This window comes from Alosa alosa, chromosome 17 (assembly GCF_017589495.1).
Source record: "Alosa alosa isolate M-15738 ecotype Scorff River chromosome 17, AALO_Geno_1.1, whole genome shotgun sequence".
Lineage (NCBI taxonomy): Eukaryota > Metazoa > Chordata > Actinopteri > Clupeiformes > Clupeidae > Alosa > Alosa alosa.
The window spans coordinates 6,094,470-6,165,228 of NC_063205.1; the positions used below are offsets into that span (position 1 = coordinate 6,094,470).

The following is a 70,759-nucleotide window of genomic DNA, read 5'->3' on the forward strand; positions in this document are numbered from 1 at the left end:
AGAGATATGACCCTCATTATGGAAAAAGCGTCAAAACCCACGGCCATTTACGGCACCTCTCGCAAGGAAGAAAAACATATCCACAATGACCTTCATGTCCTGCCAGATGTCAGTCACTGTGAGAGCGAAACGCAGCTCACTGGTTTACATCGTTCAGTTATTAACAAAAAACATTAACTGGTACTAGGCTAATGTATAGTTCTTCCTGCATAGAACAAAGGCTACTCAAACAGGATACATGCTGTGAATCAGTCATTTAAAAAATGATTCACCCAAATTAGTACTAATTATTGGTCATTGGGTCCAATGCATCCAAAGTCTTTTTGCTAAACATAAACCAAGTCAAAGGACATGTTACTCTCCTGAGATGAGGAAGTGTGAGTGCTCAGTCCATATGATGGGTATCCGTAGTTTCTGTGACTAGCATGCTTTTTTCAGTTTGGTGAAAACCTAGTGGTAGTGGTATGCTGTATGTAACTCACTCGTAATTCACTGACGTCACTATTATGAGTTCTGTCCATCATTGGTGGTAGGTAAAATTACTACAATTAAATGACGCTTATTAAATGCCGTCTCAAATCTTTATAGCAATATTATCAGTTATCGTATTAGTATCGGCCACAATAAACCAATAAATAATGGTTATAGTTATCAGCCCCAAAATTCCATATCGGTGCATCTCTAGTTACATTGACATTCTGTAAAATAAACATTATAGATAGACAATCTGATTTGATTATTAACATTTTGACTAATCTTACGAAATGGTTCGGCAAACACACCTAATAAATAACTATATTTTTCATGTCTCTGCAAAATGCTGACACTGCTATTGGGAAATGCAGCACACAACTGGATTAGCATTTCACTAATCATTATTAGTAATAGGCTAGTAATATTAATAATAATTTCTACAGAAAGTGAAAGATGTACTCATTAGTGGTGTAACAACAATCCATCGATAGTGTCAATATGAATCTATCATTTCATATCGACAAACAGACCCCAGTATCCAATCGAATCACTGCATGCCTCCTACATGGTTTAGTTCTTGAGCTATGGGCTTGTGAACTTTGACCAAAAAAAGAGGCCTAACAAAATCGACACCCCCCTCCTCCCGTAAAACTGTCTGTATCTTGGAAAGTATTGATCTTACATAAAAGTTATTTTACAGTGTGTCTCTGGGTAACATAGGTACACTTGGTAATTTTTTCAGAATTTTTTGAGATCTAAGTGCATGGGCCCTGGTTGAATTGATGTGGAATGACCCAGCTGGTACCACTGGTCGGGTGGGTTGAATTTTAGGGAATCGGCTTCCTCGTGGGAAATCAGGTAAGTCTTGTGTGAAAAACAAACCTTGACCAAGTTTCTAGTCGCCATGACTGCAAGCTTTGCCAGGGCCACATGGCGGAAAAAAGTCTTGAAGGTGAGTCTTGTCCTATTTACATAGCCTCTGCCAGCAAGCGTGCATGATAAGTAGCGGGCTTCAATTACTCTTTTGCAAACTTTTCTACAGTTTGTCAAAAGATTTTCAAAGAAAAAGCGAGATGTTAAATAAAATGGCATAAATCCAGGATAAGTATTTGGTCAACAGACTTTAGCCTTTCATACTTCAAGCTAACATTGAAACTACTTTTATTCACAGACCAAACTAAAAGTACCCATGAGGAATCCTGTCAGGCAAAATACACCATATTATATAAAATATGTTTCAGACAATGCATAGGTATCTGCAGAGAAAGTATTTGCTGCCTTTTACAGTGAGTGTGAGCTTGGAAGTAGGAATGCTTTTTATGAGGATAAGCATTCTTCACAGGTGGTGGTGTGACTTAAGGTTTTAAAGTGCAAGCGTGTGAACGTGGGATTGTAAAAAGTAAGTGTGCAAGTGCGTAAGTGCGCACCGTGCGTGTGTGACGTTGACAGAGTGATTAAACGTGTTGCCAGGCAGACTCGCGGGGACCCAAGGCCAAAGCTAAAAATGAATGCATGGATCCTCTCCAGTCGCACTGCCTCTGCTGAGGGCTGGATTACTGTGCCAGTCTGGGCCTGCCTGTCTGCCTCTCACTCTTTTCATGTCTTTCTCTCTTCGTCTCTCTCTCTTCGTCTTTCTCTCTCTCTCTCTCTCCCCCATTTCCTTCCTGTCTTACCCTGTGGCACGGTACAGTCTCAAGTTAGTAGTCTCCCCAGTAATCACCGCGCATCATCATAATGAGGAGGTGGCCGAGGGGAGGGAGGGCTGAGTTCCTGGACGTGCCACTGCCGGGTCGGCTGCAGAGCGCTTTGCACGTCGTCGGCCGCTAAATTTGTGTCCTGCTGCCTGTCGGCCGGTCAGCCAGGCTAACTCCCTCAGGGCTAATTACTCCGGTGTCAGCTAATCCTTTCACCTCCCCGCTCTCCTCTGACCTCTCTCTGAGGTGCTTCGCTGGGCGGTCAGTGCAGCCAGGAGAGGAGTCAGCGAAGAAAGTGTCATGGGGTTAACCCCCGCTGGCTCCAGCAGATGATACAGTGTGCTCTGACAGGAACATTTCAACAAGGCCATTGAGCCTGCTCTGGAAGCTGCTCTGTTTCAGCATGCTTGCAGACTTGCCCACCATTTTACATGTTGCTACATATAGCCTTTATACACTCACCAGCCACTTTATTAGGTAAACCTTGATAACAATGGGTTGGACCCCTTTTTGCCTTCACAACTGCTTCAATTCTTTATGGCACTGATTCAACAAGGTGTTGGAAATATTTCTCAGAGATATTGGTCCATATTGACATGATAGCGTCACGCAGTTGTAGCAGATCTGTCGGCTGCACATCCATGATGCAAATCTCCAACAAATTCTCAACCACACATCCCAAAGGTACTCTATGGGATTGAGATCTGGTGAGCATGGAGGCCATTTGAAAACAGTGAACTCATTGTCATGTTCAAGAAACCAGTTTGAGAGGATTCAAGCTTTCTCTTTCTCGGACCATTCTCTGTAAACCCTAGAGATGGTTGTGTGTAAAAAATCTCAGTAGATCAGCAGTTTCAGAAATACTCAGACCAGCCCATCTTGCACCAACAACCCTGTCATGTTCAGTCACTTAAATCACCTTTCTTCCCCATTCTCATTCTCGGGTTGAACTTCAGTAGATAATTTTGACCTTGACTACATGCTGCCATGATATTAGATATTAGTTAATTAGCAGTTAGCAACAGGTGTACCTAATAAAGTATCCATATCAGACAAGCTAGATGACTGCTGCAAAAAGTGTTCAAGGTCTCTCAGGAAGTGCATTTACATTCTTTCAATTGGAGGAAAGAGTTATCGTAAGCAACCTACAAATGTGGCCAAGTGCAACACAAGCACTAATGACATACAGGGCAATTCCATGGAAAATTACATTTTTTGTAACATCCATAACGCCAATAAAATGTGATCGTATGGTATGATGTGAATGATTACATGAAATTTGAGCATTTTCTACTTTTGGCTGAAGAATGTACATGAGAAAAAATGCACAAAAAATGAATGTTATCATTCACATCATACAAATGCCAAGGCATTTCACTGGCGTTATGGATGTGACAAAAAGTCCATTTTCTGTAGAATTGCCCCACAATAAAACCCAACAACAATTCAAATAAACAAACAATGACGTGCAATGAAGCCTGTGAGGACAAAAGGAGAAGGTTGTGGTAAAAGCAGGTCAGATGTTTGGACAGAAGGGAAGGTATCCCAAGTAAGCCGAGTCAGGAGGTATTACACAGCAGCAGCGAATGTGTTACACAGCAGAACAGAGTTCAGTGCCGTTGACCCCGGCACACACCCTATGGCTTTAGGGCACAAACCAGCTCTGACCTCTGGGTCATGGGTGAAACCCGACATGAAACTGCGAGTTTCTGCGCCTGTTGTGTGGTGTGGTGTTGGGACGGGGGGGTGGTGGGGGTCTGCCGCCCCAGAGGGCACAAAGCTGGGGCGTAAATTAGTGATCAGGTCTGCCAGCGCTGCTATGGCGGGAATGAGACCAGGGAGGCCAGGAAGCACGGCTCGCCTGTGAACTCCCTGCACCTCCCTGCAGCATTTCTAGACTGAACCTGCTCAACCCACACGCACCACCACCAGAGAACAGAACACCTCCTCCTTCAACAAGTAACACCTCACACATACTCCGTCTTCCACCAATTCATACAACCCACATTCAACACCGAAAACAGACCACGTACAGCTGACCAAGTCCCACTTCTAACTAACAATGAACAAATCTAACACAGTACATTTCATTCAACCAGTGCAATTTGGGCCTTCTTGGGCCTATTCCTTTTCCATGACTGGACATGAATCCAGTGGCAAGTTTCAATCTTGATGCTTGGTGTTTCATAATAGGCCTATATCAGGTCCACTGTAAAGTTACACATTTGCACAGAAAGAGACTATCAGACATCCAGAGCACTGCAAATGAAGAGACGCTAACAATAGAGGTGTCGGGATTTGCTATACACCATGCAAACGTGTGCATTAAGCGAGATATATCTATACTGATTTAAAACACTAATCTGGCACAATCTGAAGTTAGCAAACATGGTAATGGATGTGATATACCCAGGTGTGACGAAAATAAACCTTACACTACAACTCTGGCTCCAGCCCCCAGACAAAACAGGTCGCATCTCACTATTCCACCTCTTGACCCTTCATCTCGACATTCCAAAACCTATCAACAGACACAAGTCAACTTCAATCAAGGCACTGAGATCCTTGCCGCCAGCTACCCAGTTTGACATCTATGATGTTCGTCCAGCTTCCAGAGATCATGGGGCACAATTTCAGTTGGCTCACTTGGCCCCGTGTAGCTCCAAGTAAAGACATCAATGTAGCAGGAAAACAACCACATTGAGCACTTCACAAACTGAACACAAATCGCCATTTTGAGACTGAGGCCAGACAACTTTGCTGTTTAGGGTGCTCATTGGGTTAGTGAGAGCACGAGTTAAGGAAGAGGGTGAAAAAAAGCCCATTTCTTCCAGGTGGAGTGAAGGCTGTGTCCATGGAATCACCATCTGTCTTTGCTCACCTAAAACTCTCTTGGTGAGAACTTCTCATGCTTATCAGCGTTTCCCACATAATTGAATTCTTTTTGTGGTTTAAGCACAATTTTGTACAACCAGGAAAATCATTGTGTGGTGGTCATTGGTCAATGTTGATATTGTGGTGGGCCGCCACAAATAAGTCAATGTATGGGAAACACTGCTTACATGCAAATGGATTTTGCTTAGCTGACTCATGTAGACTAATACGCTTGCATAATCCATGCATGTCATTTCCCTTATTCCCGTATCTTAACTAGAGCTTTCATAGGCATTTTACAAACCAAGAAGCGGTTGAAGTGAGGGGGTACTCCTCAAAGCAAAGTGAAACAAACACATAAATGAATGAACCTGCATGCAAACATCATTGTCCTTTTCCATGAAGCACCTTTAGCATACACAATAACCTGACCTTACACTCGTAGCACCTCTAACACCAAATACCTCTCTCCTGCTCCAACATTAAAAACCTCTCCATTATCTTTCCTCTTGCTCCTGTCTTAAAATGCTCCAGGTCTTGTCAGCTGGAGGTGGCAGGCACGGCAGGCTCACCTCCTGGTCAGTGTGCAGCGGGGCTATTCTGGTGAGATACGTGGCTATTCTCTGCCCAGCTTGGGTTACGGCTACCAAGAACACCCAGAAGTTCAGGCCAGAGCTACTGCTTCCTGGTAGAGCAAACTCCACCCCAGGAGCCCCCCTTGTACCTGATACTGCTGCCAAACTCTACCCCCCCCAAACACACACACCTCATGTAGTCAGAGCACACGTGCAAACACACACACAAAGACAAGGCAATTTCTACACCACCCACCTCCCTTAGTCAGAAAATGCACACACTGAGACAGCCATGGCAGATCGACAGACACTCGCATAAACCGAACGCCACACACTCCTACGGTCTGAACATGACCCCGCACACATACAGACACAAGCCAAATAATACACCACACTCTGCGGTAGCCCACCGTCTGAGCACGCACCAGTCTAGCTCTACACTATACCTCCTGATGTCTGACACACACACATACACGCCTAACTCTACAACACATATCTCTAACAGACTGTGCTGCACAGACACACAAGCACGCAAGCAATGACAACATGCAAGGTATTTACAATATGTCTAACTCTGTACCTTCTTCTGTGTGATGGCATACATAGGCCTAGTCTTGTGTGGGCTCACTTGCATGCACACACACATGCACGCGCCCACACACACACACCACACACACACACCACACACACACACACACACACTATAGCTATCTTGCCTGAATCTCAGTCTGGGAGCTTAGCCCAGGTCATTTGGCGAGCAGCATTAGAAAATGACAACCGACAAATTAAGGGCCACTGCTCTGCCATATTTCAGTCACACAGACCTATCCCAATTTCTGCAGCATAAGATTCCAAGGCATAAATGGAGGGTTGGACACAGCTTTGGGGGATAAGACCCCATTACCTACTGCTGCAGGAAGGGTGGACCACTTCAAACTGACGGCTGTTTAAATAACCCATGATGAAAAGTTTCAGGGCAGCTGAAGCTGTGCCAAGGATTGCACACAAAATGAGCTGGAAACCCACAAGTGTGTGAGCACGGAGCACAGATCCACCTCTAAAAGCAACTAAAGCTGGTCACTTCGAACGGGTAGAGTTGGTGACTGCCACTTGACAGTGGGTGGCTTATAGGGACTCAAACTTGTACTACAGATGGGACTTGGGAACGGAGGCCCCCTTTTTAAACAGACAATTACTAGCTGAAGACTGTGAGTGCCTGCCAAGAGAGTTTCAGCAGCAGAACAACTCCGTAAGATAACAGTATGGGGCAGACATAGGCCTACTGATAAAACAGCCTGTTCCTTGTACACCTCACACACACAAAACACACACAAGCAGGAGAGGAAGCCTAACTGGGATTCCATAACACCTGGGTTGTCCATTCTGAATCCGGAAAAGGTGACTTGTTCCTAGGATAAGTTAAGATGATTGTGAAAGCATAAAATATAAAACAATTCCAACATCTGCATATACTTATATACTTATACGAAAGGTTCGAAGTGGAAAACAATGCTGCTTTAAAAAAAATCATGAAATGCCCCAAATCACACAATCCTTACAGTCTTACTAAGGGAAAATTCACCACTGCATTATTCTATTTACTTTATTCTTCCAGCACAGTACTTTTAATGTTTACCATCTGACTGACAACCATTTCTTGATTGTATTTTGCCTGTTTATCTAGGCTGCACTCCATTGAGAGGACACGACTGTCAAGCATCCTCTTAGCATAACTGGTTGCACTGAGCACTAGTTTTTTAATCGCTAATCACTGTAGTGAATGACATCTAATGCAAATTGTTGTACACATCACAGATTGATCTGCTGGCTCTAGGCTAAGGGGTGACAGAGGTGCTGAAGAGCCGCAGTACTGGGAAGCTCTGAGCCTTTAAACTACAGAATGCTAGTCTGCTGCGCTGCAGACGATAAGATCTGAGTCTCGCATGGCAGACAGACTGGGGAATGTTAGCAGGCAGATAAAAGAGGCCATGGCCGAGTTAGCGGAGTCCCCTTACTTGTATGAAATGAGCAGCGCTTCATCTCAACAACACAGACACACAGCCTAGGTCAGTGGTTCATCTCAACAACACAGACACACAGCCTAGGTCTGTGGTTCATCTCAACAACACAGACACATAGCCTCGGTCAGTGGTTCTTAAACTTTTTGTCTGGCGACCCCCAAAAACTCTTTGGCCAAGTCTCACGACCCCCTCCTCTCCAACCGAAAAAATATCAAAAGAGCTAGGCTATGTCAACACCAAAGGCATTAATGTCAATGGCAGCCTTTGGCAATCTGATTTATTATTGTCCAATGGATAACTACTCATCCAATGTGTAGCCTAACTGGTGCTCCTATGGCAACAGCAGGGTGCATAGTGCTCGTCACCGGTAACCCTTAAAGGTGTAGGTTTTTGAACATTCTAAGTTCCGCAACAATTGAAGGTTCTAAAATTCTATGTTGAATTCAATGAACCCAGATATTCTTTAGAATGTTAATTTCCCAACAATCCCGTCACACCGGTGTGACGGTACTCCTTTAAGGGGTAAACTCACACACAGCTCATCTTGAAGCGCATCTTTGTAAGAGAGCAGGTAAAGATTTGAGTTTGGGTAAACAGAGCATTCACTTTCAGAGGAACATTATGGAAATACTTTGAATTGTAAAGCCTACTTCTAGGTCTAGTGAATATCCCAGTTTTTAAATATGTTTCTTTCAGAAATGTTTCTTTAATTCAGACTGCAAATCTGTTTCTCTTAATAATAAATTTGTGAGAAATTTGTGTTCAGCAAACCCATTGCAGTTGGGCTAGTCAATGGGTCATTTTGGCAACCAAGATTTTCCACATTTGATGATGTCTTGAAAGTTAACCTTTAGCATCAAATGGACTGTGTATAATGCACCCCAGCCTCGTCTACACAAGACACCTTTGGAATAGATCCAGATCCAAACCTTCAATTTTATACACCCTAAAGCTACTGCATTCATCTCATTAGGCAAGTTATTAGTTTGGCACTTCAACCCAAATAGCAGTACACAGAGCTATGACCAGTGCAATGTGAAAGGAAATACTAGGGACAATCAAATTGACCAGTTCCTTGCAAAACACAGTACCACAGCCTACATGTCCACACAGGGGCATCAGTAGTAGCTGCGTCTCCTCTAAGACAGCAGCCAGATTATCACTTCACAAGGACCCTACAAAGGCAGCACATGCTAATCCTCTCTCATTTCAGACAGTCTAGCATGCGTGTCTTCGGGATCATTGTTGAAATGAATATGGCAACATAATGTGAGGCCTATAAAATATTCCCTTATGGCTTGATTCGATCATGTCCCAGACATGTCTGTTACAGATTTTCACTGGTGACAGTATAACTGCCGTCTTCAAACCACAATAACCAGTATTTTTGGAATAGCCTAGTCTCTGATAGAATTTCTAGTAAAATCAGAATAGTTTATAGCCTTGTAATAACTCACTGCACGTAAAGTAACACACCAAACCTATGGTGTGTTGTTTCAACACACCACTGTAATTTATTTCTCGAGTTTTGAGAGGATGCGGTCTTTTGCATCCATCATGTGAGCTCAAAATTACTGTTGAGTATTCTTCTGTAGGCCTTTCCCCAATGTCTAGTGACAGATAGCTAACTTGGACCTGAAAAATAACGTACAGCCAAGTCTCTTTAACAGAAACATTCGGTCACAGCAGCACGTATTTTAATCAAATTATACAATAATACAGTGATAGAGCGGATATCCGACAAATAGCAAAGGTCGAGATAAAGCGTCTGTTCAGTTATATGAACAATATTTGGTAAAATTCACCGACGTGAGGAATAGTTAATGCTATTCGGATCTTAGCTAGACTGGTAACGTTAAGCACTGTCGTGGCTGCCAAGTAGAGTTAGCCTGCTAGCTCGCTATAGCAAGCTAGCTAGCTAGTTTAGCCGGCTACCGGCGGAGATGGCTGGCTAAAAAACTATAAAATGCATTTGAAGCAACATAGATATTCATCCAAGTTCTTATCGATGCACACAGAAGTTTGGGTAAAAATGACTCACCTTTCCTCCTTCCTTTCCTCAATTATTTTCAGGACAGTTTTCTTTTGTTTGCGAAAAATGTATATCACAAAAAGTCGAGGGGAAATTCTCCTGATGTGTAGCTTTAGTAAATAAAATACGCGTATTCATATCGGCGGCTATTATCGCAGTGATTTGTCTTGAAGCAAGCATCGATTAAAAACTCGACATTTTTGGAATCTTTTCATAATCCAGGCCTGCGATTCCCGTTCTCTCCCTGACGGCCGATATGGTCGCCTGTGCAGCAGTGCTGGGAGCAGAGAGGAACGGCAGACAGAACTTGACTGACATGAAGAGACTCCAATGGAAGGCCGTGCTCGTGTTCACAGCAGCCCTTCGACGGGAAACCCGGATAGGGAAAGACTCTGGCGGTGTCATGGCCGGATCACACGCGTCAGATTCAGATTCAGATCCCCCAGATCCTTTAGATATCCCACCATTCCTCTAAAAGAGTGGCTTGAAGAACATGACATGTGAGTCGTGCACACTACTGTATGGCACGGGTAGCCTACATATTTACAAAATAACTAATGCAATATTGTAAACACTTTATTTGTAAATATTAAGATGGATTGACACTAGTCAACACTTTCTTAAATGTAGGCTATCTTCTCAAGGGGCGAGTGTCCCACTGACACAGTGGGTCTTTGACAAGATCAAATGACATTCGGTATCCTAGGCCTATACACTAGACCAATTATTTAAAACATAAGCCTATAATTGTAAATGAAATGTGCATTTAAGTAGGCTATGGACAGCTCTAGGTTGTTTTGTATAGGTCTATTTACTTTTTTGTATTCAATTTACTCGAAGAATATACATTGATGACTAGGCTACTCATTTTCATGAACTCAGAACTCTAAGAAAAAAAAAAATATCATGTAGCCTATCACCACAGCAGCACATAACAGGAGGACAGTCTTCATGCATTTCTGTCAGTGCTTAGGTGTTGTAGGTTAAATAATGACCAGCAGATGTCCCTAGTGGCCTGCTTCAGTGTTTTTTTATTTGTCATATACATAGAGGTAGATAGATAGATAGATAGATACTTTATTGATCCCCAAGGGGAAATTCAAGGTCTCAGTAGCATACAGACATCACACACAACATTCACTAACAGCAGAACAAGTAATTAAAAGTGTATAATATAAAAAAAACATAAGTAAGCAATAAGGACAGTAAAAAGAATATACTAAAATACAAATTATACTAAATAACCCTAAATCTAAATCAAGTCTAAAACAGTAACCACATAGTGGATGATTAAGCATGAGACGCTTGCAATGACTGAGGCAGGGAATGAGCCTGTTATTCTCTGTGCATAGTTAGGTAAGTTGCTCTGTGAGAGTAAATGTCATGGTCATGGTGCAAAGAGTCAGTGCAACAGTGCAACAGTGCAAGAATAAAATCTAGAGACCAGCATAAAATATAGTTATATATATATATATATAAAACTATATTAAGTAAAGGTATGAGTGTATATATATATATATATAAAACTATATTAAGTAAAGGTATGAGTGTGGGATGGACAACAGAACAGCCTTCAAGAGCAGTTTACTGGGGTTATCAAGCAGGCACCTTCATAGGCGTTTCATTGAGCCCACCTATTCCCAGGTGGTCTTCCTCTTCTCAACACCAGTTCATCCATTGTCCTTGCTTCACTTGAAATACCGCTGTTAAATGCTCTTAATGTTTGTGAATAAAGCTGGTCACCATCTGTCTCTTCTCCTGTGCTGTGGACTTGCCCCATGCTTTCCCACATTCTGCATCTGCCCAACATAATAGACTGAGAGAGAATTGGGTAAAAAAGTGCAGTGTGTGTAAGTGCAATATGGCAAGTCCATGTAATGTAGTTTAAAGAGTTTTATGTGTGTTCAGGATGCAGATGGCTTGAGGAAAGAAACTCTTCAGTCTTTCTGTTTTAGCCATGTGGGAACAGAGACATCTGCATGATCTCAGGGGTTTCAACAGTCCATGGTTATTGGCACCTCTGCTAAAGTTGACTAAAAACCAGTATAAAAAATAATCTGGTGGTGATTTATTGTAATCTCACAATGAAAAAAAAAATAGGAAAAATCCAACTTTGAAGGGAAGCAAATTTATTTTGAGAAAAAGGAAAATCTCATAAAGAAATACATCTTTTTAACAAAAACACTTTGCTCACAATTATTGGCAGCCCTGCTAATTCCTTCTTAAGCCTCCCTTTGCCAATAAAACAGCTTGTAATATTCTCCTATGACACCCCATGAAGTTCGAGAATACAAAGCAAGGGATTTAAGACCGTTCGTCTTTACAAAATCTCCCTAGATCGTCCAGATTCCTAGGTCTAGGTGCATTCTCTTCTTTGACTCACCCCACTGTTTTTCTATGGAGTTTAGATCAAGGGACTGAGATGGCAATGTCCGAAGCTTGATTTTGTGTTCAGCAAACCAAATTTGTTTTGATCTGGACATTTGTTTTGGTTCATTGACCTGATAAATGATCCAATCATGACCAACTTTTAGTGTCATGGCAGAGATTGACAGATTTTCTTTGAAACTGTTCAGGTTTTTCTTGGTGTTCATGACACCATGCACCTTAATTAGGTTCCCAAGGCATTTGGGAATAAAAACAGCCCCACAATAGCACAGCCCCTCCACCATAATTCTCATTAGGCATGGGGTTCTTTTCAGTATAACCATTCTTCTATGTATGCCAAACACAAGTGTTTCTAGCCAAAGAGCGCAATTTTCATTTCATCTGACAATAGACCACACTTCCAGACAAAGTCACTGTACAGTAACTCCTGCCGTTTACATTGGTAATTAAATGATGCCCTCTAAATAATCTATTAGCAGTGAGGTCACTTTTGAAGATTTTGTTTGGGACTTGGTGACCCCAAGATAATGCCTTTGTCTGTAACTCTCCAACAGTGGTTCTTTTGGAACTTCTTACCATCCTCCATACTGTGCGTGGGGGCAAGATAACCATGGGCCTTTGTCCAAGCATGTTTGTCACATTTTCAGATGATTAGAACCTTTTAATCATTGTTTTAACTGTAAATATAGGCATTTTCAACAAAGTACCTAGTTGGCATAGACATTCTCTGACTTATAGTACAAATGTCAACACACTTTCTTTTTATTAAGAATTCTTTCTTTTTAAAAAATCTTTTTAGTGTATTCTCTTGTCTTTCTGATGTTGAAAAATGACTAGAGGATTTAGCCTCTGTGTGACTTTATTTTCATACCATAGTGAAAAAGAAAGTCATGAACTTCTGAAAGTTCACAGACACTCTGATTAACTTAAATAAATTGAAATTAGATAGGAAATGCTTCTGTTAGATTTTGTTTATAAGATTTTTCAGGGGTGCCAATAATTGTGAGCAATGTGTTTTAGTTAAAAATATTTATTTCTTTATGAGATTTTCCTTTTTCTCAGAATAAATTTGCTTTGCTTTGCTTTTCCTCATTTTTTTCATTGTGAGATAGATTACAATAGATCACCAACAGATTATTTATTATACCGGTTTTTAGCAGAGGTGCCAATAATTCTGGAGACTACTGTATACTGCAGGGTATGGATAGGTGCTCTGATGGTGCGTTCAGCATTCTCTGTAGGTCACTGCAGTCACAGGCTGTACAGTTCCCATACCAGGTAATGATGCTACATGTTAGAACACTCTCCACTGCTGAAGGCCTTCAAGATGGATGATACAAGGATACAAGGATACAAGGATACAAGGAAGTTTATTGTCACATGCATATAGTTACTGGAAGTAAGAAATGCAGTGAAATTATGTCTGGTGTCAGCCTATTTGTGCATTAAGGGGGGGGGGGGGAAGTGCAGTAGAAGAGGGGTTTAGTAGATTAAGTGGCAAGGGCTGCATAAAAAAGGTGGGGGAGGATTGGGATTGGGTGGGGGGCACCAACAAGGAGCACCCAAGAGCAACAGGGGCAAGGAAAAACTCCCTTACCAAGGAAGAAACCTTGGGCAGATCCACGGCTCACAGGGGCTAACCCAACTGCCAGGGGTCTTGGTGTGTGTGTTGGGGGATGACAGGGGAGATGGGATAGTGTGCTGTGTATGTGGGGAGAGGGCAGTGTGCAATATGTGTGTTGGAGAAGCTTCCTCATGAGACAATGTGCTGTGTATTGGGGGGGGCAGTGTGCTGTAAGTATGTTGGGGATGTGTGTTGGAAGCTTCCTGATGAAATAATGTGCTGTGTGTAGGGGGGGCAGGGACTTACTATTGCAAGCAGAGTACTGTATGTAATGTATGTGAGTGATGACAGTGAAGATGTGTGTGTGGCGGAGGAGCAGTGACTGTGTGTGTGTGTGTGTGTAGTGTGTGTGTGTGGGTAGTTGGGGGCAGTGTGCTGTAAGTATGTAGAGGATGTGTGTTGGAGAAGATCCTGAAGACAATGTGCTGTGTATGTGGGGGGGGGGGGCAGTGTGCAGCAAGTATGTAGAGGAGTGCTGTATGTATGTGAAGTGGGGGGTCAGGGACTTACTATTGCAAGCAGAGTACTGTATGTAATGTATGTGAGTGATGACAGTGATGATGTAAGTGTGTGTGTTGGGGATGGGGGGTGGGGTGGGGGTGGGGGCAGAAAGGCTAGGCAATCAAGGACATGGGTAGATGGAGGAGAAGTCAAAAGTAATAAATAAAAAGTGTGCAAAAGTTGGAGAAAGTCAGATATGTGTGTGTGTGTGTGTGTGTGTGTGTGTGTGTGTTTGCGACGGTGATGAAAAGAAAAAAATAAATAAAAAGGTCTGTAGCATAGGGAGAGGGATGTAAAAGTGCTAAAAAGTCTTGTAGGTGTGTGTGGGTGTGTGTGTGTGTGGGGGGGGGTCATGAGTGCTGAGGGAGTGAATGAGTGCAAAGTCAGTATAGTGTGAGTTCAGAGTTGGGAAATGTTTGAGAGTGCTGAGGAGGAATGTGTGCAAAGTCAGTATAGTGTGAGTTCAGAGTTCGGATGGCCTGGGGATAAAAAACTTCTCCTGAGTCTCTCAGTTCTGGCTTTGTGACTACATAGGCGCCTTCTTGATTTCAGCGGTAGGAATAAATCCATTGTTAGGATGAGAAGAGTCCTTCAGAATCTTTTTGGCTCTTAGGAGTACTCTTCTGGAATAGATATCTTGTAGAGCAGGGAGTTGAGTTCTTATAGTACGCTCAGCTGAGCGACTACTCTCTGCAGAGTACTACAATCTCTAACTGTGGAGTTCCCATACCAGGTGATGATGCTACCAGTTAGAACACTCTCAACCGCTGAAGTGTAGAAGGCCTTCATGATGGATGTAGAAACTTTGAATTTCCTTAGCTGACGAAGGAAGTAGAGTCGTTGTTCAGACTTCTTCAGAACATATTGAGTGTTAACAGTCCATGTTAAGTCTTCAGTAATGTGGACACCAAGGTATTTAAAAACTTGTGACTCTCTACAGGTTGCCCGCTGATCATTAGTGGGGTGTAACTGTAGTTCTGCTGCTGCCTTCTGTAATCCACTACCATTTCCTTGGTTTTATTGATATTCAGTGTCATGATGATGACAGTTTTCTGCAGCAATAATTTCTGTAGCAAAGGGTCGTTGAAATAGGTGACAGGAGAAATTTCCACAAGATTCATAAATAATTGTGGAATGAAAGGCGGAACATGTGCTGATTAGATAGATAGATAGATAGATGGATAGATACTTTATTGATCCCCAGGGGAAATTCAAGGTCTCAGCAGCATACAGACAACACAAACACATTCTTTAACAGCAGAAAGAGTAATTAAAGTATATAATATAAAAACACAACTAAGCAATAAGGACAGTAGAAGATAAAGAATATGCTAAATGTACTAAAATACAAATTATACTAACTAAGCTTAAATACAATATATAAAAATATGCTAAAATACAAATTCCAAAAATACAAATTATACTAACACTTAATCTAAATCAATTCTAAAAACAGTATCCACATAGTGGTGATTAATCAATCAGAGGCGCTTGCAATGACTGAGGCAAAAAAAACAACAACATTTAACAGGTTATGTAAGGAATATCACTGAGAATCAAATCTGTTAATTTTAAATGCAAAGGACATATTCTGAAGTGATCAATTGACTATTACTGATTGACCGTCCGACTGACCAACAACTACCAGTGGACCTTTCCTGTCAACTGTTCATGTTTGTATAGGTCCTGGCTCTTGAGAGTGTATGTATTGAGCTATTTGGCCTAACTCTGCATATCCATAATTTTCAGTAACAAGTTTGTCATGCCTCTCCTCCCATTACCAGTTTTATTTGCTCTAGCCCCTCTGCCATTCAAACAGCGGCTTATGGGGTGGGCTTTATACAGTGACTCCATCTAGGCACTTTTGTAAGCAACCAGTGGCTGTGTTGATTATAGGCTATTAGAAGACACATATGCAGTTTACCAACTCACGTTTAATTTAACCTTTGCCCCCTGGAAATAACTGATGAGGTCCAGACCAATATCTCGGTTGAGAACTGTTCTTGCGTTAGACAAGCTCCACCACCTTCCCAAATGCAATTCTTACTGTGTAAAGATATGTCTTGTTAGCTCTCACATCCTACAATCACCACAGCAAACAGTTACTGGACAGCCGTCATGTGAGCCATCAAAACCCACTTTTTCATGTGGGTTTTCATGTGCCCTCTCTGACATCTGGCCATGTGACATAAGTGTGTGCTGTGTGACAAAGGCTGATTGTTGGGTTCTTAACCCCTATGAGCTCAGCCACCAGGCGTCATATTTATTTTGCTTTAATCCCCTTGGTCTTTTTTACAGTGCATTCCCTGTCAGGTCAAAACTGCTCTGAGGCAGGGTTGTGCAAAATTCGAATTGCAATTCTGCTTCCTGTTTGCTACAATTGAAATGCAAGTGAAATTCAAGAATTGAATTGGAATTTAAGAGCCAGTTTCAATTCAATTCTGGAATTTTGCACAAGCCTACTCTGAGGATGCTCGTCAGCTCGTTGACCAGAAGGAGAAAATAAGTGGCAGTTCTATCCATCTGAAAACATTTGTTGATTTTCTGATTTTCAAAATTCTTCACATATGTAGGCCTATGTCATTCTTGTTATAAAATGTAGTTTATCACAGTTTCTTGCAGATATTGCAGAGATGAAAGTCAGAGTTTACTAGTTTTGTTGTACTGCCATCTAGGAGGCACAGTTTAGCACTACAACACATAAATACAGATGATATTGGTTATATAATAATGGTTATATAATTCCCCAAGATGCAGGAACCTCCAGGCTCAAATGAATAGGACTAGACCAATTTCCTTCCAGCGTTCTACTCTCATAATCACCCCCTTTATGTTCTTCCACTCTCTTATTGTTCTACATACGTATTATTTTAATGAAGTGAAAGAAAGATTAACTAGTAGCAAATATCACACTTCCAGGGTGCGATTTGTAGGGGGGGATGGTGAGGGTGAGGATTTCCCCCCCTCTGGTTTTCCTATCCCTACCTCTGCTAAATTATTTTTATCCCCGGTGGGGACAACATTTATCCCCCTCTGCCCCTCATATTGATTAATGCTACTTCATATAAGTAAAGCGCTGCAACGTGAGAACAGTCTAGCAGCTAGCCTACATAATAATCTGACATCAGAAACGCACCGTCACCGTCAGCACTCATGCTGCTGACACAGTGGCTGTGTGATAACTTAATTTGGCCTTAGTTTCAATGGAAAGTTAGCTGGACAAATGAAAGAAAACGAGAAGGATTCAGTGAAGCATAGCCTAATAATGTTTTAGAACCTTCAAAATTAGAAAACGCAACTGAGATGGAGGACAACTGCACGTAGAGTAGAACGTAGGCCTATTGTCCGAAGGAACTTACATTAAATGAGGAGATATTTGCTGAATGTCACAAAAAGTGTTACAGAAATTGCTTGGCATCGCTTATTCAATGGCTTTCTACCGAAACACCTGTAGTTTGCGGAGGACGAACGAGAAAGCACTCGTTTGATAAATCAGCCAGTAGGCTAGGCCTAGTAGACAAATAACTTTCTAGTAGAGAAATAATCTGTACTGCAAAAACGAATGTTGGTGGGTATTTAAACTATCTAGCGGGTGTTTTAACAGCTGCAAGAAATAGAAGCTTCATGGTCTTTATGTTCTGGTTCGTAAATTATTTTCATAAAACTTCAAGTTGCCCTATAACTTTACTCTCCAAACTCTTCACTGCACTGTAGGGAATTAACTGACAGTATGGCATGCTATTTATTTTCTGTAGGCTACAATAAACACATTTATTTTTTCAACTTTTGCAATATTACGCACTTGGCTACTGAACGCAAATCAGCAGGAGAGAGAATGCACGTAGCCTACGCAGCGTGTAGCGCAATGTGTAGGCTATTTGGTTACCAACTAACACTGTTAGCCAATTCACTAACTTAAGACTTCAGTGTCATCATATACAACGTTTTTTTACACAACAAATACAGATGGGGCAAGAACAAGGTGAATTTGTATGCTTGTCAAAACGTAGTCGTACCAGATGAGATGATCATCATACCAAGCACACTCGCTGTTTAAAGTCATACACCACGGTAAACTAAAACAAAACTAAAATGTTACAAAGGTGGCAAAAATAATATAGGGTATTATTAGCCATGACATTACTAGGCTATGAATCGTTCATTTTTTTTTTTTTTTTTTTTTTGGGGGGGAGGGGGTACAAACTTATTCAAAATCATCCCCCCCTCTGGTTTTTACACAAATCGCACCCTGCTCACTTCTCTTTCACTAGTTAACAAGTTAATGAATTGTAGCCATTTAACATGAAAATGAATGCATCTAGTTTTTAAATCATTTTTTGAGCTTTTGATCCTTAGTGCTGACTTTTATAAATCTCTGTGGCTCTACAGTCTTTAAAGGCCGAAGAAGATACCTCTAACATTTTGAGTGCATTCATACCTTAACCATTCATATGCATTAACCAGTATCCTCCCTTCAGATCCGATCATATGTCATCACATGTGACAAGCAACCCCACTGGCATAACTAATGTGAGTTTAAAATAATTTTAGTGTAAAAGCACCGGCTTTTCTTTCCTGCCTCCAATCTCTGTGCTAAGATTCTTAGAGCTTTCGTTCTGCTGGTCACACGACTCCTCTACAGTCCCGTGCAGCCAGAACATTCTTTACTCCAATTTGATGTCCTTCTTGGACCCATCTTAGGCAGGACAGAAGACCACTTGTCCAGTTTCCCAGAAAGCATATGATTGAGTAGACCTATAGGTGCTCTCCATAGTCTTTTTTCTTTTAAGAAACTACCGGTACATGGAAATATGTTTTGGTGTGATAATTCACATGCAAGAAAAGAAAAATGAATTTTGCTCTTCATAAATATGTTAGTGGAATTACTGTTGATATGTTCAATGCTATTTTAGCTCAAAACATACTAACCTGTGTTATAACAAGAATAGTCTAAGTCTGTGCTATAAATAACCTGTGTCCAGGTCTTTGTTGTGCGTGATTTTGAAGGTCTGTGCTGTAGGGCTCTGAGATGCCAGGCGCAGCAGGAAGTGATGTAAGCTGAGTAAAGGCCAGTGCCTGTTGTTTGTGCCTGCATCTCCTGCCTTATAGCGCTGGAGCTATGACTCACATTAGCAGCATGGAGACACCAGGACCAGAGCTGTACTAAGCCCCTGGTCAATTAGGGAGAACAAAATACTCTTTCTTTCTTTCTCTCTTTCTCTCTCTCTCTGTCTCTCTCACACACACACTCACACATGCACACCCCTACCCACACACACATACACACACACACACACACACACTCACCCACGCACACACTTCTCAATCAGCAACAATTAACAGAGGTTAGGCAGCAGAATGGAGTTGTCCCCTAAGGGAGTGTGCTGCTGGTTGCTCATCTCCATGGTAACACAGATGATCTGATTGGCTTTTGTGATTCACACCGAACATGCTGAGTGATAGGGCACGTCTCACCATTCAGCGATGACGTGGTTAACATGAGTCCCGTTGCAGCTTCACAGATCAACACTGATACGAGGGAGGGTGGTGGTGGTGGGGTACATGTCCAGCTACATAAAAACCTTACATCCACACGTGCACACAGAACAGCCACGCACCCACATCACTTTTCCAGCTTTTATTTTACTTTTTTGTGGTACTTGCATGGGGTTGATGAAATACACAGTCAGTCAGGATTAAGGTAATTCTTATCCATGGGGACCACGTAGGCACATCTTTGTGCCAGGGGTTACCCAGAATTCAGTGCAGCATAGCAAATGGTGCAATGCCCTGATGCAAGAGTTTTAGGCCACATCACATACACTAGTTGGTTACATAAGTGAACACTGGGGAAGTGATTAAAATAAAACTCAATAAAGTTAAGTCATTTCAGGCCAAGATTCCCACAGTTACCAAGCATCTACCTCATATAACTGCTCAATCCATGACAATATAGAGGCTCAAAAAGATCTAGTGCAGCCTGGAGCTGACATCTTCACTTCACAACGCTCATACTAACTAGCTGTATAACAACTTAAGATGTTATTTCATTATTATTTCACTACAATGTATGAAACGAAAACTGAAAACTGCTGGCTGTCAGAAAAAAGCAGGTGTGGAAAAATAGGTGTGAAATAATGTGCAAATATGCCTAGATATTAACACCTTAGTCAACAGAGGAGTATGCCCCCCACAAACACACACACACACACACATATATATATATATATATATATATATATATATATATAGGTATTATATACAACATGCACATGAAACATGCATCAGACACAATGCTCCACTTTCTTTGCATAGCTATTGAAAACCCATATAAAAAAAACTTTTTAAATGAAATGCAACTAAAGCTTTTTTTCTATTTACAGTGGCAAGAAAAAGTATGTGAACCCATGCTAAAATTGACTAAAATGAGGCATAAAACACCATAGGACACCAATTTTCTTTGTGAATGAATAATGTATCGTAAATAAATAAATGTTTAAAATACAGGAGGCATAAGTATATGACCCCCTATGTTAAATTCCCATGAGGCAGGCAGATTTTAATTTGGGCCAGTTATTTCATGGATCCAGGATACTGTACATCCTGATAAAGTTCCCTTGGCCTTTGGAATCAAAATAGCCCCACATCATCACATACCTTCACCACACCTAGAAATTGGCATGGTTTTATTTCAATTAGCCTATTAGCTGGTTTGATTTGCATTGAGCTCAATGCAAATAATGTATTTGTCCTTTTTAATGTATTGTAATGTAATGTTTATTTGGTCACTACAATAGTACAGTACTACATAATTTGGTCACTCATTGGACTTACATCCAACAAAAACATTTTACGTATTTTCATATAACTTTACAACTGTTCAAATGGATGCAATAATATAATTTTAAACACAGGGTCTGGACAAGTCAACCTTGTAAAATAAGAAGGCCCTGAGGGTTTTGGAGACATTGCACCTTGATTGAACAGGTGTGTTTTTTGGAACAATAGCAAAAGCAATTGGCCCAAAATGTTGCCACTGCATAAGATTTGAAAGGAGATGGAGATGGAGATGTAGAATTAGTAAGCTATTCCAGTTGTGTAGAACTTCCTTCACAGTCCGTTTTTCTGGCAATAGCCATCTAAAGCCACCTATAGGCTACAGTACTGTACAGAAGTAGAATGGTAAAATAAAGTATCAGAATACCTTGTATAATCTTAAAACTGTGGATATATTTTGTTGCTTCAGTCAGGTACTGTGGTGCATCAAAGAGAACCAAGTACTTGTAAACCAAAAATATGACTTTGGGTCATTTAAAGTAGGTTATGCAAACCCTCTCTCTATAAGTTCAATGGCAACTAAGCCAGTCAAAATAATGCAAAGACACTGACCTATGGACACTTACCTTTATCAAGCATACCCTCAGCAAGGTTGTGAAATATATTATGTCGAACTTTGGGCTATTAAAAGTAGGCTATGTCAACTCTTAATGGCTCCAGTGGCCAAAACAATGGGGGCTCAAATAAAATCTGTGCCCCCCTACTGTGACCACCATATAGGCTATTACATTTCTATTGTGTTGCTATTTCACATAGATATGGGCTTCTTTCGTTAGTTAGGCTACATGCAGCAGCAGAAAACTCACATAGCCTCTCCTTGCCCCGCTCTCACACACACACAACGGAGACTCCCCTCCGTAGCCTAGGCCACTTGAATCAGAATGTTAGAACACAGCTGGTTCTTGCGGACACTAGGCCTATTCGCGGCCACGGTTTAGATTAGATTACTGCAGATTCAACTTTATTGTCATTGTGCACGTACACGTACAGAGACAACGATATGTTTGTGAAAAAAGCAGAAAAAGTGCAATGCAATATACAAAGTAGGTGGTGTATAGACAGGACAAAAGATATAGTGCCGTGTAGACAGTACACAGTTGTTTTAAGAAAGTGGTTTAGAGTAGTATAAATTAAATATAAGTATGTGCAGTATATTAGCAGTAACCTTATAAGAGCAGAATATATATGGCTATGTAAATTATGAACAATGAACAACATGTACAGATATGTGCAATGTAGGGACACTACTATTATAGTAGTAGTAAGAACAATATAGATATATGCAGTGTATTAACAGAATATATTACAGAAAAACTGAATAAATAATTGGCTATTAATTAATCAACTGTGACATAAAATGTTTATGCTCTGTACTTTGCAGCCAGGTCTGGGATCAAGTTAATGTGCAAATGATTAACTCCCTTCCGCTGAATATCTGGTGGTTCAGTAGAACTTAGTGCAGTATAGGGGAACTTAAAACAGTATAGGGGAACTTAGTATAGTATAGAGGAACTTAAAACAGGACATTTACTGGCCCTGTAATTAATTGATGTCTGTAAGTCGCCTTGGATTAAAGTGTCAGCCAAAGGCATAAATAAATAAATAAATAAGTCAATAAATATATATTAACTTATTGGCTGCTGATAACAATCAATGAGAACACCTAAGCATGTGCACACTGACATATTGACATCAGTAAGTTAGTGTTACAATGTAATTGGCTGCTGATTCCCCTGAAATAAGTATTGAAACATTAAAAAAAAGGTTTTGGATCACTTGTTTAGTCAAGTACTATCCACAGAACATAGAATGGTGATGGAGTTGTGAAAATGGAGTAACCCTCTTTGGTAGGTTTAAGGATAAGGATTGTTAAGAAAAGGACATAGCCATAGCCTAACCACCATGACCCCTTGACCTTCACATAGTGCTTGAGAGATGGGTTTCAAGCACTTCTGCAGCATCCTTTTAATTTGTGCACCTCTTATTTTTATTTCTGCATATTTTCTGAGAGATTCAAACATCTAAGATGTGTTTGTATGCACCACTTTTCACCCCAGTGTCTCTAAAGAATATGTTTTTTTTTTCTGTAATTCTGCCTAGGCCAATAATTCAGAGCCTCATCAGTGTTGAGGATAAGACGTTTTCTGAGTATTTAAAAAGCTTGGACCTGTGAGGAATCTGTTTAACACCTGAATTAGCATCGCATTCTCCATCGAACTAGGCAGTTCCATGTGATGGGACCTTTATCTGATTGCGTAGTCATACCTCAAGCGAGGATTTGACGTGGGTACCGTGACACGTTTCGCTACAGTATGCAAACCAACCCCTTTAAATACAGCCCCCGAGGTGACCACTGAAGTAAGTCTGCCGCTCGCCGCGAACGAATAGCTTGCTGGACAGCTAGACAGTGCTTTGACGGGGAAGCATCACATTTAAAACAAAACCTGTATATTTAGACTATATTTTACTCTTTGTTGAAGAAGGGTTGCTGTGAGCATTATATTTTTTTTATCCAAAACATATTTTAGCTGTTCTTGACAGAAATGGAATACCAGAAAGTTACGGACGTGAGTGCCATGTGCAACGGCAACATAGTGTCGGAGTTAAACTGCAGGAATGGTTTCGTAGAGTTGTCCATTGAGACCAAGAAAGCGGCTGTCCAGCGCATCAACGAGACCTCTCGAAAAGAGGCGGAAGATGAGTCTAGATTGCCCATTTTAGAAGCAGCTTACACCACTATCCTCAAGGGTCTAGGGGAGAATACCGACCGTCAGGGTCTTTTACGCACTCCACTGCGTGCCGCCAAAGCCATGCAGTTCTTAACCAAGGGATACCACGAAACCATCTATGGTAAGATCAGTGAGACATTGAATTGTTAACTAAAAGGTGTTTCATTACAATACTTTCGACAAGCATATGTGTAGCTATATTATATTACCTGGCGTCAACTGTCTCTTGCTTTTAAAACTATGCGCGCAAAGGGTTTCATATTATATGTTTATCATAGCAGCTTCAAGTATGTTGTAATTATCTCTTTCCAAAGTGTGTGCAACAGCTCAGAAATGACGGCTTTGTTCTCCAGCTTAAGTCAGCTCATTTATGTAAGGGCTATTAATGGGAACTATGTAATTGTGTTCTTTGTTTGGTGCTTTCTACATCATTCTTGCCCCTTTACATTATGTCCAGATGCCTCAACTCTGTCTCCCTCCTTACCTTGAGTATAGGGTAGCTGTCCTTGGTTATCTTTGGATCTTTGGTGTCCATGAAAAGGGACTGAAATGGCACACAAAATCATTGTCAGTATTACATGTTATCCCCTTATAAACTTCGAAAGAACAGCATCCAGATGCAGCACAGTGCAATTGTGCATTATTTTGGCTTTATTATACTATTGTTTTTAAATGACACTACTCTTATATTTACACAGATGTTCTGAATGATGCCATCTTCGATGAGGACCATGAAGAGCTGGTGATTGTGAAAGACATTGACATGTTTTCGCTTTGTGAGCATCACTTGGTGCCCTTCTTTGGAAAGGTGAGCTGGGCTGATGATGCATTTGGCATATATTTTTTATACTCTTAATGGAAGCTCACAAGCTCTATGAAAGTCAGTTACTTTATTTTTGAAAACACTTTAGGACAAGTGCACAAGCTATGGCATGTATAAAGACTTTGCAGTGAACGGGAGAAAGGGTAGACAGGGTAAATGGGTTCTCTCTGTCGGTTACAGTGGCCAATCAAAGTCACTGACTCTGAACATTGAACACCTCTCTGACTTCCAGGTACACATTGGATATCTGCCGAATAAGAAGGTGGTCGGCCTGAGCAAGCTTGCAAGGTGAATTGGCATATATATAGTCTCTGTGTGTGTGTGTGTGTGTATGTGTGATTACTCTTTCTCATTTCCCTTTTTGCTGCTGCCACTGGCATATCATTGCTCTCACTCGGGGGGGCAATGAGACAGCGTGTTATTTCCAAGCCACTGCGTTCTTCTGTTGTCACAGTCCTTTGACTTGAGGCTTAGAGTCCAAAGCCTGGCCCAGTGTCCTGTCCCCTGGTGCCGAGCTCCAGTCTAGCCAACAGTGCTGACCGTGCTATGTGTGCTGACGGTGAGGCCCATTGAGTGAAGATGCTCTGTGTTGCTGACTCAGTGTGAGCTCAAGACTCAGCTTACAGTCCAGTGACCTCCGCACACCCAAGTGGCCTGCTGGCATTATCAGTGGCACATAAGAGGGTGATCAGTGCGGATGTGTAACAAATCTGAGATGCATGCATTTTTGGCATGGTGTCTCTCTGACTCTCTTCTAGTTTTACATGACACAATTTTACCTGTACCACTCCGTGCTATATTATTATCTAACCATCGAGATTATTTTTTCACTTATTCTTCAATGCAGTTTAGGATCCAAGGTCTTTTTAAAAATGGGTAGTTCTGTTCCTATATGACTGACTCTGCTTCAGATCAGCCTCCAGCATATTCAGATTAAAAAAAGGAAACAACCTCCTTTTGTCTGTTCGATTGGGTCAAAGGTCAGGTGTGACTGTCTCCGTCTCATCAGTTCATCTCCCATTAAAGTTCAGTCTCACGTTGGCCTCAGCTTTAAAACTACTTTTTAAAGATTTGCCATTTAAACAATTACTTGTCAACATGCAGTATAATATACGCTAGACTGGGTAAACCCAGCCTGATCTGCCGGTGATTTCTTTTTCACCCTGCAGCTCGGTCTGGTAATAGCCAGACTAAATATACGCCACACTCCACCTTTGTTTGCTACGTTCGACTCAACATTGCTCCGCAGAAATTGTAGCATCATTTTAAAGTGACGCTGTGAATGAGTACACAAGAGCTTCGATTACCTTTGTCCAACTAAACAAGCAAATGATTAATTTGTCATTATGTAGTCTCCCTAAATGACATGCAGTAAAGTGAACTTTTGGGGTTTACAGGGAAAGGGCAGCAAAGGGCAGGATTCTTGCTCAACAAGCCAGTGAAAAATTATTTTGTGAATCATTGATTGATCGGATCTATGTTAATAGTGTCACAAGACAAATGTGGCATAGAGGGTAATCCATATCCAGGTAGTCTATTGATTGAGGGATTAATGATTGGGCTTGCTACTGTGCAGTTCCATAGAGCCTCCTCAAGGGTGTTACATATTATTTATGCATTGCAGTCATTCTTGATTTATAGACAGCTATAATGGAGGTTGCAGAATATATTTGGTTCCCGTTTTTAATTCTGTAACCTTATCTGTACAGGATTGTTGAGATCTACAGCCGAAGACTTCAAGGTAAGTCAAGTACTAATATCGCTGACTTCGAAAGGCTGAAAGTATTCTTTCTGAGTGTCCATACTCTCTTTTGTATGGTCATGGTCATTGGATGATAATGTGATCTCTCCTCCACAGTTCAGGAGCGCCTGACCAAACAGATCGCCACGGCAATCTCTGAGGCCCTACAGCCAGCCGGTGTGGCGGTGGTCATCGAGGCCGCGTGAGTGTTGGTCCAGACATTTAGACCTGATTGTTGTTGCAAGTAGACATGACTGTTGGCTGCACTGTATGTGTGCACTTCTACCCGTGGATACTTCTGTTGCTTCAGTGCATAAGCGTGGGGTTTGAGTGTGTATTGACCTTCTGTTGCAGGCACATGTGCATGGTGATGAGGGGTGTGCAGAAGATGAACAGCCGCACAGTGACCAGTGCCATGCTGGGGTCGTTCCGAGAAGACCCCAAGACACGTGAGGAGTTCTTGGCCTTAACAAAGAGTGCCTAAATCTGATGACATAAATATGACAAACAAACACACACACTCACTCACACATGCACACATTGACACTTTAAAGGTCAATTTCTAATAAAATGAAAGATTGAAAACTAGGTGGACCATAATAGTCAGGATTTCCGATAGTTCTTCAAATCCAGGCATTTTCTTTTCTAACAAAACATTTGGAGAAATGTGAAATTCCCTCTATACTTTTAATTTGATTAAATATGTAAAGCGCTTTTTGACAGTGGTCTTAAGTCCGTTATCAAACCCCCTCCCCATTCTTTCCTCTATCCTGGTGCTAAGAGTCTTCCTGAGAACTCAGGGTTTCTCAGTAACATTAACAATGCACATATTTAAAACCTGTAGTATTCATAGGTGTAAAGAGATCAAGCCAAGCCAAATGTGTACATACCAGCAGGATTTCGCACATACAAAGCCTAAAAGCCCTTCAGCCATTTTGCTCTGTAATATTGTTGTTTGTTTACAATACTTGGGTTTAATTAGTAGCCTACTTTGCAGTTTCCTTCAGTCAATTAAAATTAGTCATTTAGATGTGTAGTCTTTTCAAGTGTATGTAGACATCTGAAGGGTTCATTTTTTTTATTGCTGGTACTCTATTTTGTGAAACATGTAAAGCACGCTAATACATGGTAGTGTGTGTGAACTTGCAGAAAATGTTATTAATCATTATTCTATCAGTTCATGTGGGTGCAAGCCACATAAACAGTGCCTTCTGATTAATTGCACACTTGTATAACCTACCTACATTTTACAATGTACAATATGCACAATGTATATTTGTACGTTTGCATCACAACACAAACATTTTTATTTTGGAGCAAAATGTGTCCTTCTGAACTGTGTGAAAATTCCGTAATACAGAAACTGGTGTTATGTCTTAAGGCATCTTAGTGTGTTTTGTATCTTTTTAATATTTATATTTGATGTATTAATTTCCTACCTCTGCAACTAGTTCCAACACTGTGAATCAGCTGGATTCAGCCGCAAGGCAGGATTTAACTGACTTCAACCATACTTCACCAACACTCATAGCTTACGCATGTTTAATCTTCTGATGAAAGGATATGTATGCCCTGCCTTAAAGTTAGATTTGTTATACTCAATAAGCCATTATGTGTATTATCTGACTGTAATTTTCTGTAATTTACAGTTTTGTGCTTTGTATTGAAACATGTCAATAAATAAGTAAATGCAATGTATTGTGTCCATGTATTGTGTGTAAAAAAAGATGACTTTATCCAGGTTTATTTTGATTATACCACTGTGAAGTTTTAAAAATGACAACAAACTGATATCATACCAAAGCAAAAATAAGCCTTTACTCTAACTCTCCAAAGAGAAGTATTAAAATTAACAGCCTGTGACAGACAACAGCACAGCCATAAGTGACACCACACAGAAGTTCATGCTACGAGACTTCATGACACAAATGCAGGTTGGTATGACTATAGGAAAGGGAACTTTGCCTTTGGCTGTTGCTGACATTTAAATGTCAACACCTTGACCTTTGCTTGGAATCAGAACCAAGCCTCTGTAATGGTCTTAGATGATAACAATGATACTGCAATGGGGAGGTAAGATGGGAGTGCTACCAAGGTCTATTTCTGTGTAAGACAGACAGATGTTATGTGTGCTTTTACAACACAACAGAATGGTAAACTGTCAACTGAATGGAAATATTTAGTTTAAAAGAAATAAAAAAAAAAAGTTTTTTTAAATTATCGTGTCAACATGAAAAGAAGTGATCGAGCTACTTAGATATTTACAAAGCACTTCTGATGGTTTTTACAGGAGACATCTGTCAAAACAGTGTAAGCCTAAGTATTGCTTCATCTAGTGAGGGAACATCATCAAAACATTCAGACACTGATATTTTTGTCGCCAGTATAGGTCCAGGGAGTAATGCACACAGTTGACACAGGGGCACATGCTGGTGAGTTCAAGAACTCCCATTCTAAGTATGTGTCTGGGGAGTTTGATTTTATAATTGACATCACCACCAATGCTGCCTCCCCTCTATCCTGAGAGATCCTCCAGCCAGGCAGGTCTGATCAGACAGAGGTCTGCTTGTAGTTTTTGGTGTCAAGCACCTTCTTCCCGCACATGGCACATATTCCTATTTAAATTAACAAACAAACAAAAAGTCAGTTTCCACCACAGGTACTCTCCAATTACCTCCAACATGAATGTATTATCAGTAGCATGGAGTACTGACCTTTCTTGTAGGCACAACCCTGGCAGTAGTGAGAACCTGACTGGTGGACAGAACTCTTGCATATTCTACAAGTAGCAAATCCGGTCTTTCCGTAGGGATCAAACCTATAAAGACAAAAGGGCAAGTTGAGCACATTTGCGATGTGGTGTGTGCTAACAAAACTAGGAATGACCTGGATGTTCGATTATGAGACGTCATACCTGGCCTTTTTGGAAGTCAGGGCTTTGTTCTCATTCAGCCTTCTTCCACCACTCTCTGCAAGAAGTCACAGTGAATAATACATTGTTCTGTTCTCAATATGACTAGACCTAGTAACTATATGTCTACGACATTTTCCTAACCATTTAAAGCTACATTACCCATAAATATACCCCTTCACCCACCCTATTAGATTTAACAATCAAAGTTAACCTGATCCTGAGAACATGGGATCTGCAAAAATGTATAGTATTGCAAAAATAATTGACAATTGAAAAAAGGGCACTGTTCTCATTCACTTCTTCCCAACACAAACATGCTAACTTCAATGAACATTGGCAAAGGTAGCAAATAATAGACCTGGTAGATTCGCTTGTGCTCTAGACAAGTTCTGGTGATTTAACAGTGTTTTGTTTTGTTTACAACTGAGAGGGCATCCAACAAACCCATTCTTTCACACAAGCCTGCGTCACATACACTATATTGCCAAAAGTATTCGGTCACCTGCCTTGACTCGCGTATGAACTTAAAGGGATATTCCACCATTTGGGGAAATACACTCATTTTCCACCTCCCCTTGAGTTAAACAATTGAGTTTTACCTTTCCCCAGTTCATCCAGCCGTTCTCTGAGTCTGACAGTAACACTTTTAGCTCCAGCTCATGGAATCAGATTAGACCGTTAGCTTATAGCAGAGATGCTAACGGTCTAATCTGATTCCATGAGCTGGAGCTAAAAGTGTTACTGTCAGACTCAGAGAACGGCTGGATGAACTGGGGAAAGGTAAAACTCAATTGCTTAACTCAAGGAGAGGTGGAAAATGAGTGTATTTCCCCAAATGGCAGTATATAGCAGCTATAGCAGCTTCAAGTATTCTGGGAAGGCTTTCCATGTCTTTATGGAGCTTGCTTTGTCATGTTGGAACAGAGAGGGGCCATCCCCAACACCTTTGGGATGAATCAGAGCGGAGACTGAGAGCCAGGCCTTCTCAGCTAACGTGTGACCTCACAAATGCACTTCTGGAAGAATGGTCAAAAATACCCTTAAACACACTCCTAAACCTTGTGGAAAACCCTCCCAGAGGAGTTGAAGCTGCTATAGCTGCAAAGGGTGGACCGACGTCATATTAAACCCTATGGATTAAGAATGGGATGTCACTTAAAGCAACACAAAAGAGTTTTTTTGTACCTTAAAATAATGTTTCCAAAATCGTTTCAGTGGTTCATCAACTTGTAACAGGGTGAACGGCACTTCTGCATTAAACCAAGAGCCCTCTATCGGCTATAACCGCATTATGTAAGTTTGCCAGATCGGGTAGCGGATCTGTAGTTCGATGGAATGAGACATAAGAAACTACAAATTTGACTTGGCGCTTGATGTCGCAATACATCGTGACTTTCATAAATCATGCAACATATTCTACCTTGTCTGTGGACATTGTTATTTGTAAAGCCGGTGCTGGATAAACAAATAGTGTGCGTGCGACAGAGGGAAAGTTCTTTGGTGTTGCTTTAAGTTCATATGCGAGTCAAGGCAGGTGACCCAATACTTTTGGCAATACAGTGTATGTGTAAATGGGATTGTCTGGAATCTGGCAATATAAGAACCAGGGATACTCTGGCTAAGCAATTTATAAAAATGTTTGTACTGACATAAATAGTTTAGATGAGAATACATTAGAATTTTGGCCCATTGGTTGGAGACCATGTAGAAATTTGTGGCAATTTCAAAACCGGATTGTTGTAAGGGGTTAATATCCTCGTATTTGGTAAGGTTTGCCATGCGTTAAATGAAGATATTTCACCGAGAGTAATATTGTGCAGAAATGTGTGCAGAATGCAAATCTGATTACATTTCATGTAAGTTCAATGTTAATATTCCCGCGAAAGAATAAGTCGTTTTAGCTTCTGATGTTCCAGCACAGTATATTCAGATAACGCCGGTGAAGCACCCGATTTGGTTCCCCATGCAATTCATGTTTCCCCTCTAGGTCTTTACACGGAAGCTCTAGTCGGTTACCATAGCTGAAAACACGGAAAACGCAATACAGAACTGTGAATACGCACGGTAACCTAGCAACAACGCAAGCACTTCAAAACAGTGGCGTAAAGGAAACAGGAATTCCGGGGGAACCAAATCGGGTGCTTCACCGGAAAACATAAATACTCACCTGTTGTGTTTCTGGCACCATCCTTCCATGTATCTGGCGTGATGACCCGTCCAAGTTTCTTTTCACCTATGGCAACAATGGCAACATGGTTATCAGGAAGCTATTGCAACAAGTACTGACATGAATTATTTGCAAGCTAATTTGGAACATAATCCACGGGACACTGACAATTACGAGAAAAACACGTATCATAGATAAATATCAAATAATAGACCTAAATGCGTGTGCACTAGTCAGTGTCATCTGATCCATTTACATAAAGGTACGTAGGCTGAATCATGTTGCCAACACGTAGCAGCTAGATAACGATAGTCAAATGATAAACACATCATATTAGCTAGCTTGCATGCTAACTTCGTTTGTTGTCTTAGTCTCAAAATACTTATTTACAGCACATAGTCCACCAAAGATTCTCATTTTATATCAAACGATTATGTTTATGTGGAAAAAATTTTCAATACTTACACTTTTCGCAAACCATAACGTTAGTTTATTCCTTTTCTGAAACCAAACAGGGAGAAAACACTGGCAGAGGATTTAACTGAAGACAAAACCAATCGATTGACGTTCACTTCCTGGCTTGAAGGCCGGATGTTTATAATGTACATTGTTCCTTATTTGTCATTGGTTTGACTTTTGAGAGAAAGCTTCTCGTTGGTTCATATGGATTTCAGTCTGTCCATGGTGCCACCCACACCGGTTTCGGACGCCAAACTGACCTTGCGCAAACATCTGTCCGTCAGAGGGATCTAATGAAGACAACTTGCAGTCTTTTTTAAATGTCTAACGTTATCTTTACTGCCTAATTTATGACTGATAATGAATGAATTTGGCTAAGTTACATATTTATTTCACGAAAAGCAGCCACGACATTCCTTTCACAGGGTTACGCGTGCAAACATTTACCGTGAACTTTTCGGAATTAAGTTAGCTCGCTAGCTGGCTACCTATCTAGCTTTATGCAAACCATATAACGACTGGATTTGAAAGTGGTGAGTTGAATTTTGTGTATTGAAATAAGGTGATTTATAAAATGCATATTATGTGGTCCTGTGTAGTGTTGCATGATAAGGCGCAAAGCTTCTCGTGATTACCATCATGGATATTCAGCCAATGAGCAAGCTAGCCAAGTAGCTAACATTTCTTTTTGACAATTAGGATCTTCAGTTTTGTGGAGTTCAGTGTGGCCAACGAATTAATGAAATAAATACAAAGAATTAATGAAAAGATTGTGCCCAATATTTTTGTGAATTTTGTTTTGTGTGTGATTTACACAAACAAAGTGTACATCTACACTGAGAAATAACGATTTCGTGTATATATGTCACTAAAGATCAATAAGATTTTTTTTTTTACACGTTTGATGAGGAAAGCCACGTGTATCAGTATCACAGTGAGAAAGTGTGATGATAGGCCTAAATTCTAAGTGCTGTGCAGTTTCAGTGTTGTCTCCTGTACAATTATATAGAATATGTGCCCTTGTTAATTAGCTACCAACTTAATCTATGGATCACAAACTTTAGTTCTGTTTCAGCAGAAAAGGCAGCCTCAGCATGTGGGACACAGAGATCCGGGGCATGGCCTCGGCTCATGCCATTATTGCCTCCTCCGTCTTCATGGCCACCATTTTGCCAGCCATCCTTCTGGAGAAGTTCTCTGTGTACGGCATGCATTTGGTCTGGCTCTACTCTGTTGCTGGATCTGTTGCTGTTGTCAACATCGCTGTCTTCTGGCTCCTTGGCATCAGTCCACCAACAAAAAGACACACATTAAGTTACAAGGTAAAGCACAGAGCTTAATTTTTGGAAGGAATCTCAAATACGTGTTAAGGTATCTAAGATGATCAGATAGATATGCTTCTTTTACTGATGTAGCCATCAAGATAATTTAAACAAAGACATTAGAAACATCAGGACAAATGCTGCTTCTCTGGGTTGTTCTGCTGCTGCTGAGTGAGCATTGTGTTTAGATGATGACTGTGCTCGGTGTGGCTGTACTGTCTGTTCTCTGTAGATATCCAGACTTGTGCGCTCCTGCCTCTACTTCCTGCTGTCCTGCTTGTTCTTTCACACGGTGGTTGTCCTCTATGGAGCCCCTCTCTTGGAGTAAGTTACTTAATGAGAAAGGAACACCGCTTTATATACACAGCTTTATATTTTAATAATGTGTTTTTATTTGCATGAATATATGTCTGGGTGTATCTTCACAGAAGTGCTCTGGAAACGTTCTCTCTGGCTGTCCTATTGTCAAGTATGACCACGCTTCGGTGTCTCTGTATGTTGGGGCCCAATGTCCAGGCTTGGATCCGTGTGTTTAGCAGGGATGGGTGGGTATCACCTTTTGATTCACTCATAGATAATTTCATCATTATGTATAAAATGCAGAAGTCATTAACTGGGTTTCCATCCAACTGTTTAATGTGCATTTTGACCATTTGAATAAGATATCATGACTGGAAACGCTTAAAGGTCCCATGTGTAAGAACTTCTCCCATCTAGTGTTTAGGGATTATATTGCAACCTAATAGAACTACGGTAGCCGTCGCACATCAAAAACAGTACACCCAATTCAAATACAATTCAAATACAGTAACACCCAATTCACACCAAAGATCCGCGTCGAGACGAAGGAGTTGCAGCGGTGTGAATTAAATGGTGCACGTCGTTGCCAGCTGCTGCAAGCCATTGCAAAGCATTTCATGTTACCATATCTAGTTGCAGCTCATCTCGTTGCGAATCTACCTAGATGATGGCCCTAGTTCCGGACTCCTTAATAGGTGTGTCAAAACATAAATGTTTCTCTTTTGTCATTGCTTGTGTGTGATGCCAATGAAACACACTTTCGATCATGGAATAAATCATTCAATTTTGCCTGTTAACCGAGCTAGTTAGCTAACGTTAGCACAGTAAACTGAAAGTGAATGGGAATGGTAAGTGATGTTCGCTAGCTAGGTAGCAGCTAAGGACTTTGGTTAAACTTGTATATTGTTGCAAACTAACCTGAAACTAGATGTACCGCAGAGCGGTAAAAAAAAATATGACCATTCCAGTCCAGCACATTTTTTTCCACAAAAATAAATCACGCTGAAAGGCCTATATGATTCTAACTGTCTCACTAAATTGCATTATCCACACTCAAATTCTCACTGGTATCTGCTAGACAACAAGTACCAAAACATGATTAGTTCATAGATTTCACATGTAAAATTCATTTTATACAACCCCACCCCCCATCTTGCCTGTTCATAATTCTGAGAAATTCTTGAATTGTGTGCATGTGTGCGTGTACACGTTTATGTTTATGTGTGTGTGTGTGTGCTTGTGTGTTTGCCTGCGTATATGTGTTTGTGCATGTGCATGCATGCGTGCATATGTCTACTGTGTGAGTGTGTCATACGTATGATTACTGTGAATGTATGTGTGTGCGTGTGTATCTGTTTATGCACATGTGTGCACATGGAATGGGTTAACATGACCCCTGAGGCAAACATACGGAAAAAAAATAGGTCATCCTAGGCCCTACAGTTCTCAAGATATTCACAGAAAACTGTGTCTGCCCTACCCTCCTTTCGGGGGGGTCCAGTCCAGCGGGGGCTACAGATCAAAAACGAAAAACGATGGTTCCATGCTATCCATGTGGGGTTACATGCCCACCAAGTTTCGTGGTACCCGGTCTTTCAGTGTCCCGGAATCCTTGTTGGTGTACGGTCACTAAATGTACACATAAATTATTTTTTATTGTAAGGCCCCCATGAACGAAAAGTTCACAAAACTTGGCATGCATTCGGAGGGTGTCATAATGATCCTACACTTTCAATTTCGTAGTTTTGACCATGTCAGCCAGAGATATTGTGATGAAAACATCAAATGTTTTGCTTTTTAATTTTTTAACTAGGGAGGCTTATACATGAAATAAGTGGTAATGGGATGGGTTGACATGCCCCTTAAGACCAACATACAAAAAAAAGGTGGACCTCCTAGGCCCTCACGGTTCTCGAGATATTCACAGAAAACTGTCTCCGCCACCTACAGGCCAGTTGGTGTAAAGTAACATAAATTAATTTATTGTGTGGCCCCCCATGAATGGAATTCCACCTAAACTTGGCGTGCATTCAGAGGGTGTCATAATGATCCTACACTTCCAATTTCGTGCAGTTTTGACTATGTTCGGTCACAGATACCTGCGATTACAACACCTCATTTTTACTTTTTTGTGTTTAACTAGGTACTATACATGAAATGAGTGGTTATGGAATGGGTTGACATGGCCCCTTGAGATCAACATACAAAAAAAAATGGTCCTCCTAAACCTTCTCGAGATATTCACAGAAAACTGTGTCTGCCCTACCCTCCTTTCGGGGGGTGCAGTCCAGCGGGGGGGCTACAGATCAAAACGAAAAACGATGGTTCCATGCTATCCATATGGGGTTGCATGCCCACCAAGTTTCGTCTACCCCGGTCTTTCAGTGTCCCGGGAATCCTTGACGGAAATTTGGACATGCGAAAAAGAAAAAACCTGACTAAACCTATATGACCGCCGCTTCGCTGCGCGGCAGTCATAATAACATACATTTAGCAACTTTGTGGTAGTCTGCTAGGTCTAGCAAAACTATGGTAGGTTAGTTTATCAACTGTCTCTGGGTCTAGAGCCTTTGAACAGACCTGGCTGTGCACAAGAGCTTTGCTGAGACAGTGACAGATCACAAACAAAGTTATTTTTTCTCTTTATTTGTTTTGTTGTAAAATCCAATGCCAGAAAATGGGTTCATAACTTACATGGCTAAATGTAGGGAAATTCAGTAGATAAATCCAAGAAAGTTTTTCTTTGCATGCCAAAGATGGGGCTGTATTTCACAAATGTCCCTAGCCAGCCACCGTTATTTTAAAATAGCGCGCATAGATGGAGTGTTTATAAATGCTATGTATATGTAAATGCCGATTTCTAAGCCCATAAGTATGCTTCGAATTGGTGGTGGTGGAAATTAAACATGAATGAGGCCACATTTATGAATGGGGGATGTTAATATAGCTATCAAACAACTGAAAACGTTCCACACGGTCTCTTTTTAAAATTCGCATTTAATTTTCTAATGAGTATACAAAATGGATTCGTTAGGGCAGGCTGCTTTTCGTTGATCAAGCACTATTCCAGCAAACATCTCATGCGGGCTCTCTACGTTTATTTTTATGTAGCTAGATTGTACTTACTTAACTTGGATATCATGTTTTTTTCCCCATATATGTTTTATTTAATTGATGTATATTTTTATGTAGTTTACTGTTCAATTGTAAGATACCCATATCTCAGCCGACCTCACCCCGTTTGAATTTAAGGCGACCCCACATGGGGTCCCGACCCTATGTTTGGGAAACGATGGCACAAGGTATAATGCAATTTAAGTTAATGCAGTTTGTTGTATTTTGTTAGCCTTACGAGCCAGACCCACATCAAGATGGGTAGAAGGTAGGGTCTGGGAACTCACCATTGGCAGTGCTCAATCTGAAGGGCGGGATAAACGGTTGTCTTTCAAATTCCCTCTGCACGCAATAGGATAGCGCTACAACTCATGAGTGCATTTTCCCACTAGTGGAGCTAGTTGGCTAGTTGATCAAACTTTTGCCAACTTACAAAAAGCTTAACTCGAGTCACGCTGTTCGTCAGCAGCAGCATCCATCTTCTTTGTTTTCAAGTAGCAGGGAACTCACACGGAACCGTCGCAAGTCAGTCGTCATTATGTTAAGCCCGCCCACCAACTCTATACACGATGTGATTGGCTTGATCGAAGTTTGATTTTTCCAGCTTGCAAGCCAACGGAGAGTTGCTAGACTACCCTGGCTGCAAATTACATTTGCTGCCGCTTGGGTGCGTCTAGATTTGTTATATGGCATACATGTTTCCATAAACGTTGCCCTGACAACCTTATGTTTTGATCCCACAGTTGAGCAGATTCCTTTTATTAGGAGAATGTTCATTTCCCCTTGATTAAGAGAATGTTCACATAACACAACACACGCAGATGCACATTTTCTTTAGATGATTTTCATGAATGGTTATGACACCTGTTGACACCTGTTTGATTTTGGTCTACATGGTCTTTAACATGTTTCACTTTCAGTTTTATGCTAAGTGAAAAATGAATAATATAGTAATAATGTGTCTGCCTTATATGATGCGAATGGAAATCAAACAGTCCATCTGCAGTTTATTGGCAAGCCACAAGAGGGCGCATGCTAGCCCTATTCTGAGTGTTGGCCTTGGGCTTGTTCCAGTTTTTTTAGTGTCACTGCACTTTGTGTACCATTTTTTATGTATTTATTTATTGTTTCATTATAATTCATTGCAATATATTTGATTTTACCTACAATTGCCACTGTACTGTGGGACTGTTAGGTGAGGCACCCTGCTGCATTCTGCTGTTTTGTTCCACTCCCTTCAGTTGACCACAGTACTGCCATAACCTGATCCCCTCTTGCTCTTCCCCCAGGCATTGTTGAAGGCTCTTCTGCCTCAAAATTACTTTTAGACTCAGAATTAATATATGTGTGTGAACTGTGTGTGTTTGTGTGAACTGTGAACTGTGTGTGTGTGTTTGTGTGATTCAGGGCCATGTCAGTGTGGGACACGTCTCTGCAGATCACCACAGGGTGCAGTGTGCTTGGAGCCTGGCTCGGGGCATTCCCCATCCCTCTGGACTGGGACCGGCCATGGCAGGTTTGTGGCCACACACACACACATTTAAGACTAAGGGAATTCACCAACACTCACAACTGGGTGATTATGGCAACAAATGCATGCTTCTCCTACAGAGACATTGCAGCACATCACTTCATTATTGCACTTAGGGGCCGTTTATACGAGAACGATTGCGAAGGAAGACGACAAAATATTTTATCATAAGTGCCTTTCGTTTACAGGGCGACCCCGCCATCGGGGCTTGAAGACGCAAAAATCTGAAGACTCCTTCCAGAGTGTAGAGTTTTGAAGACGACCCGGGTTGCGTCTCCGTCTAAACGGCTAAACCAAAGATCCTTGATTACCTCTCTGGCTAAACTGTCAAATTAGAATGTCTGCGCTGCGGACGCATCGGGTTCTATCACACCACCACCCAGCGGTCTGGAATGCATATCCAATCGAATATCACATACTCTTGCGTCTTCATATAAACAAAGATTTCCCCCTGAGAATGCTCGTCTAAACGCGAATAAAAAAATGAAGACGAGACGCCACTTCTGCGTCTTCTCTTTTCATCGTCACCGTAGAAACGTAGCCTCAGTGGGCAGTGCAAGAGCATGGAGCAAGAGCGTGGTTGCGTCTGGGTCTTGTGTACACTGCTGTTGATCCTTACACTTCAAAGAGCATGCAGGCCATGTAAGAACGGGTGAGAATAATGGCAAATATTCATGCATTTTATGTAGATTAAATAAAAGAAGGAATATGGCGAAATCCGGCAGATTATTGACTGGTTTATGATTATCAATGTTTTTCAAGGTTTATGAATACCCCTCATAACATGAACAACCATGGATGAAGAAATCTTGTTATGCAAACTGTTTGAGAGATTATGTGTGTGGTGAGTGTGTTTGGGTGTCTTCCCAATCACCAAAATCACCGTTTTATCTCGGGAGTAGCTTAGCAGTGTCCCTTCAGTGACTGCTCACTTCATTTTCACTTAACCAAAAGTTGATCATTCTAGCAAAATCCCTGTAAACAGGGACGGTACGACCCAATTCAAAGCTCAGTCATCATAATCCCCCTAAAGACGCTGCCAGAGTAATCCAGCACTGCGGGACTCCAGACTTGTACGACCTGATGATTACATACTCTTAACCAGGCTTCAGGGACCTCTGAAAAGGGCTAATGTAACAGTTCTATTTGATGGGTCATTCAGGAGGCAACCACTTATAATATTGAAAGAAAAGACAAGTGGCATTTTGAAAGCAGTACGTCATTCGGTGTAGTCAAGTCACCCTCCCTAGAGTACTGGAGGAGAGAGGGTTGGTGGGTAGAATGGTGTTTGACTTGGGAGCTCTGCTGTCCTGCGCATGCAGAATTAGAAGCTGCCGTTGCCCTGGTAACAATATTGCCATGACAGCTAGGGGGATGGAGGAATCAATCTCTGTGACATTTTTAATTCGGAAGCACATGGCAAAATCTGCATTAGCCGGAGAACAGAAACTGCTGGGCAAGGAGTTGCTGGCCTTTTATCTTAGCAGACTGCGGAGCAGTGAGAAAATCCTCAAAGCCCCGCAGGAAACTTGTGTGACAAATGTAGCATAGATATGCGACCTATGCGACATGCCTACTGCGCATGATATTCCGATGTCAAACTGTAGTTGTCATGGCAACTAGATGCACATAAAAAATAGTGTGCAGCAATACAAGGCTCTGAAGGTATGACATGTCTCCTTTGGGGGATTAAAAGCAGTACAAAAAACAGGCTGTATGAAATTCTTACTTTTTAATGCAGCAAACACAATCTCTGTTTGTTTGTTTATGTCTGTTTATGCTATAAAGCTTGGCTCGTAGATTTTCCCTTTATGTTGTGCCTTTTTATTCCAACACTCAAACACTGGAACATTCAAAAAACAAGTAATTATAACAACGTTTCACTTTGAAACTTGTTTGCCTCATATATAGTAACCACAGGTTTGAAAACAAAAAAACCTTTGACCTTTGTCGATAAAACTGTGCTGCTACGATAACCTTTAGCCACACCACACATCTGCATGGACTGTGCAACAAGCAGTAAAAGCAGGAAGCCAGAGTCTGAGGCTTCCTGCTCAGTTCATATCTGACATGACGATGACCCTGACAGGCTGAGCCATGCTGAGTATCAAAACTGGACAAAAAACCAAAAACATCTCAGCCCACATACAGCGAAATAGCAAGGCATCCAAAATGACAAGAAATAACATGATAAATTCTGTTCTGTCTTATGAAAAAACATGGTTGGTTGTTGTAGAAAAGACCGCTAGGGCACAGTGATTCTCCTGTATGGTCGGGCCTGATGGCATGGGATGGGGGTTGGTGCTGAGTCCTTGTGTGCTGTGCTGTTCTAGGTGTGGCCCATCTCCTGCACACTGGGCACCACGGTGGGCTTCCTCACGGGCCTGCTGCTCGCCCCCGTCTGGATCCACTGCCACCGCAAGCAGCTCATCTACAAGAGCAAGTAACGTCTGGAGGCACGACGAAATGTGCATAAGTGTGCACTCTCTCACACACACACACACACACACACACACACACACACACACACACACACACACAAAAAGAAAGAAGCTGATGTGGACAAACGGGGCGGTGGCGGCGGCATGTGATCCTCAGATATTGAGACGTGTCAGTCAGGACCAGGGGACATGTGAAGGACACACCCCCCTCAGTCCTCTGATCCTCCAGCCTTCCCCTCCAGTACTCACTGAGGTCATATACACAGGAAATGTTTTAAAAAATGTCTTGTCTTAATTTAAAACTTTTGTTCTTTTTGTACTATTTTGGTGGCAGTATGTATTCTTTTCTTTGTGTGTTCTGTTTGTCCCCCCATAAGGTATTTGGTACTGAGTAATACAGACTTTACTGAGACATTTTATACAGTGGGTGGATGAAAGAGAAAGAGATAGAGAGCAAGAGATTGAGAAAAAGATAGCAAGGGAATTTTGCAATCCAGCGAACAGAGATGCACTATTTCCTTTTTTTTTCTGGTAGCAAATAAAGAATCACTTCTGTAAATGCTTGGCGTGTGTTTGGTTGTGCTGCTGTTTGTTGAGGTTGTTGCGTCTCCCTGTAGAGGCCACGGACGGGTGCATTGTGTGTGTTGTTGCGTCTGCTCTCCTCGTGTTCCCGTTCCCCCACGCTCCACTTGTGTGCCTGTCGCTGTCCTCTTCTCCTCTCTGGTCTCGGACTGTGCTTGTACATCTGGCGCTCTGTCATTGTGACGCTGCTCCTCCCACCTCTTGTTCTAGTTGAATGTGTTGTTTATTGTGCCCACTGCACCTGTTGTTTACCCCCTTAAACCTGCTCCCTGATCTCGAAAACCCCACCATTCCCTTTCTGATATTCTCTCCCCCCCCCCCCCCCCCCAAGTCATCTTCTGATTGCAATATCATCTTCTGGTTGCAATATCATCTTCTGGTTGCAATATCATGCTCTTGTTCTTTTTTTTTTTTTTTTAAAAGTCTTTGTTGTGTCTCTCTTTAGCTTATTTAGCACACAGTCACATTGGTCAGTCGGTCATGCCTGTAGGGGCTGTTTTCCTGTCGGGCTGGCGACCGGGCGCTGCTCTCATGTGATGAGGCAGCAGTTGATGCAGCGGGGCCCCAGGCGTCTTTTCAGGGCGCCCTTCTTTGGGGCCAGGATGGCGATGATGGCCTCGTCGAACACCGTCTTCAGACCCTTCTGTGTAAGAGCGGAGCACTCCACGTAACAGCAGGCCCCAATCTGCAGTGACACACACACACACACACACACTTCATACTTACAGCTGCGAAATGCTTTTTTTATTCACTTGGTGTTAAGAATCTCTTATCTCTGGGAATTGGGTACCCAGCAATGCCAAGTTAATACTCTGGTGCAAATAGCATGAAGTGACCTAATTTTACTACATGTTAATGCACCTTGTGAAATTATATTTACATATTGCATTTGGGTGATAGTTGTAATAAATTATAGCGTTTCTAAATAGGAAAGGGAACATAGGAAGCCATGCTCTTGTGTGGTAGTGTTTGGATGCATGCATTATCTCTCAGATTGGAATGGATGCTGCCGAGTGCTAGAGGTTCAGTTAATGAGCATGGTACCAGACAGGACATTGCCAACACGCAGGTCACAGATCTACTTCATGCCTGTTATACATTCTGAAAAATCTACCCATAATTCCCTTCATGGAGATATATTTTTAAAAAAACGTTTAGATTTCAGTAATTTTATGATTTTCCAGTGCATTTGTAAATGAGTAGTCCATGATTAACCATGTGTACTGTATATGTATATGGACTAGATCACCTTTGAAATATACGAAAGGTTACATATCTCAAAGAAGAACTGAGCATGACTTGTTCAAGACACTTCTGTTTCTACTCACTAGGACTTCCCAACTTCAGAACCAGATCAGAACTAGTTTTAGATGTGTATCATCACTGCTGCTATGGAATGCAAGGTAATGATGTGGGTGTCTTTACTGACATTTTGACCCTTCAGGTATGTGTAAGACAGTCTCTGCCCTCACCTCCTTGGCCAGCTTTTGTCCCTGTTCTGTTGGAATGGGCTTCTCCTTCACATCGTTCAACTTGGCGATGGTCTTTGGGTCATCCCGCAGGTCAATCTGAAAAGGTCAATAAATAACCTCAACAACACGCCCTCACAAATATAACATTCCAAAGGCAGACTAGATGCTTGCTGTATCCATATATTTGGCTTAGTTGACATTTTGGTGTTTACAGAACATACATCGTCCAGAAACCTTGTGTCTGGCTCCTGGAAAATAACACTCTTCAATCACCCCGCTGGCTGCCTCGACAGAAAGTGTGTTTGGGGGGTGGGGGTAACCTTATCAGGGTGTTCCTCCGGAAAAGTTGTTCCTACTGTATTTCCCACATCTCAACACATTAGCCAGATCATTTCTGTAAAAAGTCGTTTAAAAGGGCAACTGGATTTTCCATTTCCCAGAAGGGCAGCTGAAAGCCAGAGCAGCTGTGCAGTAAAGTGAGGCCAGCTGACTAGCGACTACCTGTGTAGGAAATTGAACCCCATCTGTAGCCACAGATCTCCATCTGATTACAGTTCATCTTAGCGTGCTAATGCTAATTTCCAGGACAGTAGAGGAGAGGAGTGAGGGGATGAAAAAGGGAAAGGTGCTGCACAGGACAGCGGGCAAGAGTCTCTTTTCATCGATCAGCTAAGCATTTGTATTCCACACACTCTTGGTCGTGATTAAGAGCGGCTCAGACACAGCAGTAAACATGCCCTGACAGACGTGCAGGGGGATGACAAACACTGCCAGGATGTACAGGTGCATGGGTTATGACATGGGATTTCTGGAGCACAGCTCCTCAGGCAAGGAATTCATTTGACCACTAACATAATGTTTTTTTTCTGGAATGGAAACATTTTTTATTGAAGTTCTCAATGGTAAAAACTTTGATTTCAAGTGTCAAGTTGGTGTCTGCTCCTAGCACTTCTTGGAGCAGTCACTAGGGTAGACGGGATGTGAAGGTGGGCATGAGGCGACTGAACTGTGTGGACTCAATCAAGTGAGAGCTGCAAAGCAATCCTACATGTAGGAGAGAGAGAGAGCATCTAAATGCGATGGGATAATCTATTCTAAAACCATGTGTGCTGTTTTTTAGGTAGATGTGGATAGTGATGAGTAAGACATGGCTGAGAGGATGGAGAGTGCACTGAGATGCTGACAGACCCCCCAAGGAGAGAGGTACTCGCCTGGGTTCCGATGAGCAGGTAGGGCACATTAGGGGCATACTCCTGCAACTCAGGCACCCACTCCTCCCGCACGTTCTGAAAGCTGGCAGGGTTCACCACAGAGAAGCAGATGAGGAAGACGTCAGTCATGGGGTAGGACAGTGGCCGCAGCCTGTCATAGTCTTCCTGTGAGGTAGCAAAGCAGGAAAAGGGTGACTTAGTTAGTTCATGTTAAACATCACAGCAGAGGTGAATATGGCAGCATTACCACATGTATAGTACGTATTGACATCAGAGACATGAGTGGAGAAGCTACACAGATTTGGCATGTTGCTGTTTCCAATAATAGCAGTCAGGTGACCGTATTTCTGAGTGTCTGAGGTGAGTTAGAGCGTTTGTTGTGTATTTTCAGTTGGGTTTCCATGTGAACAGCTCATATCATAGCTTGTTTTTATTCCACTGCTTTTGACTGTGTGCTCAGGGCTAAGATCTTCAGCCTCTGTAACAGATAAGCCTGGATTTACACTATAGCCATGTGAGTGATATTTCTGGGGCTGTGTGAGTGTGTATGTCTGTCTGTCCGTCCGCCTGTTCAGGACAGGTACCTACCCTACTTCCTGTTGTAAAAGAAAGGTGTACTGCCTGAGATGTAGCTAACCACTTGATTTCAGATTTTGTTTCTGCCAACATCACTTCCTTGTCGGAGATACTTCACGATATGTGGGCAAATACGTCCCAAACTATCTCAGGAAGTGGTTTGAGTGACCGGTTTAATGCGGCTTCATTTTTACTTCATTTTTACATTTTTACTAAGTGGACTTTTTACTGTCCACTTGTGATCCCAACACTCAAGATGCATTTTAAAGTATTAACAGGGTCTAAGACTGGGCAAACAACTTCTATGACATCAGGCCTGGTAAGCAGTTTGAGAATAGCATAGTGTCTGTTTGAAATTTAAAAACAACATCAGTAATCTGAAATGATAAACTACCACACCAGTTTAAACTTGTATTAACTGAAACAGCAGTCTGAAACTATGCACTACAACAGTAGTGAAATCTGAAACTACATGCTGCAACAGCTGTCTAAAACTAGCTCATCAACAACAGCTGCAAATTAAATCTCTTAGGATTACACTTGCAATCTGACTCAAACTATGACAGGAACAGTTTGACACCGAGTAACCTTCAGTGTAAGGGTAACTACACACTCAGGCAACAAACTGAAACTATACAGTACAATATCAAGAAGAAACTACAAACTGCAGTACCAGTCTGAACTGTAAGATTTCACAAATGAAATTCAGAAAACAGTGTGAAACAAATCTATACTCTACAGAGCCACTTTAAAACTGCTGCATTGTGTGAATGCATACATACATTAGTATGGCGTATATGTATGGGCTTGTGTGTGTGTGTGTGTGTGTGTGTGTGTGTGTATGTGTGTGTATTAATGTCGGTGGCCACTGATGTTATAAATATATCCCCCTGCCTGTTAAAACATTCTGCCGAGCGAGAGGGATATTATTTACACCCTCTCTGCCAAACTGAAATTGGAATAAGGCAACAGATCACCCACCCACATCTCCTGCCATCTCTCCATCTATCTCATGGGCGAGCTGGTGATATACAGCGCCTGCGTGCTGCTCTACCCTGGATAACAAACAGGCGCAGCCTTGTGCAGCAGGATGGTTTGGGTATGGAAGTCATACTGGTATATTAGATGGTTTGGGTATGGAAGTCATACTGGTATATTAGATGGGTTGCATCATTGTTTCACTCCCTTGAAAACCTGCCTCATATGATGCCTAGCCTGGTCTCACCACACCCAGAAGAGGGTCTGGCATCGCTCCAGTTGGAAGTTTCCAATCGTAGCATCGCAATAGGTGTAGACTTTGCCTAAACTTTAAAATAATTGCTCCATCCTGACCAATTGCATTGACCAGGGATTCGTTACTTCCTACTTTGCCTCTAAATTTACAAACTGATAATGAACTGCCCTGGCAATAAGTAGGGGGTTAATACCAAATACCACAATAGCCCTGATTTCCTGATGCTACAAGATGTTTTAAGCACTCCTGTGTAATTTTTTTTTAATTTTCTTCCAGCCCCCCCCAAAATTACTTTTTTAACCCTGAAAATGTGTGTTTTTTGCCATATTTCACAGCTTTTCCACTTTTGGCCTATTACAACATATAAATATTTTTATGTTGGACCATTTAATGATCTCACATGTGTCATGTCATATCGTAAGAGTACTTTGCACAATGAAGAGTCTAATGTCAAGGTCATATTGTAGGTGAAAGGTCACCGAAATGCCTTTTTTCCCCAAAAAATCAATAACATTCCCACACTTTATCACATCATGATTCTTGTCGAAATGTGTCACACTACTGGCAGAAAATGTAAGTGTCATACAAGTTAAGATATTTTGTTTCTAAAAAACAGTCTCATGTGATGTGGCTTTTATTCAGTGACAAAACCCACATTCACCATAATTGAAGTTTGGCATGTCCAGTACTGACTGACGAACAAATTAACAATGGCGATTTGTATTCATGGAACAAGGTCAAAATCCAAGAAGGAACTTGAAGATGTGGCCTATATGGAAGCATCGTTATACCCGCTTCCTCGCCAATATGAATTGGCCACAGTCCAAACAAAGTGAGAAATGGAAAACTGACATGAAGGAGTACAATGGGGATATGGAAAATCTGTTTGACATTTTTTGTGAGAACAAATCGGCACAATGGTCCCAAGATAACCTTTTTGGGGTCAAGATGGGGGATGAGGAATGGCAGTTCTTGCATTCCATGCGTAATGACCGCAAAGGTTACTGTGAGGAGCAGGTTGATAGAAAGTGGGAGCGAACAATGGAACGAAAGAATGCGAGGGAAAAGGCCCTGCAGCATGCAGAACAAGGAAGAGGAACAGAAGAGGGCTGATACAGCATTGGTTGGGTCAACATACGAGGAAGCTATGGGGGAGGCAACCATAGAGACCACCACTGCATCTACTGATAGTATAGCAGGTAAATACAGCAGATGATACCAGAGACTTTCTAATGAGGAGACACAGCACTCAAAAAATCCTCCATAGAAATGCATGGGGTTAGTTTGTAACCCTGGTGTCTACACATCTCCCATCCGTTCCTCTGCAAAACGTCGACATGTGAATACATTGAGCCAATCATATGGTGTGTTGTGAAGACATTGTGCCAATCATATGTTGTGAACTCGCTGCTGGAGCAAGATTGGTGTTGTGAAGCCTTGTGCAAGCTCATTTCTGCTGAATAGGGTGCCCAATGAGTGCCCAAAAAGCGTTGCAATATGGCCGCCGAGTGGAGGGACTTGCCTAAAAGGACTTTGATGATACATACAACCCTGCAACAGAGGTCAACTTTGTTTTACATTGTGCATTGTAATGATCTCTGCTTAATGTTTCTTATTGAATGTAATTCTGGAGCATTTTGGGTGACCTTTGACCTTTAATATGACCTTGAAATAGGATATTTTATAATGCAAACTATTCTCATGGCATGACATACCACATGGAAGACCATCAAAGGGCCCATAATGAACATTTCTCTACACTGAACTCTACACATAGAATATTGATAGGCATTTTGAGACATTTTTGTGACCTTTGACCTAAAATATGACCTTGACACTATACCCTTTGTAGTGCAAAGTACTCTTACGGCATTGCATGCCACATGAAATACCTTTAAAGGACCCAGCATGAACATAAATCCACTATGTACTTTGAAAGTTGGCAAAAAACACACGTTTTCAGGGTTGAAAAAGTAATTTCATGAAATAACCCCACAATAAGGAAACAACATATAGCCTACACCTGTGCTGTATACATGTAAATATACAAATTTGTCCAGCAGCAATTTATTAATGTTTGACCATTGTATTGCTTTCTCTAGCTCTACTACGGCCACTTTCGATATCAGAACAAACTGTAACGTTATTCCCTTTTGTCCCTGATTGGCCCGCCATCCTGGTAGCTGAGGGAAACATTAGTACATTGAGGGTAGCCAGACTAGTATCTTAGAGAAAAATGAGCTGACATGCAGGCGGGCGGGGCTATAATACCCTAAGCAAACAAAGAATTTGTGTGTCCTCTCGTTAAAATTGTGTGTGGATCTGAGTGTGTGTGTGTGTGTGTTTGTAGTAATGGTGGTGGTGGTGGTGGTGGTGGTAAGGGAGTTAGTTAATTACATTGTGTTCCATTAAAACTGAGTTTTCTCCCTGAGAAATACTGCTCTATTGTCAAGGTACCCCAGGAAGTGTTACTACTCAAACACTCAGATACATAACCAAGGGGAACCCTCAACATCTCCTCTAAAACAGCTATGTGACTGTCCAATATTACCTTGACCTGTGTCTGTTTGTTTACATGTGTGTCTGTGTGTATTAGTGTGTGTATTTGTGAGAGAAAGCAAGCGTGAGAGAGTGTGAAAGACATAGACAGACAGAGTGAAAGAGAGATTGAGACTGAGTGAGGGCTTCTCGGTGCTCTAAAAGCTGAGAGGAAATGGCCTGGAACAAACAGGCACCAGTCTAATGCAGTGGACCTGGGAGCATGGCGCCCCTCCTTCTCTTCCTGCTGGATGAGTGGAGCTGGAGAATTAAGAGCTGCCCTCTCCCTCTCCTCTTCTGGCTCCCCTGCTGTTCTCTCTCTTTCTCTCTCTCTCTCTCTCTCTCTCTCTCTCTCCAGCCCCAAGCCTGAGTGTCCACACAGGCAGCCCAGCACCGAGTGGTCCACTACACCCACACATGCACAATACCACCAATTGTTCAGACCAGCCATGTGGTTCCATGTGCTTATATGTGCATGGCATGTATGTACTAAAACACACACACACACACACACATACACACATACACACACATGCATGCAATGTGCTTATGCTGCTTATGCTCAGAGTGTGTTGTTATTTAATCTGTTCTGGACATCTCAGGAGCATCTGATGTAGAATAGGATCAAACACCTGACTGATGTCTCTATCACAGTAGTGGAAGAATATAAAATAGAGTACAACATCGAGCATGGCAAAGAAATGCTGCCAAGTCAGGCACTGCTGCCATTGATTTTTGATAAAGGAGCACTGGTTGCTGCAGATGCTGTTCCAGTGAAGAACCTGGACAAGCCAAAAGCACTGCTACTGCAAATAACTGGCCTGCAATGACTATCGCATATGAAGTCTTGTCTTTTTAGTTGTTCGTAGACTGACAGATAGTAATTCACTTTGTTTACAGTAGTAATTACTAATTAATTAATAGTATTTCACTCCAGCTACTACTAACATTAGTATGACAGGCACAATTGACAGGTACTATAAAGCCTCTGTCAAACTTTATTTCCTCTTTGTTTCAGTGACATTATAGCCTGGAAAAAACCCAGACGAACTTCCGGCAAATTTGAGAAGGGTCTGGTGTTAACCCGGGCTAGTGACATTACCAAAACCAGATGAAATGAATTGTAACATTGAAATGTGGTATTTCCTATATAACACAGAGGCAATGTAAAGACACGATATTAAATACAACTTCACGGGTGTAGAGAACAAGATGTGACAATATCTTGTTTTTTTGTGAGCCACGTTCGTAATTTGTTTACATTTCCTTTGCAAGAGGACCAATGTGTTGCAGCAATGGAGACTAAGAGAATCCTGTAATCCAGGTTCCATATTCTAGGTTCCCCTACTTGACTGGTATTAAGGCCGTGCCCCTTTCTCTTTATAAACATATATGTTCCTGTCCACATGTGTGTATGTGGCGTGTTGGGGAGTGGGTTTGCCTGTGCCTGTGCATATAAAGTGTGTTTGAGTGTGAGTGGTTTGTTTGTGTGATGTCAGCTCTGCGCTCCTGTGGATTTTGGATTTTGCGGTCTGCTGTGGAGCTGTAAATGGGTCAATTCACCACTGAGTACTTCTCTCCAATCAAGCCTCCAATCGAGCCACCAATCCTTACACATCCTAAACTCCACTGTTGGAGTAGACTTTATTCCTCTGGCACATCCAGACCAGAGAAGAAGAAGGAAAAGAGACATAAGAGATAAAAGACGGGAGGTGAGGTGAGAGAAAGGCAGCGCTAGATCTCCTCCTGTTGTCCTCCAAAGAGAATAATTCATAGGCATGTTTATTCAGTCACTGCACATTAATTACAGCGTGCTGTGCAGCGAATCAAACCCCTCCCCACATACCTACACACTAAGTTTCACCTCTAAGCACTTACTATTCAAAACACGGTTTTGCACAAACAAGACCACAGGGCTCACAGATAACTCTCTCTGAGTGTGAGATACTCGCCATGCTACTTTGAGGAGATGCTTTTCATCTGTCATGACTTAAAAGTGTGACACACACACACACACACACACACACACGCACACACACACATCACTTTTTCATTACTGGATAAATAGCATCACCCTCAGGGATGGACATTAAGTAAACAGTCACACCCTGCAAGGCGTTGTCCAAGTGATATTCTGCAGGGTGGAAGGGTAATGATTTGGCGGTGGGTGGTCATGGGTGGTGTTTTAGTGGCTTTCAACCAAGAGGTTCTCGTGTTATTCTGTGTTGTGCAAACAGCAGCTGCTTCTCCCATCTGGAGCCGCCAAGACTCCGTCCTCTCAAAGCTCCACGCCCCATGTGTACAGTACGTCTCTCTGAGACAAAGGGAAGTAGTGAACGAAACAAACACGTCAGACAGAGAGAAGAAGAACGAGAAAAGAAAGAGAAACGACAAGAGAAAGACAGAAAGGGACAGAGCTCCAGCGTGAAGCTAGCTTCTCTAGGTGAGTTTCTGCTGCCTCCTCACATTCAGCACGTCAGCACCAATCACGCAGCCAGTCCACGATTTGATCTGAGACCAATCTGACGCGTTGGCGCGGCTCTGGAGACGAAAGCTCCAAGGCATAGTCAGATCATCTGAGAGTAACCCCCCCCCCCACCCTCATCACACACACAAAAATCCCCAACTTTACAAATGCATGTACATTCTTCTCACATCCTCTTCCCAATCCTGTCTCATTCCAGCTCCTCTGCCACAATTACACACAGTAGATATGTGAGAGAGGGAGAGGGTAACTGGGGTAGGACTATTTGTCACACCCAGGGCTGTAACGCTCGAGTGGTTCAAATGTATGACTGTGCAGTGGAGTTCATATGGGTGAAGACACCCCCCACACACACACACAGCCACAACCCTCAGCAGCACTAACTCCCATCACTCCTAGTTTCATCTCTCTCTCTCTCTCTCTTTTTCTCCCTCACTTTTTTCTGCCCTTTCATCCTCCTCTCCCTCTCTCCTCCTCTCCCCCTCTCCTCCTCTCCCCTTCATCCCCCTCTCCAAGCCTTATGACCCACTTCTTATAACTTGGAGCCACATGTGCTGGCAAGGGTCCGTGATGAGAGGAAATTTGAAAGGGATCCTTTGTTCCTCTGAGTGTGCAGCCATTATTACTGCCATACTCTCTCTGACCCGCACGCGGCCTTCAGCATCCACTGATCAATCGCAGGCGGCAGGAGCCTTAACTCACTCCAGCTGCGGCGACAGCATATAGCACGTGCTTGTGTGTGTGTGTGTTTGTGTTTGCCTCTAAAACTTCTTTGAAATCAAATCCCGGCCACATCTTGACTGCCGTCTGCATCTGGCCAGCCTCCCTGCGGAGAGCAGGAAGGGGAAAAGCAGCCACATGTCTGCTGAGCCCTCTGGCTAAGTCCTCCACCACACCCCACACACACTGTGGCTTTACTACCACAGCTCTGGCCTTGAGCCCTCAGTGTGTGTGTGTGTGTACAGAATATAGACTATGCAATATTAATGAAGTTTGTTTTAAGTTGTTGTGCTATGATTGTACTATGATTACATGATGTCAGTAAGATAAACAAGTTCAGAATGTTTGAATGTTTTTTTAGCCTCCACTCACCTGACCAGCTGTGTCATACAATCCGAGCAGGTACTGCTTTCCTCCAACATTTACACTGACTGGAAAAATCATACACACAATTCTCAACAACTTATTCCTGTCTGCATGCCCACACTATATATTCTAGTTGTTCAAACAGATTCACAATAGTAAAAACAACATTCAATACATAACACAACAATTGGGGGTCATCTCTCTTTCTCTCACCCACACCATTCCATTCATCCTTATGTCACACATGCACACTTCTCTCATCATCACATAGACTTGTGTTATTGCACACATAGGCAAATTAATTACCTCATTGTTATAAACATACATTTACTACTTGCACACTGATTAGTGTCAACATCCCCTGCCTGTAAACAGTTTTTCAAGGGAGGAGGGGGTCGCTGTTATTGAAGCTCACAGGTGGTTTTAATAACAACATGCATAAGATCAGTTAATCTAATCGGACATGTACAGCTCTAATAACCAATATGATGTGATAATCATCATTAATATCCCCAAAGCTAGTATTTAGTCAAATATGAATGGTAAATGTTTCATAAGATGCAAAACATCAAGTTAAAATAGATAGCAATGAAAGTTTATCTAATTACCACCAATTTTTCAACAATTTCTCTTTCATGATTTACCTGCGTAATGATCAAAAACAGTGGGCACATACTCTTCGGGAAAAGCGTCGTTTGCATAACTCATCAACAGACAAGTTTTCCCAACGGCACCGTCACCGACAACCACGCATTTCAACATGATCGTGCCAGTTCCGTTTGCCATGACACACGCAGAATCACCATCTTCAGTGGCTGAATTCCTCCTGCTGTTGTGAGGTGAAACCTCTGCGTTTGAACTGTCACCAGCGTCCCGCTTGCTGTGCACACCGCGGGGATGATGTGCGTCCAAATGCCATCTCCTCTGTACTCCTCTACTCTCAAACTCGGCAGAGTGGCTTTTCTTTGACCGTGCGAAGTCAGTCAAATGCAATTCAGACGTCCGATATGGCAGGTGATGAGCGTCCGCACTGAACCTCCAGTGCTCAAGTCATTCCCCCCGCCACCCCGTGCGACTCGGAGTGTCTGCAGCCCAGCGGCACTTTCTGGCGACCCACATTCGGCGCTCTCCCTCTTGCACCCAGCCTCACCTCCCCTTAGTCCCCTGTCTCCGGAGCCTGCACGAGCTGACTTGCAACAGAGGCGGGGTAGGCATTCCGAACAAGGGAGTACGTCAAAAGTTCTATAAACCTGTTTCACAGGGAATTCCCCTCTGCTGCAGTGGAGCAGATTGAAGAGCAATATAGCTTACTTCACACGTTTTAACAATTAGACAGCAATTTTAATCACAGCAAATAACCATTGTTACTAGAAAAGGTTTGTGCAAATACGAATGGGCTATCCTAACATACATCTAACATTATTTGGCCATTGAAATATGATGAAGTGAATAAAACAGTTACAACTATTGACATTCAATCAGGAATTTGACAAACCTGTTCTGTTGCTCTTGGATATGATGCCACAGGAATACCAGCTATAATGCAATGGGCAGAGTTGCTGAGACAGCTTGCTTGTTTGTGTGTGTAGGCCTTTGTGTTGCTGATTTTACAATAATTTGAAATTGGATAAATAAAGGAGTAGAAATAGCGACAGAGTAAGCTGACAGAATATCAATTACGTTTTTTGTCCTATTTCAAAATGCTCACACTTCTAAGTCAGCCCTGCAGAAACAGCAAAAACAAACCTACATTCTGCCAACACATAGGCCTAACCATAAAGTAATTAATTCTGTTATTATTACTACACTGTAATCTACCAGAGAATTTGATCACATCTGTTATTATGGTATTTCATTCTGTTATCACCTACTGATTTTTGTCTAGCAAGTGCAGACCCCCTAGAATTTAGCCTGTACATTTCTTTTGAAGGAGAACTTTGATGATGGTCCCTAACACCTGACTGCGGTCCAATCAGCTGGAAGCGAACTGAGCTGCTCAAAGATGCGCTGCTGGATCACTTTTGACAGCCACTGCAGAAGTCATGTGATTAAACAATTACCTCATACCTTTCGTGCGCGCACGAGCGCGTGCGTGCGTGCGTTTTATTTGGGTAGGCGCGATTGGCATACTCATCAGACCTGTATTTTGTAAAGTTTCGATCCTGTTGGTGATGCAGAAGAACCCGCAGTCTGTGTGGAAGATGTATTTTCACGGTTTGGTTGATGCCACTGTCAGAGGCAATATTTGATCCTTAGCAGGTGGATTCACGTCGTCCGTTGTCCAAATAATTATTGTCCGTATTACTATTTGTTTTTTTCTAATAGGAGGTATGTTAATGCCAATACTATCTCCCCAAGAAGGCGACAAAGGGAATTATTCCCACCCATCTTAAACTTAGCCCAAACAAGCGTAGCCTATTACAGGGGCTACCCCACCCTAACCAGGTTTTCCTTTGGTAACTGCCAAGGGTTATCAAGTACTAACGATATTCATGTTGGTATTTAAGCTGAGGTATCCAATGTAGGGTTCCAGGCTACTCCTTACACAATTGTTTCCTATCAGTGGGTGTGCATTGTGCAGTGCCTTTTGCTGTAGTGATGATTCAATGTTTTCATTTGCAGATTTGCGGAGGGATAGGTTACTGTATGTGGGTGGGATCGACAAGAGGGGCTTCAGCATGAGTATGACACCAGCAGCTGGGTATCAGGAGGGTGGTGCAGTTGCCGTGTGTCCTTGTAAATGAAGGGCTCGTGATTTCAACACAGCAGCCCAGAGGCACAGACGGCTGGTGGTCTGAGGATAATTTTAGCGATGTTTTATTTAGAGCAGTTGGATGGTTATTATCTTGGTGGGCTGACATGGTCTATAAGACTAGAATTACAGCAAGACTCCCCACATGCCTTGGGAATGACATTTTTTCCCTAGACATAGTGTAAAAAGCCCACTAAGCTTGCAGATCCTTTATTGTTAGCCTGCTAAGTATGCAAAAGAAAGAGACATATTGAGACATATTCTCAACAGGTTTTTATTTAGCTACGGAGGGGGTAAGGGATCTATGTTTATTTTAATGTCAATAATTTTTGTTTGAATAAAATGTAATATTATTATACGCATCTTAACAAAGATTATGTTTGGTCAGCCTCAGATAAAAGATACTGAAACAAAGATGCACTCCTCTGTGTTGGTGATAACTTCTAAAGCTTCCATTGCGCTTTAATTACAACAGTAAATCAGCACCTCCTAAATATGTTGGCACAGCAATCTGACTCCAACCTGACTCATGACTATACGTCTTCAAATTAGTCACGATAGACGTTCTTTTGTTTCATTCACTGCAGCTCCATGAGTGTATGCCATGCATGTATGCACAAATCCACAACAGGTTTACACCTAATGCACTCTGGTTCCATCTAGTGTTAGAAGTGAGATCTGTGACACAGCATTGTGAAATATCGGTGACTTTCCTGAATATTCACCATTTAAAATGGTAAAAGCTGGGATGTGTAGATTGTATAGATGTAGGGTAGTACATGTTTTGTAACTTTTCTCTTGTAAGGTCTCTCAAATGACCCCCATTCTGTCCAAATCTCATGGCCTAGTTTTCTTAGCTGACCTAGGGCCACTGCACACCTTTGACTGTCCCAGTTGAGGCCCTTCTGGAAAATTAACATTTCTGCACCCTCTCCCCATGATTAGTTTTGGGTCTTTGTCATTTCTGAAAAATAACAGTAATAACAATAATAACAGATGGTTTTGGGACAGACTTATTGTTGGAAGGCTCATAAAACCAGACTGGTATCTGTTCTCTGACTGCCCACTGCCAAAAGGTGACATGATACATCCAGAAGGGGATTTCCCCATCCTGTCTAAATGTGCCTAGCTGAAGAAATAGTATAAACTGTAATGCTTACAACTGCACACCAGGGGGCACCCTCAGTACCTGCTCAGGAGGGTGTGTCATCTGCTGGGCCCTACTGATCCCCAGTGAAGTATTTTAAAAGACCATTTTGGCAGTGGGACAGATTGATAAGTTGGGGGTTAGACACAGAAGTTCTATCACAAAGTTCTTCTTGCTTCAAGAGAATCTGTATGAGACATCTCTTAATGACCTTGGAAGGTCTGTATCCACACTTCTCACAGGTTTCCCCGCTTGCTGCCAGAATCCTGATTCCTCTCAGCAAGGCATCTCTGGGCACATCTGTTCACTTCAGTGCTGGCTTCACATCTTGCTGAAAAAGGACACAAGGTGCCCCTTAGCTGATGGGAACTGATAGTGGGAAGGCACTTTACAAAGCAGTTGATACAGATCACTCCTTTTAAAATGCTTTTGTCCTTACTAAAGCACATAGATTTGTCTAATGGCCAGATTGAATTTGCTACTTTAATTATCATTATATTGTTTTAGATGTTATCAGGCAACCAGTTTCGGTATCATCTTTAAATTCCTTCTGAAAGAAAACAGCCCAATATTGCCAACAACAGTTAGCATGTTGTGAGGCTTCAAGCAGTGCTAGTAAAGCTCTGGAGATCATTTGCAAGATACAAAACCTGCTTTTAGGTGGCTATAGCTCACTAGTTTTAGACCTAAACTTACACAGTTCTGTATTAAAACAGCAGTAAGATGGAAAAGACTAAGAGAGATTAACACACCGGTCAGTTCACTTGCTGTCCAGGTTGTGGTATGTAACTCTGTGGTCCAGGTCAAATCTCCTACAAAAATATTTTAAATGTTTCAACAGCATGATGTTATCATGAAGTTTTTTCACTGCCAACTTTTGCATTTGAACGTGTTGGTATGCCTTAGATATTTAGCTTTCCCGTTTTAAACCAAAACACTTACAGCTGTATTATTTTACTTTTTAGGCAGAGAGTGCTACATGTGTTAGTAGATTTTGTTTTGCTGCTGGTAAAATGCCTATTACACAGTATTCCCTTTGTATATAACACACAATCATGCCATTCACGCTGCCCCTCTCTCCTGACCCTTAACTGGGCTTCCTCATAACAGATGATTTTTGATATTCAGAGATTCCCATTTTATTATGTCATTCCCCATATTTAAGAAATAAATCCCTGGAGTCAATCTTCATGTTTTGAAAAAGCATTGGCACCTATCAGGTGTTCAAAAGTGAATGGCAAAAGTGAAAATCTCTCACGTACCAAGTAGAGATCATATTTAATCACCTCTGTCATTGCTTCATGCTTTCAGACTGATTTTGTTTCATGAGTGTCCACCAGAATCCTGTTCCAAAAATACCCCTTCCTCGACCCTACTGAACCCCTCACCCACCCACCTACCTAACCCCCATACACACACACACCCTCCACCCTGGTGAGATTCTGAGGGCTCTTACAAACAAAAGACCCCTGAGAGGCCGCCTGCCCAGATTATTTTTGGAGGGTCTATCAGCATCCTCTAGCTGTGCTTCGAGATTGACAGGACAAGTGTTCCTTGGATGAGGCAAAGAGGGCCTGTATCAACCCCCACTCCTACACCCGGCCATCACCCCCCGCCCCCACATACCACACTCAGAGAGAGCAAAAGCCCTCCCTGCTCTTCCCTCTCTACCCCCCCCCCCCTTCCTCCGGTTCCCCTCCCTCTCTGAGCTCCACGGCGTGGGGTAAGCATGCGTCTGATCTGAGAGCTGTGTGCGCCAGAGCCCTGATTACTCCACGCTGAGAGGGTCACGGTCCAGGGATGGGCAGCAAGCACTGAGGGTCACTCAGAGAGAGAGAGAGAGAAAGAGAGGGAGAGAGAGAACACGCAGGCTGAGCAGGACTCTGACACAGTGAACAAGGGAGAATGGTGGCCGAGGAGGTCGTCGTCAGCCTGTCTGGAGGAGCGCCATGGGGCTTTCGGCTCCAGGGGGGAGCTGAGCAGAGCAAACCTCTCCAAGTGGCCAAGGTAAGAGGAACGCCGTGGGGCTGTGGCCCAGGTCTGTCCTGCACTGGCGGAGTGCTCATGGTGCTGGTCATGGCAGTGCCCTGGAGAGTTTGGCATAGCTTGTAATCAGCTGGGTCATCGGTCATCATGTATCCTATATCTGTTTTCATATGGGTGTTTTTGTTGTTGTGGGTGCTTAACTTCTTTTTGTTTTAGTTTGTGCTTACACATACCTTTGTCATGGTTGATTACTGAAAAACATTTGTCTTTGAGTAGTATAGAAACTTTAATATGGTCAGAGCAGTGTTTCATGAAGAGACCCGTATGTGGTTGGTGAATGTGCCTGTGGTGGAAAAGGAATGGGATTAATGAAAAAGTCTCTCTTCAATGGAAGTAGTTTGAAGCAATAAAGTTTAGACTCAAGGAAAAGGCAGCACACCAGTTGGTGGCCGATGTTGATATAATAAACTCATAACACACATATCACAAATATATCCAGGTACTCTTGAGGGTTTAAACCTGCATGCACTGTACTCAATGACATTGTTCCCAATCTGTCAGTAAGGAATGTGCGAAAGACGTGAAAAGGCCAAAGAATGGGGAATAATTCAGGTCACTCCTCTGCGGTCACTGTGCCAGGCCAAAGAATCCTGTCAAGTGTTTCCAAGTGATTGCACCAGGTCCTGCTTTGACGTCTATTTGAGCCACTTATATTTGTGATACACGGTACCATTTATAACTGTTGGAGCATTACTGTAAACTGGGTCGGACGTTGGCTTATGCAGATAGCGCGTGGAGAGGGCTGAACTCTCTTGCATGTGTCACCTACTCCAGTAAAGAGATAAACACGCCAGGCCTCTCACACGGCACTCTCCAGGTCTTATCACATTTGCTCAACACTGGCTTTTTCTGGACACTAAATGTCCCCCAAGATTCGCTCTTTCGCTCGTGGCCAAAAGTGGTCACAGAGAGGCCGGAGCGGCAAAACAGGACATGGCTGGAGCCCTCTGATTTTATTTATACATGTGGCAAAATCGCCCTGGCTGGCCAGAGTGTGTGCACCCTGATCAAAACGGCTATTTTGGAATGGTGAAGCCATGGCAGAGGACTGTGCTCTCTGGACAGACAAAATATATCGCTCTAGTCCAGCTGCCTCTCTCTTTTTTCATCACTCTCTCTCTTTCTCTCTCTCTCTCTCTCTTATGCAGGGGTAATAGTTATATTCCAGTGACAGAACTTAGCACATTGGCTCTGCGTCTCTCTCTCTCTCTCGCTCTCTCTCTCTCTCTCTCAGTGCAAGGTCACCTCTGGGGGGTTCCGTTTGTCGAGGCCTCCTTTTCCATGCAACACTCAGCACACAAATGAGCTATTCTCATCCTCCCCGCCATTGTGTCTTAATACTACTATGCGGAGCGGCCCGATGCACCAGCACAGTCTATGAGTGGCACCCGAGTGGTTTGGATCATCTGGATGAATATCAAAGCAGATGAACACTGTGACACTGTGTCCTTTAATCCTCTAGCACCCACTAGAGACATTCGAGGAAATCAGTCGCCGCGACGTGCAAACCGATCTTAAGTTGCGTCCTCTCAGAATTCCTAGAATTCCATTTTTGCCCTCTGAAATGCTCCTATTTAAGCAGGCTGCATTTTTAATACCCAACCTGTGGGACACACCGACAACTGTGGCTGCCTCCAAAGGCCAAGTGCTGTATTTTGGGCTCCGCAGGGAACACATGGTGAATGCGCGGCATGCCCCGGCTCAGGTCTGGGCAGCGAGTCGGCAGCTGTCCCTGGCACTGCCTGTGCATTTTGTTCCCTTAATCCGCATGTCCAGTCTACATGCTACACTAAACATCAAGGTTACAGTCTGTCAAGCTCCTCATAAAACCTCTTTTAGTGCTCTGTAATGGGGGAGAAATGTATAAGATTACTGACTCTAAGTCCTTGTGAAAATTTGATAATGTGCAAATCACCCTTCATACGCAGTGCTGTCGCAGACTGTTCCCAGTGTCATGGAAACTAATGTTTTGATACCAAATCAACAACAACACATCAATGACACCGAACTGAAGTTGCAGATATTACCTAACAGTACTCCTCTAAAGGGAACATTCACTGGAGAGTGAGTTGCACGGTATGACACTGGCAGTTTAGCTAATCCTAGCTCAAGTCCAGGGCAGCCCACAGACTTGAACTAATGTCAGAGGTTATTCAGTTTGCCTGGATGCCCCTCTGTATAAAAAAACATCTGTTTTTTTATTCACATTTGAGTGTCTCTCATACACTCAAAACATTGTCTTTTCTGTTTCTGTTAATACAACATTACTCCACATAGGTCAGTGTTAAGTGCAAGCAAGTATATGTGTGTGGGTGCATTTAAGAATAACACATCCTCGGGCATTCTTGTGTATGTGTGTCTGTGTCTAGTCTGTGTGTGTGTGTGTGTGTGTGTGTGTGTGTGTGTGTGTGTGTGTGTGTGTGTGTGTGTGTGTGTGTAATGAATGCTCCTGTCAATGTAGCCTATTAAGGATTATTTTAATTACAGGGGGAAGTAATGACTGGGAACAGGTGCAGCTTTAGTTGTTCAGTGGTAGCCTAATGTTTACATGCTTAATGGCCTGATCATTACCCAGGTCTGCTCTTAGAGTGATGTGTGTGAGTGTGAGTGTGTCTGTGTGTGTCTGTGTGTGTGTGTGTGTGTGAGAGAGAGAGAGAGAGAGAGAGAGAGAGGGAGAGAGAGAGAGAAAGAGAGAGAGAGAGAGATGGGGGGTGTGTTGTGCATCAAAACAGATCTTTTCCCCTATCTGCTAAGTGGATAAGCCTTGCGTCCTACGCTATGCCATGTCCCAGTAGAATAGTGTGTAAGTGCATGTATGTGCTCTGTCTCCCTCTGGTGGTGCAGGTGAGGAAGCGCAGTAAAGCCTGCCGCGCTGGTCTGCGAGAGGCTGACGAGCTGCTGGCTATCAATGAGCTGTCATGTGGAGAACTCTCTCACGCCCAGGCCATGAACCTGATTGACAATGGCAGAGGAATCCTTCACCTGCGTGTCAGAAGGTCAGGGTAAAGCAATTTTTTGGCAATACAACAACAGCTAGTGGAAAATGTTGAATGTTTTATGCAAAATACAAAAAAAATACTCTAAACACACTAATTATTATATAGTTGAGCCTATTAGACTTCAGTGTGGATTAGTCACAAGACTTTCCAAATCCATAGATAGAGACATAGAATATAAGGACAATGCATAATGAATAGATAAATGAATTAATAATGAATTAGTAATGAATGCATGAATATTACAAATTGTAATGTCAAACTTCATATTCACATGAGCTCCTTATACTCTCAAGAAACCACAGCATTTTCCATTTAGTATTATGTTATTTACTTAATAGTTGTTCACTTTTGGAGGAAGTCCTGTGACTGACAGTTGTTAAAAATGTTTAATCTGAATTCAATATTTAGTGACATACAGTGACATATTGATTGTATGTTAAGGCTGTAAGTGCTTCAGGTAAGTGCTTCAGGTAGGCCCTAACTCTGCAGTGTTGTCCCCATGTCTCTCCGCAGGGCCCCTGGCCTGCAGTCCCTGATGCTGCTCGGGTCCTCCTCCGCTCCTCATATGGACGAAGCGTACCGCGCCGCCCTGCAGGCCCTGTCCCCTCCGCTGTCCTCAGCGCCTCTCCGCGGGAGCTCCGGCTGCATCACGTCTCCGCCGGACAGCGAGGCGTACTACGGCGAGACGGACAGCGACGCCGACGTAGTGGCCCAGGAGCGCCATCGCCGGCAGAAGCGCCGAAGCCCCAGCAGCTCCCCGGCCAAGCCGCCGCCGCACGAGGAGGAGGAGGAGGCCTCGGAGATGAGCGGCTACGAGAGCGCCCCGGATGCCAGCGGCTACATGAGCCAGCTGCAGCACCGCTGGGCCGAGATGCAGGGCCAGCCGCCCCCTCAGCAGCAGCAGCAGCAGCAGCAGCAGCAGCATGGGCTACCGGGCGTAGCGCGCAGGGAGGTGGTCTACCAGCCGCCCCCGACCGAGTGGGGGCTCCAGGAGATCTCGGGCCAGAACTCGGGCCAGAGCAGCCCAAACAACAGCCAGGGGGCGGGGGAGGGGGACAGCGGCTTCCAGGAGGCTCCGGCTGTGAAGCCCCCGCCACTGGTGTCTCCTGAGCGGGCCAGAGAGGCCATGATGCTGGCCTCCCGCAGGCAGCTGGTGCCCATGGTGGGGCCCTTGGAGACGCCTATGGACGACGAGCTCACAGCCACCTACAAGGACAAAGCCAGACAGGCCAGTGAGTACCCCATTGCACTCACAGAAACGTTCATTTGGACAAAAAAACTGTAGCACGTTATGCTCTTACACTGCAATTTCATAGATTAGCAGAAATGCTTTGTTCTTCAGTTGGTCATCAAAATGGTAACTCTCCATAACTCCTATGTGGTGACCGTGGAAAGATAAACCTTTAAGCAGCAACATCATCAAACAACCTGTAGCTATGAACAGAAGAAAAGAACTAACACATTTATTCTTAAAATGCAATGAAGATGGTGTCTTACCCGATAAAGCTCTTAACACAACAAAAGTTGAGTTTGCCTCCATAGTGTCAAAAGGACTTTATAGTAAAAGGCAAGGTTGTGCTCAGTTATGTGTAATCATACTTTTCTTGCATTCTCCATGTCTGGGACAAACCCCTCACAAAATACAAGAACATCTTTTACAGAATGACATGGACAACTATATGCGGACATAGGTTTTGCATACCATAGGTAATTATTGCACCAGATTTGGACCAAAACTGCTTCAAAGATGGAGCAACAGTTCATTACACCCTAAATCTCTTCTCTGTTCCTCCAAAGTATACATATAGATTTTTGAAAAAAATCCCCCAATGGCCAATGGGAATTTGGGATTTATCTAGCTTCACCCCCTCTCCACACACTGTTCACCTGCCAATGGCTGCTGTGTAGACATGATAGTTATCTTGTTGACATCTTTATGAAGAATTGTCTCAGTATTCAGGATTGGTGCAGTAACCTTATGACAGCCATTAAGGACTGCAGTTTGAATTTGTGTACCAAGCCTATAGTTGGTCCAACGTTGTTACGATTCAGAAATACGCAGCCACTGATTCTAATGTATTCCAATCTCATATTCTGGAACCTCTTTGCAACCATCTGTTATATTCCAATGCAGTAAAGTCCTCTCAGAACACACTGTTTATATTTCTTCTCTTCTAAAATACAAGCATGGAGTCAAAAAACCGACTAGCTTTTATTTGGCAACAAAGACAATTGAATATGACAGGTCAGCCAGTGAGCCATTTTTTAATGCCTTCCTATTCCTGTGTAATCCCTCATTTGGAAGTATTTTATTTTCAGAACTGAGTGAGGGAAGACATTGAGCAAAAGTTCTCTGAGTCTCTGAGTCTGCCAAGGATGGGAATGGGAGATCAGCTGGGTGCTTTTAGTACCATGGGCTTCCCCTCATCACGACCCAACTCTATTGCTCTATTGCTACTCTATTACTGCTATTCTGGGAATAAGAGCTCCACCTGTAGGTGAGCTTAGTGTCTGAACCTGAGCACCTACTCATAAAATATATTTATCGCCAAGAAGACAGACTGGCAGCCTGATCACATCACCATGCAGGTCTAATATAGTTGTATTAAGTGGTGAAACACTCTGTCAGAACCTTCAGACTCACATCTCTAATATTAGGTCTCTTATGATGTTCCTTAAGCAAACGTCATGCTGAAGAGACATCTTTGGTCTGAAATGCATGTTTAGCACCTTCATGGTCATAAACACCTTCAATTAACACCCATAAACTCTACCACAGCAATGACCGTGAACAAACAAGACTGAGATGATCTTAGAGATCAAATAGACTCATGATCCATTTATGTTCTCAGTAAAAAGACATAAAGGTTCCTCAGTACAAGATAGAGTATTAACATTATCTCTGAAAATATCATTAGGCCGGTCACTAAACTATCAAACTCATTTTGGAGTTCTCATCAGATGGACAGTGGCCTCCAATACAGCTAAGGGCTACTGAACCGTTGATGGGGTTCAACAGACTGACTTCTGACTTTTGCTGATTGGCTTACTGTTCACATTCCCTCTCTCATTACTGTCATACATCACACTAGTATCACCCTTATACTGCTTCTGAGAGGCTATAGGAATGCTGCTGTGTGTCATTGAGTACAGAGCACAGATGATAAAGAGGTGTTTCCTACACGGCCCCAGCTGAGCGCTGGCAGGCTAGCCGGAGGAAAAGCTCTGGTTATATTTAACCTCTGACTCACCCTGCCATAATACAGCTCTAGACCCTGTAGCCGCCGGGGAGGGGGAGGCATCCGCAGCTGCTACACAGCATCAATGTGCTGAGAGCTGTTTCACTGCCCCCTGCATACTCACACACACACACACACAAACATACGCACATATGCACACGCACAAATTCACACACACACACACACAAATATACCTCTGCTGTTCTCTGAGATAGAGAAATGCCAGAGAGAGGGAGAAAGGAGGAGAGAGAATTCTCTCACCTCATTGGCTATACTGATAGCCAGCTTAATATTAATTTACGCACTTACAGTTATCTCTTACAGAGATAACTGACCACAGATTTACAGCTGATATAACTTTCAGTAAAACACCAGTGTGTTACAGGCCAACAACTTTCCAACAGTGAGCTTAATGTGTAATTGACATTTATGGGTCTCGCTGACAGATCTTATGTCTACATTTCATACCTGTGTTATGTAAAAGCAAGCCCTATTTAACAGCAGTTGACCTTGTACTTGAGTTTGTGTGTGTGTGTGTGTGTGTGTGTGTGTGTGTGTGTGCTCGCTATCTTGTGTATTGTGCATATGTACTGTACTTGTACAGGCAGTGTATTTGGAGCATGTGGATTAGGCCAGGACAAAAATAAATAAGGGAGTGTGAGTGTTTGATGTGGTGTGGTGTCGTATATGTGTGTGCACTTGTGTGTGTGTTTGTGTGTGTGTGTATACAGGTACATGCGTGTTAGTGTATGTGTGTTTACGTGTGTGCGTCCCTGTGTATGTGTGTTTGTGTGAGCTGGTGTGTGGGTGCGCGGGTGCATCTGTGTGTGTGTGTGTGTGTGTGTGTGTGTGTGTGTTTGTGAGGTGACAGCTGCTGTGCTGTGTCAGAGTGAGTGATGATGTTACAAGTGAGTTAGTGCTGGCGCACCGGCCAGGGGAATGGGAAAGCAACCTGGCGTAGCCTGTCACCTGTCATGGTGGCACACCAGGGGGATGCAGCACAGGGGGGCGGTCAGGTTGGACTCATCAAAAAGTGGCTTCAGCTGGCAGCTATGGCTTCCCTTCACATTACCTCATGAAACTAAATAAAAATCTTATGTGACATTTAAATAGAGAAACACGTCACTCGTAGAAACTTCTTGCTCCACAAATGTCACCAGGGCCCTTAACAACATTTTGTTATGGTCCATAACAGAAAGGTGAAGTATTTACTAATCGCAAGACTGAGTTCCAGAAGATTTAACAGATATCTTCATACCAAAGAGAACTGGTTGAGAGTTGACCTTTAACCTTTGTGTATGAGATCAGATCTCTATCACCTTTTCTGTTGCCAGACTTTTATCAGTTAGCGGTCATCTTGAGGTAGCTTTACAGGGTACACACACACACTTCAGAGGTATATTTTTGTGTGTGGTTGTGTGTGTACACACACACACTTTAGAGGTATATTTATCTGTGTGTGTGTGTGTCTGTCTGTCTGTCTGTGTGAGGGGCGATGGGGGCTTAGGTTAACGTGACATGAGGTATCTTTATGGTATGTTGAAGTGCCATTAACGGGGGTGAAATGTGTTCTCCTGTGCACTCACGGAATGCTCGCACGAGCCAACAATGTCTGACCACAACAATTTCCCGCCCCACTCAGCCTCTCAGTAAGACACTGGAAGTCGGAGGGGAGATGGGCTTGGTGTCCCCCATTAGACAGGTGCGCCGGCTCTGCTACATCCCAAGCTAAATGAAGTGAGGTGACATCATGTGTCCGTGGGACCCTGTCGACTGAAGGCTAAGCGGCTCAGACAAAAGCGCTTTAAAAGGGCTGCCTTCTACCAGGCTTTCGTCTCTTCGAGATGGCTGGTCACTGAGAGAGTGAGTGGTGAGCGTGTGTGGATGTGTGTGTTGATAAACGGCAGTGAGGGTTTGTGTGATTTGGGGGAGGCAATCATACTGAGAGCTTTTTTATTGGGCCAATATGAAGATTGAGCATATGGGACCTACCATCTACGCAGGTAAAGACAGAGATCATTTGTACTAAAGGACAACAGCTCAAGAGTCAGTCGTAAGAAGTTCTGTAGAAATTATATCATCAGTCGAGATCATCAGCCCATGCTGTGAATTATTATGTCAAAGTGAGATTTTAATAATGACTATTAGGCTCTGATTAATGAAGATAGATCGGTAGTTTTGATTTGAATGCCTTTTGCCTTTTATTGTTATTCTATGGAAGATGTGAATTTGGCAGGAGGCCTTTGAAGTGGAAGTTTAAGTTCACGCTGTTTGGGACTTTTTAGTTTCTAATGGTTAGCTGACCACTGTTATTCAGTAATAATTAATATTGTTATGTTCTCTGGAGGCAGCCCCCCCATCTTTGTTATGAGGAAATACGGTTGTTCCTGTTGACAGCCACAAGTTTTATATAGATGTCATTGGCAACAGTGCCCCGGCAAAGGACATCACAGAGACTTTATGAACTACAGAGGATAAGCTGGGGCATCAGTCTTACCTGTCACTGAATCAACAATCTGTTTTACTAGGCCCTTCTGTCACGCCATTGATATGTCGTATGCTATTTGTGTCTTGTTGGCCTATCCAATCATTCCTTTCACCTCACCCCACCATACCATGGAGGCCCGTTTAAAATCTCCTACTGGCTCAGGGGTCACTGGAAAAGTACCTTGTTTAGCTCCAGCACAGAGGAGCCAACACATTATACTGTACAGTCCACACAGGGACATGTCTGTAACTGAAGCTCGTACAAAAGGCTGTAGAACATGGCACCACTCAGTGGTAATTCTGCTGTTTTAGCTGCGGCTACATTTAGAGTGTGAGTCAGAGCAACAGCTTCTTTTGACCTCCTCTTGGCTCGGATGGGTTGTGATGTCACTGCATTGAACTCTGTAAAGATCTCTTCTTCTCCTTCTCCACTATCTCCCACTTTGCCACCTACTGTCTGACGAGAACAGTGTAGCTGCAATTAATATTTATAACCCACCTTTGTCTGCTTTAAAATCACCTCCTCTGCAGCGCTAGACATGTAAGGGCATGATGTCATCCGGACGAGACAGCAGATGAAATTTACCTTGAGATAATTATCCAGTCTGTGAGAGCAGGGAAGAGATGTCTCTACAGTCTACAGCAAAAAGGCTGCAGGCGGGAGTCAAGGTCATCCAGTTCACTCTACCATGAGGCCTTTATCTTTGAAAGATGAATGAGTAGAACGAACGGGATTTAATAAGCAATAAATAACACAACCCTCACCTGTAGCCTCACCTATTCAACAACTGATTTGTCATTTAAGACATTACAGCAATATTTCAGACAACTGATCTTAATTGACAGGGGTGTAGCAATAAAAAAAACGAATAACTGAGGTATGAATTGACTTCTGGCATCATAAAAGAAACAATTCATTTGTCCATGCAGGCCATAGTCCCAGGAACTTTTTCAATTGCTTTTGAAAAGTGAAGTTTGCCTGACCCATGTATGTCCTCTTCCCTCAGAACTCCACAGAGGTGAGAGCGGCCAGGAGAAGCAGGTGAAGGAGGCCCGCACCAAGTGCCGCACCATCGCCTCCCTGCTGACCGACGCGCCCAACCCCCATGCCAAGGGTGTGTTGATGTTCAAGAAGCGCCGACAGCGCGCCAAGAAGTACACGCTTACCTGCTTCGGCAGTGCAGACGACGCCAGCCTCTCCCGCAGCGAGACTGAAGACGAGGAGGAGGAAGGAAGCAGCTTCCCTGGCAGCGAGTCAGAGCTGGAAGAGGAAGGGTTCGCCGCCTCCACCGAGCCTGACCCGATCTGGGACAGTGGCTACCTCGACCTACTGGACAAGAGGTCCTCAGCCTGCATCGGAGAGTTTGACAGTGTCCAGGAGAGCAGCCCAGGGCTGAATATGTCGGGGAAGGGTGCTCAGCTGTTTGAACAGCAGAGGCAGCGGGCAGCGAAGCCTGTTGCTCCACCGCCCGTCGCGGCCAAGCCGGCCGCAGCGCCGCTATCGCTCATGACTGATGAGCAGCTGGCAGAGATGACCGCAGAGATGCCCCCAGCTCCTCCAGCTTACGCAGGCCCGTCGGTGACTGTGAATTCAGGGATGGTGAACGGAGATTCAACGGTGGTGAGTCGCACCAGCGTGGTACTAGCTCCTGCGGGCCATGCCGTGTCAATGGCAAGTGGTGGGCCTGACACCATGGACTCACAAGCTGGCACCAATGTCCACAACCGGACCGCCAAGCCGTTTGCCGCCGGCTGCGTGGGCAACCGGGCCGCCACTGCCCCCGTGGTATTCCGGCCCAGCCCTGCCCGGAAGGCGGTGTCCGTGGCCAACATGCCAGCAGCCTTCTCTTCTTCCAGCGGTCCAGAGGTGAAGCGAGCAGTCTCCTCCACCTCCCTCTACATCCCCGCCCGGCCCGCCACTGTGAGTGGACCTCCCTCAGCAGGGGCGTCTCCCCTCTCTCCACGCACCTCTGTGTCTGTGGCCTCCTTCCCCCCTCCGGCCGCACATCCAGCTCCTCATCCTGCTCATCAGGCTACTTATTCAGCTCCTCACTCTGCTCCTCATCCGGCTCCTCGTTCTACTCCTCACCAGGCTACTTATTCAGCTCCTAATTCTGCTCCTCATCCGGCTCCTCATCCAGCTCCTCACCAGGCTACTTATTCAGCTCCTAATTCTGCTCCTCATCCAGCTCCTCATCAGGCTACTTATTCAGCTCCTAATTCTGCTCCTCATCTGGCTCCTCGTTCTGCTCCTCACCAGGCTACTTATTCAGCTCCTCATCAGGCTACTCATCAGACTCCTCATTCTGCTCCCCCATCCTATAACCCACCTCCCCCTGCTATGAGCCAGCCCTATTCTCCTTCCTCCTCCATGGCCTCTGCACCATTCTCCCCACCAGCTCCTCATGCCACCCCCTACTCTCCTCAAGAGGCTCCAGCCTACTACCCCCCTCAGTCCATGCCCTACTCTGCTCCTGCTCCTCCTGTGCCCTCCAAACCTTACTCCTCACCTCATTCCCAAGCTGCACCTTTCTCCCCTCCCCCTCAACAAAACATGCCCCTTTCACCTCCTCACCAGCCGAGCGCCCCCTTCCCTCCTCCCTCCACCATGACCATGTCCTACTCCCAGCCCCCTGCCAACGTAGCCTCCACGTACCCCCCAGCTCCTGTGTCTGCTCCTTATGCGCCATCCCAGCCAGTTCCTGCCTCCCCCCCCAACCTGGTGCCACCGCCCACAGCTCCTAAGGTCTCCTTCAACCCCTACGTTGATGTGTCGGCGTCGCCTCAGCCTCCCGCCACGGCGTCTCCTCAGCTGTGCCAGGCGGCAGGCGCGGGGCCAGAGGCGCTGGCGTCTCGAGAGCAGCGGATCGCCGTGCCAGCGGGGAAGACCGGCATCTTGCAGGACGCTCGCAAGCGGAGCAGCCGCAAGCCCATGTTCAGCGCGCCGGAGGAGAAGAAGGGCCTCTCTCCGAACCCCGCGCTGCTGAACATGGTGCAGAACCTGGATGAGAGGCCCCGGGGGGACCCGGGCTTCGAGTCTGGCCCTGAGGAGGACTCCCTCAACCTGGGCGCGGAGGCCTGCAACTTCATGCAGATCCAGAGAGGCGGCAGGCACCCTCCTCCGCCTGTGGCCCCCAAGCCGTCTCGCGCCGCCACCGGCCCGCCTCCTCCGCCCTCCCTGCAGACCGGAGGCAAGGGGGCCGAGCTGTTCGCGCGCCGGCAGAGCCGCATGGATCGCTACGTGGTGGACAAGCAGCAACCGCATCCGATGTCCCCTGCCCAGCCCCGCGATCCCTCCCCCACCCCATCTCTCCCCGCCCACTGGAAGTATTCCTCCAGCATCAGGGCCCCTCCTCCCATCAACTACAACCCCCTGCTGTCCCCCTCCTGCCCCCTGGTCGCCCAGCGTGCCCCCAGGGCCTCGGAGGCCCCTCGCGTGGCCCACAAACCGGGCGTGAAGGCGCTGGACTACATGAGCCGCCAGCCCTACCAGCTCAACTCGTCCCTCTTCAGCTACGGGGGTGGAGTGCCTCAGCAGCCGCAAGGCGCCTCCCTCACCACACCCCGACAGGTGCCAGTCAAGGCGGCGCGCGTCTACGAGATCAAGCGCTTCTCCACTCCCACCCCCATGTCGGCGCCCACCTCCCTGACCCCAACCGTCATCGTGCCACGCTCGGCCACCACGTTGGCCGAGCCCATCTGGAGGTCTGAGGTGGCGTCCCCCCCGCCTCGGGCCCCGGCACCTGCCCCTTACACCCCTACACCCACCCCTTACACCCAGGCGCCCGCCCCGTACTCCCCTGCTGCCCGACCCCCACCCCCATCAGTGACCCTCCCTGCCCTGCCCCACTTCCAGGGCTCAGCCCACGGGCCGGCTCCTGCCCAGGCGTACGGCTCCCAGTTCCAGGCTGCCAAGCAGTTCAAGAGTGCCCCTGAGCTGAGTCCCCTGTCGGTGAACCCCGCCCTGCGCTCCAGCAGCACCCAGCCCAACCTCAGGGTGCCCCGGCCACGCTTCAGCACCTCCAACGCGGGTCTGCAGCCCAACGTGTGGAGACCCGGCTCCATGATCCACTGAGGGAGGGAGGGAGAAGGAGCAGTAGCACAGAGGAAACATCCAGAATGTGATCCATACACGGCGTCATGTGCTACTAGCACCTGTTTTCTCAAAGAAAATCAATCAATTTTCACAGTAATTGATTGATCTACAGTAATGTTTTGATTCACTTATATAACTCTAAGTGAGCAGTCACTTGTAGCAGTCTCTTTATCAAAAGTGCATTTATCAGTGAGTAACAATTTCATGTGTGCAGTGTCCAGATTCTCTACAGTATGCATATATCATTA

At 43.5% G+C, this 70,759-nt stretch overlaps 6 protein-coding genes across 11 annotated transcripts in view; 3 read left to right on the forward strand and 3 right to left on the reverse strand.

Annotated features, from left to right (window-relative positions):
- Positions 1-10,048, reverse strand: part of socs5a (suppressor of cytokine signaling 5a) — a 13,272-nt gene extending 3,224 nt beyond the window's left edge. For both annotated transcript variants that reach the window (XM_048268729.1, XM_048268728.1), the window contains exon 1: positions 9,680-10,048. The gene's annotated coding sequence lies outside the window, so the exon portion shown is untranslated. The remainder of the gene's footprint in view (positions 1-9,679) is intronic.
- Positions 10,049-23,400: 13,352 nt separating this feature from the next.
- Positions 23,401-27,977, forward strand: gch2 (GTP cyclohydrolase 2). Its single transcript, XM_048267450.1, has 6 exons — positions 23,401-23,870; positions 24,448-24,557; positions 24,805-24,860; positions 26,282-26,313; positions 26,431-26,515; positions 26,668-27,977. The coding sequence occupies exons 1-6, from the start codon at positions 23,564-23,566 to the stop codon at positions 26,795-26,797; spliced, it is 720 nt and encodes a 239-aa protein (XP_048123407.1). The 5' UTR covers positions 23,401-23,563; the 3' UTR covers positions 26,798-27,977.
- Positions 27,978-28,041: 64 nt separating this feature from the next.
- Positions 28,042-31,994, reverse strand: cript (cysteine-rich PDZ-binding protein). The gene is made up of 5 exons (XM_048267455.1): positions 31,860-31,994; positions 31,395-31,460; positions 29,228-29,282; positions 29,028-29,131; positions 28,042-28,928 (listed from the first exon to the last, which is right to left on the reverse strand). Exons 1-5 carry the CDS (start codon positions 31,873-31,875, stop codon positions 28,864-28,866), a joined length of 306 nt encoding a protein of 101 aa, XP_048123412.1. The 5' UTR covers positions 31,876-31,994; the 3' UTR covers positions 28,042-28,863.
- A 158-nt stretch (positions 31,995-32,152) lies between these two features.
- pigf (phosphatidylinositol glycan anchor biosynthesis, class F) lies at positions 32,153-41,120 on the forward strand. 4 transcript variants are annotated; one of them, XM_048267452.1, is made up of 6 exons: positions 32,153-32,386; positions 32,918-33,175; positions 33,408-33,499; positions 33,604-33,720; positions 37,997-38,105; positions 40,454-41,120. In XM_048267452.1, exons 2-6 carry the CDS (start codon positions 32,948-32,950, stop codon positions 40,565-40,567), a joined length of 660 nt encoding a protein of 219 aa, XP_048123409.1. In that variant the 5' UTR covers positions 32,153-32,386; positions 32,918-32,947; the 3' UTR covers positions 40,568-41,120. The 4 variants fall into 4 exon arrangements, with proteins under 4 accessions (XP_048123409.1, XP_048123410.1, XP_048123408.1 ...); XM_048267453.1 differs by having other exon boundaries at positions 32,929-33,175; XM_048267451.1 differs by having other exon boundaries at positions 32,932-33,175.
- A 353-nt stretch (positions 41,121-41,473) lies between these two features.
- Positions 41,474-52,908, reverse strand: rhoq (ras homolog family member Q). Its single transcript, XM_048267456.1, has 5 exons — positions 52,390-52,908; positions 51,752-51,810; positions 43,827-43,991; positions 42,616-42,711; positions 41,474-41,828 (listed from the first exon to the last, which is right to left on the reverse strand). The coding sequence occupies exons 1-5, from the start codon at positions 52,529-52,531 to the stop codon at positions 41,673-41,675; spliced, it is 618 nt and encodes a 205-aa protein (XP_048123413.1). The 5' UTR covers positions 52,532-52,908; the 3' UTR covers positions 41,474-41,672.
- A 4,448-nt stretch (positions 52,909-57,356) lies between these two features.
- synpo2lb (synaptopodin 2-like b) overlaps positions 57,357-70,759 on the forward strand; it is a 15,493-nt gene continuing 2,090 nt past the window's right edge. The window contains exons 1-4 of one of the 2 annotated variants that reach the window (XM_048268369.1): positions 57,357-57,651; positions 60,535-60,692; positions 61,203-61,921; positions 67,423-70,759. The exon at positions 67,423-70,759 is cut by the window's right edge and continues 2,090 nt beyond it. In XM_048268369.1, coding sequence (XP_048124326.1) covers positions 57,550-57,651; positions 60,535-60,692; positions 61,203-61,921; positions 67,423-70,490 — 4,047 coding nt within the window. In that variant the 5' untranslated portion in view covers positions 57,357-57,549 and the 3' untranslated portion in view covers positions 70,491-70,759. The remainder of the gene's footprint in view (positions 57,652-60,534; positions 60,693-61,202; positions 61,922-67,422) is intronic. The other variant, XM_048268370.1, reaches the window with a different exon arrangement.

What these genes read in the sequence shown, in the direction of transcription:
- gch2 (XM_048267450.1), top strand. Translation starts at nt 23,564, where the DNA reads ATGGAATACCAGAAAGTTACGGACGTGAGTGCCATGTGCAACGGCAAC. An exon ending in ATACCACGAAACCATCTATG is followed by an intron (nt 23,871 to 24,447) that starts GTAAGATCAGTG and finishes ATATTTACACAG; the next exon opens with ATGTTCTGAATGATGCCATC. An exon ending in TGGTGCCCTTCTTTGGAAAG is followed by an intron (nt 24,558 to 24,804) that starts GTGAGCTGGGCT and finishes TCTGACTTCCAG; the next exon opens with GTACACATTGGATATCTGCC.
- cript (XM_048267455.1), bottom strand. An exon ending in TGGTGCCAGAAACACAACAG is followed by an intron (nt 29,283 to 31,394) that starts GTGAGTATTTAT and finishes GACTTCTTGCAG; the next exon opens with AGAGTGGTGGAAGAAGGCTG. An exon ending in GGGTTGTGCCTACAAGAAAG is followed by an intron (nt 28,929 to 29,027) that starts GTCAGTACTCCA and finishes TAATTTAAATAG; the next exon opens with GAATATGTGCCATGTGCGGG.
- pigf (XM_048267452.1), top strand. Translation starts at nt 32,948, where the DNA reads ATGTGGGACACAGAGATCCGGGGCATGGCCTCGGCTCATGCCATTATT. An exon ending in TATGGAGCCCCTCTCTTGGA is followed by an intron (nt 33,500 to 33,603) that starts GTAAGTTACTTA and finishes GTATCTTCACAG; the next exon opens with AAGTGCTCTGGAAACGTTCT. An exon ending in CGTGTGTTTAGCAGGGATGG is followed by an intron (nt 33,721 to 37,996) that starts GTGGGTATCACC and finishes TGTGTGATTCAG; the next exon opens with GGCCATGTCAGTGTGGGACA.
- rhoq (XM_048267456.1), bottom strand. Translation starts at nt 52,531, where the DNA reads ATGGCAAACGGAACTGGCACGATCATGTTGAAATGCGTGGTTGTCGGT. An exon ending in TGTATGACACAGCTGGTCAG is followed by an intron (nt 43,992 to 51,751) that starts GTGAGTGGAGGC and finishes GCTACCTCACAG; the next exon opens with GAAGACTATGACAGGCTGCG. An exon ending in ACCTGCTCATCGGAACCCAG is followed by an intron (nt 42,712 to 43,826) that starts GCGAGTACCTCT and finishes TGACCTTTTCAG; the next exon opens with ATTGACCTGCGGGATGACCC.